The sequence below is a fragment of the Hyalella azteca genome, unplaced genomic scaffold, assembly GCF_000764305.2.
Source record: "Hyalella azteca isolate HAZT.00-mixed unplaced genomic scaffold, Hazt_2.0.2 contig7278, whole genome shotgun sequence".
Lineage (NCBI taxonomy): Eukaryota > Metazoa > Arthropoda > Malacostraca > Amphipoda > Hyalellidae > Hyalella > Hyalella azteca.
In genome coordinates this window covers 6948-66806 of record NW_025937406.1, presented here as the reverse complement: position 1 = coordinate 66806, position 59859 = coordinate 6948, and the positions used below count along the sequence as shown (strand labels likewise).

The 59859-nt window shown below is 37.7% G+C and overlaps 3 protein-coding genes across 4 annotated transcripts; 2 read left to right on the top strand and 1 right to left on the bottom strand.

Moving 5' to 3' along the window:
- The first annotated feature begins 2727 nt into the window (after positions 1 to 2727).
- On the top strand, positions 2728 to 17488 carry LOC108665550. Of its 2 annotated transcripts, none has more exons than XM_018152315.2 (2): positions 2728 to 3124; positions 15943 to 17488. In XM_018152315.2, the coding sequence occupies exons 1-2, from the start codon at positions 2954 to 2956 to the stop codon at positions 16816 to 16818; spliced, it is 1047 nt and encodes a 348-aa protein (XP_018007804.1). In that variant the 5' UTR covers positions 2728 to 2953; the 3' UTR covers positions 16819 to 17488. The 2 variants fall into 2 exon arrangements, with proteins under 2 accessions (XP_018007804.1, XP_018007803.1); XM_018152314.2 differs by lacking the exon at positions 2728 to 3124 and adding an exon at positions 14752 to 15663.
- A 24762-nt stretch (positions 17489 to 42250) lies between these two features.
- LOC108665559 (SAGA-associated factor 29) lies at positions 42251 to 49100 on the top strand. Its single transcript, XM_018152326.2, has 7 exons — positions 42251 to 42881; positions 45463 to 45668; positions 46063 to 46197; positions 46524 to 46646; positions 47042 to 47200; positions 48044 to 48272; positions 48612 to 49100. Exons 1-7 carry the CDS (start codon positions 42854 to 42856, stop codon positions 48794 to 48796), a joined length of 1065 nt encoding a protein of 354 aa, XP_018007815.1. The 5' UTR covers positions 42251 to 42853; the 3' UTR covers positions 48797 to 49100.
- Positions 49101 to 49307: 207 nt separating this feature from the next.
- LOC108665558 (dol-P-Man:Man(7)GlcNAc(2)-PP-Dol alpha-1,6-mannosyltransferase-like) lies at positions 49308 to 56816 on the bottom strand. Its single transcript, XM_018152324.2, has 9 exons — positions 56626 to 56816; positions 56220 to 56352; positions 55697 to 56024; positions 55092 to 55236; positions 54252 to 54478; positions 53702 to 53826; positions 52977 to 53097; positions 50820 to 51006; positions 49308 to 50529 (listed from the first exon to the last, which is right to left on the bottom strand). Exons 1-9 carry the CDS (start codon positions 56755 to 56757, stop codon positions 49864 to 49866), a joined length of 2064 nt encoding a protein of 687 aa, XP_018007813.1. The 5' UTR covers positions 56758 to 56816; the 3' UTR covers positions 49308 to 49863.
- Between the last annotated feature and the right edge of the window lie 3043 nt (positions 56817 to 59859).

The following is a 59859-nucleotide window of genomic DNA, read 5'->3' as shown; positions in this document are numbered from 1 at the left end:
TGTTGAAATTCACGACGAAATGGCTGTATTTTACTGTACGATGCAAGAGTATCTCCGAAACAGAGGTGAATTGTTGTAAGTTTGTAGTCAATTTTAAAGGAGGAGTGGCACATAGATCTCTCTACAATGTTGTTTCTGAGTGAGGTCGTGTCAACGATAAACTTCATAATTGTAATGAAGCATAAAGAGTAATTGGATGCGCCACCTCGCTTTTGAACACGGCTGTTCATCTCAAATTAATTTGTGTTGACGATCCAAGATCGTGTTCTCTATGATACGAATCAGAACGATGTAGCATGGCTATCTGATTTGTAGCGAGTAGTTAAAAAATTTAAGATGAAATTAGACGAGATGATTGTCTGCTTTTGAAAATGAATTATTCCTTAAAAGCTAACAATTAGAAGAAACTGTCATATTATTATTTAAAAACTGGCAAATTATTTCAGACGTAACATTTTAGATCACTTGAAGTTTCAATCGTACGGTCGACCAGTTGAAACTTAATTTAATAAAGAGATCATGAACTCTGACACTAATTCAATTCATTTATAGATGCTCACATTGGCATAATCAAATAGACATTTTTACAAATTTTACTCTCCAATTTATGTATTTCACGCTTTCAACCATACTATTGTACGCGATCTCGTCCTTATAGCGTTTTGTAAAGCGTTCCTGGAAATACAAATTACGACCGAGAAACCCTGCCAGTCCGCCAAAGATTTTGGCCGTCAAAATGCGACTTTCTCTCGGAGTCACAATTCCAGGAACTCTGTCATTCCAATGTCCCAACAGATTCAACCGCCCATTTCTTCACTGTAAATGGTATCACACTATTGATGAATAACGATAAACAGTCTCCGTTAAGTCTTCCTGGGCCTTTTTTTTTGCTGCAGCAAGAGGCAAGGGAGCGCAGTTTAAATAAGCCCCTTCAGTCGGACATTCACTCACAAAGTAGAACATTTAGATTGCGCTAGGTCTCGATTACTTTTTAGTCAAATAAATATTGTGGCATGATTAAATTTCAAATGCATAACTTTTGGATTAATTCGTGGATGTTGTCACTCATTGCTTAAATGATTTCATTAGGTTGATTATACTTTTCATGAACACGGTCCTATGGATTTTCAGCAATAAAGGTGTTAACGAACGAATGCCCAATAACTTTATTTGGCCAGGAATTGGTTATAGCCAAGAAGTGGATCAAATTCCGCAACCTATCAAAGTTTCCCCTTTGTATCCCACTGTGCAAAATTTATAAATGTCTCCTATATTAAAAGTTTTTTGTTGCGTTCTCCGTTCCGGTCCGGAGAACTTGTTTTCTAGGGCTAGGAACTACGTACGTTCCGCTCTTCATAATAACGTATATAAAATAAATTGGCGAATGATCTGTTTAAAATACAATGTTTGAGAAGTTCAAGCCAAATTTCTATAATATTGAATAAATTTGTTAAAACCACATCTTTTCGCACAACGGATTCAATTTATAATATATATATATATATATATGTAAATGTATGTATAGGTCAAATGTGTGGTGCAAATCAATCGACTAAATATTATTGAAAGATGGTCATATATCTACACGCATGATATAGTCTATTATATAATTTCTATCTTAATTAAATGACACTAACAAAACAATGCCAGATGTTTTACAAACTGGCAATCGGCCTTTGCTGCAACACCGTCACCAAAGTTGTTCGAACAGTGATCACTGATCAGTCGGCCAGCGTCAATGTCAGTACATCGCAGTACCGGTTTATATGCGTCATCGTCATTGCCAGAATCAGAATAGCAAACTACTGATCTTGTTTATTATGATTACGGTGTAATAGGGTTGTGTTACGTAAAATTTTAGTATTAGGTCATTAAAGAAAATGCTTCTGGATAACGAACTTTCAACAAAATTTACTTCGAAAATAAAACAATGAGAGAGCTCGCTGCTCAGAACACTTGTGCGACGCTCACCAGCTGGACTAACTTTGAGACATTGAGTGTTTCTGGCTGGCGAAATTGCAACTTTGTTTACTCTCTCCATAACTTATTATTTTAGCCGGCAGTCCAGACAGTTTTTAGTTATGAAAATGATGTAACCTTAATTACTAAAGTGATGTTGAGATCTGCAATATATTTAAAAAATTGAGCAACTTCGTTGTCTCTTCAGGCTACTTCTTGTTGTTGGCTAGTCTTTTTCTAACCTTCTTCAGGCTACTTGTTGCTAGTTTTGTAGTCCACAAAATATAATGAAACTTTTATTCACTATAAATTTACGACCTGTTACTCCCATTCAGCGTGCGATTTTCCCTTGTCGGGTTCTAAATGCGTTGAACAAGTACATCCGTCGATGACTCTTGATTCGTCACTCTGCTAATATTGCTGCACTAATCTCGCCGCTCCTAATTAAATTGAATAATACATGTCAGTGGGCAGAACTAAATTTTGTAGGGTTCGATTAAAAAATTTAAACTACGCAACTGTTTTGGATCGATCTCGCTAGAAAGTGATGGTTCAGGCCAGTTTTGCTCATAAAATTGATCGTTGCTATTGAAGGCCGGCGACATACGTAAGTCATAAGTGCTGTGGCGACAAGAGTGGTTTTTCGGGTAATGACTTGCGGCGGTTTTTGTTTATAGACCATGTTCCATAAATATGTTACTTTACCGCAATGAACTTGAGCTCATATTTTTTACTTTGATTTTTGACAGGAGCAATTCTTTTCTTATTTTCATTCATTCTTTCTATTTTTTTTTACTTTTTTTCTGCCCGTCTTCGATTGGTTTCGTCTAATCTAAATTTTTAAATTAAGAAAAAACGCAATTTGCACAAGAATTTTATCGCACGGCATTAATATCCTTTACGATTTATATCAGTGGCCTCCAAGTAAAGTTTATGTTGGAATTTTCCAACATACCACAGCACAGTTCTCAGCCGCGTGAACCGTCGGAAGGAAATGGATAATGGAACAATTTTTCAAGCAGTGAAGCCGCTGGTTAATCCGGCGTATGCTTATCTCGATGAAATTAGCCGATGCGTTCACTTCGATGACTTCAAGGAAGCCGTTCTGAAGGAAATGCTGGTGCCGCAACGGGTCACCAACGGCCGAACGAAGCTCCGGTGTCGAGTACGTCACTGTTCACTGGTATATTATACGGTTCATTAATTTACGTTAATCAATATACATCACTGGTATTTTACGGTTCACTGGTATATTATACGGTTAATTATGTTGTTGTGTGTTCATAATAAACCATGTCAGATTACGCTTTAAACTTCTTAACTTAAAAAATCTTACCTTAAAAACGTTTATGAAATTTTTAGATAAACTGTTGCAGAGATAATTCTGATTAAAATGTATAATTATTGTAGCAACAATATCATAAATTTGATAAAATATACTTTTACTGTAATGACCCATACTATCTCACCCTTTCAATATGAAATACAACTTTGCCTCACGCAAAATTGAAAGCGTTTAGCTCAGAAGATAACTTGCATTATTCTCTCATTCATTTTTTTGAAAGAATCTAGCATAACATGAAAGCATGATTTTTTTACAACACTTCTCTTTAACTTCACTTCTTGTTTGTTTGTCTGTCTGCTACAAATCTTATAATCGATATATAACACACTTCTACCTGTCCAATCGATCTGAAATTTTGCACACTTGCATAAAGTCAGAGACAATGCATGAATCAGTTGACAGAATAAATAATTTTGGAAATTTACAGAAGTTGCATATAATGAAAATTTTTTAAAATTAATTTATTTTATATTTGAAAATAAAATTATAAATTCATTGTACATTTGTAACCTCGAAGTCACTGGATTCTTCAGAAGTGTTGTCTTTAAAAATTAATTTTTAAACGCATATTATTTTATTTTTACTTTTACTATCGTATTTTCAGGTATTGTGGGTTTGCTCCATAACGTTCGAGCTCCGATCACAATTTTTTTGGCAACGTCAGCTTCACCATCAAGTGGGAGACCGTGCAACAGAAACTTGGACCAAACCTCTACTTCATCGACCAGGCAGTTTTCAACTCGAGAAGTTGTACTCGGGTATTATTAACACAAAAAAATTATGACAGAGGGTACCGGAAAGTTGATCCAAATTCATTCTATTCACCCTTGAAAAATTATTGGCCTGATGTTATTTACGTGTCGCACTGCATGAACAAAGTTCGCAATGGCCCTCACGTTCTGGAAATCGCGATCGAAGTTAATGATGCCGATGCGAGATGGCTTTACTTGAACTGTAGGCAGGTTGCCAACAACCATAATGAGGCAAACCCTCACGTAGGAAACGCTAGGACTTACGGACCAGAATCAATAATTCGGGGAAATAAATGCTTTAAGTTCAACGCAGCCCTAAACCTTTTGTGCCCCTACCAATGGACTGCGACTGAGTGCGAGGAGAACATCCATGCGGTTTTACAGACTGCTGATTGCAATCAATACCAAGATAAGATCTTTCAGGAATAAACAATTTTCCCATTCAGTCTCCAGTGATTGTGATCTTTATTCAACTGATTTTGACATGATCGTCTCTAACCCAGAACCTCAAAATTTGATTTGCGGTGTTTCAGTTTCTACTGAAGACGAGTGCGAAGAGCAAATGAAGACCGCTGCTGCACCCAACTACAATTGCGTCGCGGAACCAGCCTCTGAAGCAAAGCCCCGGAATAATGTTTCTGCGGTTTCCGGTTCTACTAAAGACGACTGCGAAGTGCAAACAGAAAAGGTATTGAGAATCGTTCCAACCAGCAGCTCTTCCGGAATGCCGTCGCGGAGTCAGACACGAAGCCCTCCTTCAGTCACTGCTCAACCGTCATTTATGTCGGATACAAAAAATCAGAATTCGGGTGCGCCAGAATCTTCAAATGATCATTCTAGGGAGGAGGATAACACTGCTCCAATATTGAAGAACGATACCCGGTCTCGATTCCGAACATTTCTTGACTTTATTTTCTGCAGAAAACAACTGACAGATAATTTCAATACTTCCAATTGACCCCATTCAGCCTCTTTATTTGTCAGGCCGTATTAACTGAAGAACATATTGTGTCATGTTTCGTTCTTATGAATAAAATCGAGCTCGCAAGGATGACGTCACGGCACCGAATCGCGAGATGCGTTGTGGGATCGGCTGCCATATTTGTAGCATGGTCTAGCTTTCGCCTAGATGTTCAATCTACTGCGCTTGTCTCTTTTTGAAGCTTTTGCTTGAAGATGGGACACTACTGCGCCGTTGTTGGATGTACCAGTCGATCTCACGACTATTTAAACAGAAAACTGGACTACTGCATTCGTTTCTTCAGTTTACCAGCCGTGAAGGAAGGCCAAGGCAGCGAAGTTCTCGACGTTACCACAAGACGTCGACGAGTGACCTGTTACTGACTGACTGTTGTTTTCTCTCTGCATCTTACGATGGCATCGACTTTGAATAGTACCGCTCCAACATGTGTGCACGTCTCTCCAACCTCTGCGACACAGTCGCAGTGAGCTGATATTATGGTGCCATCATCAACAGCAATGACCCAAAGTTTCAGCAGTTTTTCTTTCAACCGCATTGAGTGAATCACTTGAAAGCAGAAAGTTATAACTGTTACTGTAATATTTATGATATAGGATACTATATAGTTTCCTGGGGCAAAATCTGTTACTTGCCAGTAGTCAAGCTACGTGAGTAAGAATAAAATGTAATAATATTTACAGATCATATTACATTGTCATGCACTCATGATCCATTGTCCTCATCTTGGCAGCAATGACAGTGTTCTTGCAGTAGGCTGGTTTGTGGCTGGAGAAATACACGCGGGTGTATATCTCCTGTACCCATCCATCCACAAATTGCTTGAAAGCTTCAAACGTCTTGTGTGCCCTGAATTCTTACAAGGTTTATTGGCTGACACCAAACACAAAATAGTTTAGTAAATCAGGGAGGCAGGCTTGCAAAATCTGCACACCACTGCTTTGCCGGCACTTCGTAGGGATCAACATCTTTAATGTTGTACAATTTTCTGGACTAGCGGCCGCTACATTTTAAGTAGCGGTAGCGGTAGCGGCTCTACATTTAAGACAATGTAGCGGTAGCGGTAGCGCCCGCTACATATTTAAGTAGCGATACGAGGTTTTGCCGCTACAGCGCTACCGCTACATTTATAGATAAAACCTTTAGATTTTACTTAAGGGGACCGGCTACCCTCCAACAAAACTTTTTTGTTTACAGACGGATCGTTTTGAAACTTGGTACACATATGTAAACAGAAATCTAAGACCTTTTTGTTCATGTAAATTTAGAAAAATGAAAGAAAACGTGAAATTAATAGAAAACGGCAAATAAGGGGTACTGTAAAAAAGTTTATAACTTTTGCGAATCACATGCTACAATGTCGAGACACATATCATTCGATTTGTAACAACAATATCTAGCGACTGTAGAGCCCCGATTTTTGATTTTCTTCATTGTTTTTTTCGCGTTCTTCCCATTTTTTTCACATTTTTAACCCCCCACCTTCCTCCCCTCCCATATGTAAGTCAAACCATGCACATATTAAAAAAAGGCCTCTAGAGTCGCTAGGTATTGTTTTTACAAATCAAATGGCATGTCTCTCATTGCCGTAGCTTGAAAACGGTTGGAGTTATAATTTTTTTAAGATGGCGTTTTTTGGATTTTTAAATTGTTCAGGGGAGCCAAATAAAGTAAAATTCATTGATAACAGAAGAATATGCCCAAAAAGTCTTGATATTGTAGCCCAAGCTTTCTCATTGCCAATTATTTGCATTCAAGGGACCAGCACGCATCTTTAGACCTATTTATGTTCAATTTAACGTGAATAATAGGCTATAAATGGGACTTTTTACATATAAATATATGTATATAAAATATTCATTTTACATAACTTTACAACTGCATTACGCAAAAACTATTGCATGAACATCCATGATAGTAGCTTTGTTAAACGCGTCTTGTTTGTAGCTTTCAAACGAGTGCAAACACTTTGCAATTAACCTAAATAATGACATATAAATACCATTTATTTGTAAATAATGATATAAAATGATCATTTTATAAAAGTTCAAGACTGCATTACACAAAAAAGTATTGCATGTACATCTATGGTAGTAGCTTTGTTGAACGCGTCTCATTTGTAGCTTTCAAACGAGTGCAAACACTTTGTAATTAACGAGAGTAATGATCTATATATACAGATTTAATTCAAATAAATCTTTGTACATATTGTTAAAAAATGTTCATATATATATTTTTAAAATTGTCTTACGCAAAATTATAGCACGCACAGACATGCGGTAAACTGCGTTAGACGCGCCTCTTCAGCAGCTACAAAATGAATCAAGAAAACGGTAAAGCCAAAATTTCCGATTTTTAGGGTAGCCGGTCCCCTTAATAGTATTAAATATTATTTAAAAACCAGCATGATACATACATAATATAAATTACAGAATGAAACTGTACGAAAGATTTCGGTGTAATGTTGTCAACCTCAGCCTGTTACTAGTGTCAACATGTTAGTTGTTACACGTTAAGTTGTTACCAGTTACCACTGTGTGTTACCCCACAGATTTTTTCATCTTTCAGTTTGCTTACAGTTATTTTTACACAGTTATTTTTATGTCTCACCTTCCCTACATGGATGTCTACTTTAATCTACCAATCTCAAAAATAATCCACATATACGTATATACAAAAAAAAGACTGATTTTTATATGTATATGTGGATAATTTCTTAGATTGGTAGATTAAAGTTCACATCCATGTAGGGAAGGTAAAACATAAAAATAACTGTAACATCTATTTACTGTATATAACCCTGGGGTAACCCATACTAGTTCGGTTAGTTAATTGCAATAAAGTTGCATTGATATGTTTTAAAAATGTTTTATTATCATTAAATGTTAATGATCGAGTAAATCCCAATAGCAGAACAATAAATATTTAGAGATTTCCAATAATTTTGGCCATTGTAGCGGCTAATGTAGCGCGCTACATTTTACTGTAGCGGTAGCGGTAGCGCCCGTTACAATCTAGTGGGTGTAGCGGTAGCGGTAGCGCCCGCTACATTTAGAGCATGTAGCGGTAGCGGTAGCGCCCGCTACATTTAGAGCATGTAGCGGTAGCGGTAGCGCCCGCTACATTTAGAGCATGTAGCGGTAGCGGTAGAGCCGCTACATTTCCAAGTAGCGCTGCCCAGCTCTGAGGGTTATTTGAAACTATAACAGTTTAATTAAAATGCGAACGTTGTTGAGGTATTTTTTGTGTGGGGATGAAATAGGACGCGAGAACACAATCCACAATTTTCGTTTTCCACATTATATTAAAAACGTTTAAATGAACAGAATCGTGAATAGTAAATTATCACAAATGTTTATTACCTTTTAATGACGTCAGCAAATCTTTAAAATGTTGTTCAGCACTTAAAAGTGCTTTATAATTTATATAATATTTAAGTGCCGCACTGATAATTATCAGAGCTAGCTCATGCACGTTTTTAAAACAATATTGTCATAAATTAATCCACCTAATTCTGATATTTATCATGACTTACCATGTAGCATAGCAGGAATTATGTTATTAATTTCTAACTGGATTTCCGTTTGAACGATTGAAATAGAAATCGTAGGTGATTTACGTGGAGTAGCCATATCCAAATGTATCTATCTACAGGAATGCATTTTTCAATTCAGTAAGATCATTAGATGGGGATAACAAGTGACCGAAATCATTCCCACCAACTTGCTTACTCACTCAGCGCTGCTATCTTGCGATTAGTAAATAGTGCTCCATTTCAACGGAAAAGGTTTAATTTTATGGTCAGGAGTAGAATCCCAAAGAAAGGGGCATTACCATAAGTGTGGTATGTTTGATTCGATATAAAGTGCTTATTGCAAGAGTTTTGTATCCATTCCTTTAAGAAGCAATTACTTGAAATTTCATCGAGCAGCCGCAGATTTGAAACATGATTGCTCAAGTGGTCTTAAACTCTAACACATTTCCATGTTTTGGACCTTCAATGTTATCAAAGAATAATGCAATTATTTGTGTCTTGTTTTTGAGGTTAGACGAGTTTGAACTAAAGTAAGCTTACTCGGATTTTATTGATACTCAAAAATCCGACAATATTTTTTGTCCAAGCCGTTTTCATGATGTGCAAGAGGCTACGCTCGAAGGATGCTGCTGCCAACACCTGCAGACCTCTGTTGGTGACTGTAAAGAATCCTGCTCAGCAGATATGCTGCCTAGTCCGGGTCCCTAGGATATAAAGGCGGTCTAGGCAGTTGACGGCGTGTTCAATTCAGTAAGGTCCAAGGAAAGCTTGATATTTTCGTTGAATGTTTACTTCATTAAACCACCGTAAATCCTGCACGATCAGAATGTAATTAGAGATAGTGCAAATGGAAATGAAATCAAATACCAAATTTATCATTATAAAGTTCAAAGGATATGGTTTGCTATTTTGGTTACGACAGAAATCAATTTGAATACAAGTTAAAAATTTCACCGCCACTCAAATATAAGAAATGCGAGCATTCCACAGCTTGATTCAACAGTTTTCATNAAGGAAAAACATGTCAGGCGAGTATGATCAAGACAGAATAAAACTGTTATTATTAAACTCGTAAAATGTTATTGACAAACTCATAGTACAAAACAATCGGGCACTGTTTTTACACAAGAATTTCGCAGGCTCACACGAGCTTAGATTCACGCTTAGCAATGGCCGCCACAGTCACCCACAAGCTTTTCGGTTCAACACAACACAGTTCAGCTAATCTCACAAAGAAATGTTCTCGCTCCTACTGGATATCAAACTCAATAGTTCAGGCACAATTTAAATGATTGTTTATGCTAATAACAAATTTTAATCGCGAACTAAGAGCACAAAAAGCTGCAGCGTTCTCGAGCCGCAGAGCACGTTCAGTTTGAATGAAGGGCGGCGTCGGTTCTGTTTCCAACTCGCGGAAAAATCCTCGAGGTTGGCGAGAAGTTTCTGTTTCCTGTTCCTTCGCGTTAATATTTATTTTATAAACGCGACAGCAGAGCGTACTGAAGGCAGAAGAGAGTCAGACAGAAAGGCACGGAAAATCAGGTCAATCAGTTTCAAGCTGTCAAGACAACACCGGCCACCCACGTCAGTCAGAGGAGATGGAGGACAAGGAATTAGTATAAATGATGTCCGTATATCAAGGCCTGTAAATAATGTTGGAAGTAACCGCATCATACATCAAAGAGAAAGTGCACAAAATATTTTAGAACGTTTTAGTACGTACTCGGATTCTGTTTTGAAAAAAAAGTGAACTGTGAACTGTGATCGCAATCGAGTGTATAGACATAATTTGTATTACAGAAACACTCCCTAAAAATCCCGGGGGAAAATTGGACCTGTTGAATTTCAGTTGCCAGGTTTTGATTATTTTCATCACTTAAAATGAAGATGAGTGCAGCAGAGGTTTGGGGGTTAAAACCTCTTATGGGGTCAATCAAGTTATGTTAACTGCAGAGCATCAATTAGATAGAGAATAAGTGTGGTGCGAACTTTCTCTAAAAGGCAATGATAGCCTCCTCATAGGGGTCCCTTATAGATCACCAAACAGGGCTGAGCCGGGATAAATCCCAGCATTGCTACAGCATTAGCATTAGGTATTGTTAGTTTTAGTTTTAATATTTTTTTATCCGCATACACGGACATGCGCGTTCCGGGTTAAACTCGAAATTTTGGCGGTCAAAGAGCGTCGATGCCCAGGCTGGACCATCTGACCCATGCTCCCTGTCTGGGTAGGCCCTCCCGATAGGTAAGGGTGACTAACATTGCTCGGTTTACTAATCTAATTTGAAGTAGCTTGTTGAACTAACAAAACAACCTCAAAGTTTTCAAAGTCTAATCTGGCCTTTTATCCACAGGCCGCTCCAGTCTGGCCATTGCTGACCATCCAGACGTGAGGCGGGTGGTGAACAACCGAGTCCTCATAAAAACGGATCCGAAGAAGAAGAAAAGAGCGTCGATGGGTCCCCTGTTACCAGGATAAACAACGATGTGACACGTAGAGATAACAAAATAGTGAGTAATTTTATCGTGACTAATTTTGTTCATGTTGTAAAAGTGTACTCATAGCAACTGTCTCCAATACGACTCAGTGAAATCGTTTCTACCAACATTAAATTGATTGTTTGGCCAGTAGCTCAACTTGTTCTATAGGCTATGCAGGATTACTTAGCATATTTGACCTGTATTTTATAAGAATTCTGGTGCTAAGTTTCTCTCAGATAACATGAATATTAGTTAGTCTGATAACTTTGCATCATTTTCATGTGTAATTTTGCCTGATTTGTCAGTGATATGAACAGGGATGTTCAAGCATTATTTTTATATCTCATCATAACGCACGGCCTGAAAATTGTTCTGCGTCATTGAATCCGGTTAAACTCTCTCAAATGATCTTGAAATGTCATTTCCTAGCAGTTTTGCCCCATTTATAACGTATGTTTGTTTTTTCTAAAACTGATTTTCTAGCTTACTGCAATATAAAAGTGATTGTGCGAATTAATCAAATTGCCTATGAATTATGAAGCGATTACTGTTTTGAATTCCCTCGTGTAACTTAACCAGGCAGGTTGTACTGTATAACCCTGAGCGGAACTTTTCCTTGACAAAATATTTTTATGTTGCCGCCTAGATAGAAATCTGAATAATCCTAAAGAGTCTTGAATTGCTCAGTCGTTGCCGGCTAACGTTCAGAAGAATTACCCATATGGTTAATATAAGTTCTGCTTTCTTACGGTACTCTGTTTTGCAGAGCACATCATGTGAAGATGGACTCAATATAAGAGGTACAGTAAAACTAAGAACATCCGTATTTCATTGACCTACCCATCTGCGGCTTCTGGCAATGAGGCCGCGACAAGTTCCTCTGATAATGATAAATTACTAAACAGCCTTTTACCAACCATTACTTTCAGCAGATCGCATACGTTGATTGTTGGTGACTTTAACCATAGACTGGGCAGATGAATTCTCTCCAGGAGATTGGAATCACCCAGCATCCCTGTTCTTGGAGTCTATGCGAGACTCATTTTTAATCCAGAACATCACCAAGCAAACCCATTTCAGGGGTAAACAGATCCCAAATATTCTAGATCTGGTGTTTACTAGTTAAGGATCAATGTTAGATGAGCTTCGCCACAAGGCTCCGTTGGGCAAAAGCCACCACCATTCATTTTTTATCAGTATTAAGTGCTGTGCAGAAAAGATGCTTCGGAACCGTAAACGCTTGAACTTTGCGAAAGGCGACTATGATAAACTCCGTGAAGCGGTGAATGCGGCGAATATTTCGGACTGTGTTGAGGACATGAATGTGGCTGATTTATGGTCTTCTCTCAAAGACACGGTTATGTCTGCAGTTGATACCTGTGTACCTAAGATTACTCTTGGAGGAGTAGAAATGTCCAGTGGATGAACAGTTCAGTTAAAGCTCAGTTATAGATCTGGAAAGAAGCCTACAAGCGTTATTTACAAACTCGCAGCGATTCTGATTACAGCCTGTTTGCAAGAGCTCAAAATTAAGCTAAAAAAGTCTGTCGCACTGCACTGAAAAACTTCGAAAACTATTGCTAAAAATGCAAAAAAGAATCAGAAAGCCTTCTTTTCGCACGCTATTTCGAAGTGTATGACAAACGACGGTATATCTGATTTGAAAGTAGACCAACGAATGCTTTCCTCTGATTAGGGCAAGGCTACCGTTCTTAATCAGTTCTTAAGCAGTGTCGGCTCGAAGTTAACAGAATTTGAAATGGTACATGAAGAAGAGGTTCTCAAGCGCCTGGTTTAGCTCTAAATCCCAACAAGTCATGTGGACCAGGCGGCCACAAGGAAGCGTTCAAGGTCTAATTTGTTCGTTGCTTTCATTATCGATCTGCCAGATTGCCAGATGTAGCTTGTGTCGTCCAGCTTGTGCTCCGTGTATGCTGATGACACAAAAATTTATTATACAGTGAAGGATGCGTCAAATAAAGCGCAATTGCAAGATGATCTTAACGGTTTAGTTAACTGGGCTGATGAGTGACAGCTGCCTTCTATTGCTTTCAAGTGTAAAGTATTTCACCTCGGGAAGAACAAGGAACAGCAAGATTACGGTATGAGAAGACATGGCTGCAACGAGAGAGTAATGATCGAAAAGCCTAGCGTGGAAAAAGATTTGGGAGTTTATGTCGACAAGGAGCTGGAATTTTCTAAGCATGTTGAAACGCAAGATCTAATAAATCCAACAAACTTCTTGGACTGATCAGACACTCTTACAAGTTCCTAAATGCAGAAGCGATGAAGCAGTTGTTTTTTGTTGTGTACATGCGCCCGAACCTAGAGTTTGGAAACGCCGTGTGGTCACAGAAACTTGAAAAATACAATAATTTAATAGAGAATGTTCAAAAACGTGTAACAAGGATAATTCTAGGCTTGAAGGGCAAGTCCTATGAAGAAATGTTAAAGATTATGAAGCTTCCATGTCTCTGTTATCAACGTCTGCGTGGGGACCTTATTGAAGTATACAAGTATACTCATGGTTTATACTAGGTTCCAGAAGGATTACTAGAATTTGAAACACGAACCAACATCAGGGACCACGACTATAAACTAAAAAACTGCATTGCAATCACTGACATGTGGAACAGCTTCCCCGATTACATCGTTGGCGCTCCGAGTATGAACGCGTTCAAGAAAGAACAGAATAGATGAAGGTATGGAAAAATATATATGTTCAGACTTGAAATGCCTAACACCACATCGAACCCAGTGGAAGTCTAGTAGTTGTTTCAAACTATCGTAATGATTTATGTAATGTTATGTTTTGTTATGCGATGTTTTGTTATGTTATGGTATGTTATGATGGGAACGAGCAATTCTTTATGATCCCAAAACGCAAAATATACAAAAGCTCCCTATATTAAAAGTTTTCTGTCCCGTTTTCTGTTTAGGATTAATTGTTTCTACTCCCAGAACAGATCTCATTGAGACATGCTTCTGTTAATTATTTAAAATAAAAATGATTGTACAGTTCTGTGTGGGATATGAATTATTCAAGAGATTCAAGCAAAAATTCCTTAATATTAAATGAATTTGTTAAAACCACGAGCTTCCACAAAAAGGTTTCGATTTATACTCTTTTTATTGTTCTAGTTTAATGTAAAGTACATACAAATCAACTAAATGACATAGAAAGCTTAGAATTCATCTACTCGCATGACAGTAGTGTTTTATAAGCAATAATATTTTAGTAAATGTCAGTAACAAAATAAATTACGTGTGTGTCACTCTTTTAGACGCGTCACAAACGCGCAAACGGGGATTCCTGCAACTTCAGCGTCCCGGCCAAGGTTATCAGCTGTGAATCAGCGATGGGTGCGACGCCATAAGGCGTCGTGCCGTCGTTACCAGTCGCAGTATTGTTCTTGTTTATCATAACTACGGTGTAATAGTGTGATGTTATTTTTCAAATCGATCTTTAGTAAAATTGTTTCTCGATTAACAAGTTTCAACTGAAGGACACGTTGAAAATAAAACTGTGAAGTAGCTCTGAACACTAGTGAGACGCTTACCAACTGGACAAACTAAATGCTTGTGTAGTGACTTTTGAGTGGCGTAACTGGTACTCGATTCACTATTCTCAACTATTTTCCGCGATGACATCCAAACATTTTTGGACTCTTATATTATCTAGATGATGTAATCTCAGGTTCTCAGCTTCTCGAGGAGAAACTGAGATCGCCGATGTACAAAACCTAAATTGGCAAAAATTTGTGCAACCTCCTATGTAGTCTCGTACATGTTGCATGCACGCAGTGGGTTTATTTTATAAATTTTGGTCCAGTTGGTACCGTTCAGCGTGCAACTTTCTCTTGTCGGATTATAAATGTGTGAAACAAGTGCATATATCAATGACAAATAAGTTGACATACAACAGGTTCGTCTCCTTTCTCGCAGCTCTTCAATAAAACCAATAATACTGGTCTGAAGTCTGAACTATGATTTGTAGGCCGGTAAGTGTAGGCTTCCATTGCATCATTATAACTACGAAGTAAATCCTATATCGCTAGAAAATTGCAGTACAGTGTTCGTAAAAATGAATCGTTCTTATTGAAAGCCAGCAACATGGGTGCTGTGGCGACCGAAGTGGCCTTGTAATGCCGTTACGGCGTTTGGATGTTTCCGTCTGTAGTCCGTAAATGTGCTTACTTTCGCACCTACCGAAATTAATTTGAGTTCATTTTTTAATTTGAATATATGCATGATTGATTCCTTCTTTGGAGGCTGCCTTTGTGAAATTCAAGGCAGTGTAGCACGTAGAAAAATCTCATTTCAGAAACTCAACACATTTTTTCCTAATTCTATCCTTTGCCTTCAAGCAGAAAGCAGATTAACATTCCAATAAATTCTCAACCAACCCACAATACTGAACTGTTTGAACCGTCTCAACGAAATGGACAGCTGGACAAGTTTTCAAGCAGTGAAGCCTTTAGTCAATCCGACTTATGCTAATCTCGATGAAATTAGCCGATGCGTTCACTTCGATGACTTCAAGGAGGCCGTTAAAAAAGAAATGCTGGTTCCGCAACGCGTCACCAACGGCCTAAAGAAACTGCGGTGTCGAGTACGTCACTGATATCTTGTACATGTCTTTTTTTCTGTCTATTTCAATTTACTATTGTAATTTTATATAACGTTGCATTTCGGCTTCTTTACTCTAACAATCTCGTTAAATTTACGGAAAAACTCCTGCGGAGATCAATATTAACCAGATGAATCTGTCTAAATGCCCTTACTTCAATTTTTGCACACTCAAATAAAAGCATTTCGTACAGTCCCTCTATTGGATTATTTTCTCATTTATTTTCTTTGCCAAATCTGCAATAACATATTGAATTTTCAGGTATTGTGGTTCGCTCCTTCGCATTCAAGCTCTGATCACAATTTCTTTGGCAACGTCAGCTTCACCATCAAGTGGGAGACCGTGCTACAGAAACTCGGACCAAACCTCTACTTCATCGATCAGGCAGTTTTTAACTCGAGAAGTTGTACTCGGGTCTTGTTAACTAGGAAAAAATATCACGGAAGGTTCAGGAAAGTTGATTTAAATTCATTTCATTCGCCCTTGCAAAATTGTCGGCCTGGTTTTATTTATGTGTCGCACTGCATGAACAAAGTTCGCAATGGCCCTCACGTTCTGGAAATCGCGATCGAAGTTAATGATGCAGATGCGAGGTGGTTTTACTTGAACTGTAGGCAGGTTGCCAACAACCATACTGAGGCAAACCCTCACGTAGGAAATGCTAGGACTTACGGACCAGAGTCAATAATTCAGGGAAATAAATGCTTTAAGTTCAACGCCGCTCAAAACCTCGTGTGTCCCTACCAATGGACTGTGGCTGAGTGCGAGAAGAAGATTGATGCGGTATTCCAGAGTACTGGTAGCGCTACCGAAATAGGCCGAAAGAAATCTGTTTCCAGAAAGAAAACTGTTTCCAGAAAGAAGTCTGTTTCCAGAAAGAAAAATATTTCTAATTCAGACTCCATAAATTACGATCTCAATTCATCTTATAGCTATTCATCTCTTTCTGTTCATACAGGATATGAAAGTGCAGGAGATGAATGGTCAGAATATGCATGGCCAACATATGAAAGGAGTATATATCCAGCTCGAGTTGCAGCTCCTCCAGAGAAGAAGAACGGATGGGGATGGTCCATCCTGACTGCGGCGGCAGCAGTAGCTGGTGTTTGGTTCGTAATCAGGAGAATTTCCAAATAATCTATATGATCGTATTCACCAATAATTACTTTTTCAACTATTTCATGGTGTGGCATTGATTTATTCTATTCAAAAGTGCCCAAAGAATATGCTTGTTGCATTTCAATTCTTGTTCAATTGACACTGAATAAATATGTCAATTATAACTGTTTCAATTAACTTGAGTAACTTCATAGTAAAATGCGTTAGATTTTGAGTTGTAAATGTAATCAAAACATCAATATATAAGTTAATGAATATTTATTAGTACGACAATATGAATGCTGGGATTGCAGACATTATTTTCTAACGAACTGATGCTCCTCGTTATTTCGAATCTGACGGAAACTTCATATGATAACTGTCAGAATCTTTTCTTGCATGTATAATTGTGCATCGATTTGTTTTTTGCAGTGTATGCGTATAACATATTATACACAAACATTATGTCTGTAACGTCGAATTTAACATTTTTAACAACTTAATCTTTAAAAATATATATTCCTGCTTGATGTGAAACTTCACCGAAGGTTACAGGCTGAATCATCATCTATGTCCCATGCATGTGCATTATATGCGACACCTGAATGATTGAATTTTAATCTTCTTCGTTAAACTCAACCTTGATTCAATTTACTGGCCGCCACTTGCTAGCGACCCTTGAAGCAGCCAGTAGGGGTAACATGGGGCAGCGGGCCCACTCCTTTTTTAAACTAAATTTTTGATCAAGTTTTTAATAGATACGTGGTGGTTCTTTGTTTTGTTTAAAGTTACAACTAATGAGAAATGTATGATTTGAATTAGACGCCTATAGAATTATCCAATTTTTAATGAAAAATTATTTTTTTAGTTGTTAAAATGGGCCCATTGCTCCACCCTTAGGACAATGGGCTTGGGCAAGGTGCCATCCCCTGGTCTCTTAACATAACATAACATATTGATCTCGGCGCTGAAGTGTAGGCCTGATGTGGCCTGTCACCGATTCTTTTCCTTTTCGTGCCTTGTTCACAGAAGATCTAATATTGTTTCATTTGACCGGATCTTTTCATGACTGACGATAGTTTCAAGTAGCAACTAGACTTCCACCGGGTTCGATATGGTGCTAGGCATTTCAAATCTGAACATATATTTTTCCATAGCTTTATCTAGTCTGTTCTTGAACGCGTTCATACTTGGAGCGCCAACGATGTCATCGGGGAGGCTGTTCGATCCACATGTCGGTGATTCGAAGCGAGAAGAAATTTTGTCGCGTGGAGAAGTTGCAGCGCAATTTTTTTAATTTATAGCCGTGGCCCCTGGTGTTGGTTCTTGTTTCAAATTCTAGTAATCCTTCGGGGACCTTGTATAAACCATGAGTATACTTGTATACTTCAATGAGGTCCCCACGCAGACGTCGATAACTGAGGCTTGGAAGCTTCATAATCTTCAATCTTTCTTCATAGGACTTGCCCTTCAAGCCTGGAATTATCCTTGTTGCACGTCTTGGAACATTCTCTTAACCCCAATTGCATATTTTTTCTTTTAAGTATGATAATACAGCACTTTACAGTTCAAATAACAAAAATGTAATAAAAAATATGGCATTCATTCATTTATTGACAACTTGAAAAATTATGTCCTTAAATTGACAAAAATATATCTCTTGGCTTGAAAACGTGGCACTGACATGAAAAAAAATTATTTCCTTGACATAAAAAATACGTATCCTTGACATAAAAAAATGCATCCATGGCTAGAAATAATATATTTACATGACCAGAAAAAAATGTCGTTCCAGTTTAGTCCATAATCCAGATACTATGTGCAAGGAATTCCTCCTTACTCATGGAACACCATGAGCCATAAAAACACCAGCCAACACCATAAAAACTCATCAACTTTTGGCTCATTGATATTGGCTTAAATCAACTTTTGCAACAAACTTTACTAGTGGCAAAAGTCAACAACTCGGTCCAAACTAGTTGGTTGAGGAATGCGAATACTTATATTGTGAGGCTCCTTAAAATTCTTAAGCCAATCACTGCCAGCTCTCTTTTTATTTTTCGCTTGTTAACTATGTTATTTTTATTTTGTCGCTCAGCAATACTAATTGCAATTCTCCACACATCTGTATATGTCAGTCCAAGCATTCTTTTTAGCGCATTCTCTCATTTACGGAAAAATGCACTATTGTGCTCGCCATGTCCGTCTGTCTGTCCGTCCGTCTGTCCGTTCGTGACCACGTTTTCGTCGACGAGAAAATGCGCTCTCTGTCACTCACTGCAGTGAGTACGGAGTTGTATTTTTTGCTTATCTCTAATGCCCGTAGGGTAGCTGTTGCTACTTCCGCATCTTCAGGGATGTACTTCTCGTATCTTCCTAAACAAAGAACTCCAGGTTGCTTCACCTTGCCGTCTTGTGCCGACGCTGCGTTTACTTGGCAATTTTAACTCTCGGTAATTTGTCATTCCTGATTTCCTCCAAGACATTCTGGAGTTTAGTTGGAAAATAGTTGGCTGTATTGGTCTTCCTTTTACAGTTGCGCATCATGTTGTAAGGGTGAAAGAAAGATAAAGGTTCATAAATAATTAGAAACTAGAACCTGCTGCCTTGAGGCGGCAAATCAAAAAGTCATACAATCGAATATCAGGTAAAATTTGTCATTCAATAATATGCGTTTAAAAATTACTTTTTAAATACAACATTTTTAACGAATCTAGTGTCTCCGATGTCACACATGTACAATGAATTTCTAATTTTATTTTAATATATTAAAAAAATTCATTTTCATTTTTTTATTATAGAAAAAATTGAAATTTTCAAAATTATTTCTGTCAATTGATTCTACATTGTCTCCGACTTTACGCAAGTGTGCAAATTTTCAGATCGATTGGAGAAGCAGAAGTGTGTTAAATATCGATTATAAGATTTGTTGCAGACAAACAAACAACATGAAGTGAAGTTAAAGAGCAGTGTTGTAAAAAGGTAGACATAGTTTTGTAGAGTGTATTGAGACAAATCTAATAATGTATACCACAAGACTTCACAAAGGGGTAATGAGCCCACAATGGGCGCTTTGTCCCGTGACAAACATGGGCCCGTTCCCCCGCTAGGCATCATTTCAATTTATGTCGTGTCAACATTCTATATTAATAGCTAATAGGGTAACATGGGGCAGCGAGCCCACTGCGGGTCATGGGCCCATAGCGGGTTTCTCGCTAGGTATGGCAGATATTGGTCCGTGTTCTCTACCGCCGGTCGACAGTTTCACTGGGATGAAGTGTACGGATTTATCTCAAGTTCATTTTTGAGTCCTATAAGTAGACCAGTAAAGTATCATGGATAGTGGATACGTACCAGCATTATCATACTTAAGAAATTGGTTAAAATCTTGAGTAAATGAGGAAATTAAAAATGAACTGATTCTAAAAAATCTCTGGTTTGTCACTATGATACCCTAATAATATAATTCAGAGTACTTTCAAAAGCTTCATATATGGTAATCTAACACGGTTCTATTTAGCACAAAAAAAACTTATCTGGGCTAAAACAGTTATTTACAAGTAACTTACCAATGCAAACTCTTAGCAAAACGTAGAGCCACACTTCACCCAGTGAAACTGTCGACCGTCGGTTGAGCGCACAGACCGATATTTGCCATACTTAACGAGAAACCCGCTATGGGCCCATGACCCGCAGTGGTCCCCTTGCCCCATGTTACCCTAATCCTCAGCACCCAGTACGATAGCTAGTCTGCCTTTTTTCTCGGATCAGATGAAACTGTCAAGATTACCTATATCACCGAGAAGATAGAAGAATGGTGCTTCAATCAACGACTGTACATGCCAAACCGACCCGAACTACACAGTGAGAGCGCTCTGCAGACGCCGAAAAATATAAAAATTTGCTGATGATCATTGACGCTTGAAGACAATGTTTATATTAATAAAAAATCAATGCATTTTAGAAAGGTACGTCTGATGGTCGTGTTTTTCTGGGAGGTAATTTTTTGGCCTTGAATTTTTGTCTAAGACCGCTTCAAGTTTCATAGGTTCATGTTATGTTATCAACATAACTTATGTTATGTTGATAACTTATTAACCGAGATATTAGCTTTGAACCTCAAAACCTGGCACGATCATTATCGCATTATTAGAGCTGTGTTTGTTTGGAGTCCTCACGCACTCAGAGTTAGAATTTACATAATACGAAAGGTTGTGCTTCTTATTTGTAGGAATCTTAGCTTAATATTGAGGAGTACTTCGGGAAACAGAGGGAGAATAAGAACAAGAGTAACCAATGTGTGGAACGTAGGATAAGTTCAGGTGTCGACGATCCTGTAGCAGCGTACAAATTAATTAAGAGCAGACTTGTTTTGGGATAGAAGCAAGAACTAGTTTGTGTATTCAGACAACTGCAGAGGGAGAAGCCAAACCGGATAGAAGATCACAAGAAGCACCTCTCGGACAAGGTCCTGTAACTATGCTCTAAACCTATATCCACGTTAACTTTGTTCAATGTTCATAATTAAAGTGCTCACTTTTCATTCAAATTGAAGTAATTGTGTTAATTGGGAGATCTTTATTGAAGATCGGCACGAAATCATTACATTATTACACAAGTGATTTATAGTGATTATCTGTTACACTAATTGCTCCTGAAATTACGGACTCATCAAATGCTCCGCCACCATTGACGGATCGTTTGTTTGCCACGTTTTTTCACTTCAGCGGCGAAAAAGTCAGCTGCCGTTATTATTGTATTATTTGTATGTATCCGTGAGGACAAGACGTATCACGTATGGTGTGTGCGGCTGTGCGCTAGCTTCGATGCTCGAACTCCAACAAAGGAAAGGCAACTCGCAACTGACTTGCTCTTCTCCACTGTAAAGTTGTAATTATTTCTCAGCATTGTTTACACTTATCATTTATCAAAACTATTATTATTTTTTTTCGTAATCCGTTGACGGTTGAAGGGCGGTTGCCCTGTGTCAGCCTTGTGCCTTGTGAAGTTGTGGTGCTGGTCCGCTGGACAGTGGACACGATGGGCAAAAATAAACGGAGAAAGCAAAGTGGAGCTTCTAATCATTCAGACTCAGATGGAAGCACTTGCTCCAGCCATGAAAACTCGTTACTTTCCGCAGAGGAAAGTAACGAGTTTTCACGAGGGCACTGGGATTGAAAGAGGAAATTCCTCTTTCAATCCCAGTGCCCAGTGGAATTCCATCTCTTTCACAACCACCTCCCTTAGCCATAGGCAGACGCAGAGGTGCGCAGTAGCGCGCTACTAGTCTGGAAAAGTCCTATTTTTGTCTGAAATATCGCGGCTCTAATATCATATAATTTCAGTAGGTACCTTCTCGTAAATGGCTTTTCATGGCCGAGATATGGAATTCACGGCTCAGTGAAAAAGAATCAAGGCTCGTAGAAATGGAATCACGGCTGGCAAATCCATAAAACCACGGCTCAAAAAATTCAGTCGCGGCTCGCCAAGTAGATATATTCCATACTAGGCGCGCTACATGTAGCGGCTCTACATTTAAGGCAATGCAGCGGTAGCGGTAGCGCCTGGCGCCTGCTACATATTTAAGTAGTGATACGAGGTTATTCCGCTACAGCGCTACGGCCTACGGGCCATGGTGCAATTCTATAGGTTATTCAAAAGAACCTGGTCTTATGTCATTTTGAACTGATCGACACTTCTTTACGGACCGATTGGATCATGTAACAACATAACCTTATCCAATATCCGGCAAAAGCTTTCTTGCTTCTGAAGAAAGGGGCGGTTTGCTGTGTCCCACTATGCAGAGGGTGGATGCAGCGTCGGCAATATATGGATTTTTAAGCCCAAAGCGTCGCCGGCTATTTTAAAGATGCGTTGCCGGGTAATTTTCAATGAAAAGCCATTTACGCTGAGTAATGACGAACTAATTTACAAGCCACAAACTTATTACAAGGTTGCATGCACGTGTTACCCCAAATAACTAATTTTATTCTTAAAACGGTCCGGTTGTACAGCAAGTGTCAACTGAACAAGTAATAAAGCAGTCTGACCGCTCTAATGCGACCGAAACTACGCAATAAAAAAAATGTTGTTAACATTTTTTGCGGGAACTCATCGCAACTGATTTCCGGACAAGCTTCGCTGCATCGTAATCCATCCAACGTACCGCAAACCTTACTTTTTTTCTAAATAGTTGGCTGAAGAATGAGAAATATATTAAATGCAAGAATTTCAATCTAAATGTGTCGGCAAGATCTTCTGAAGGCGAAAATTTTGCCAATAATGCGTCGCCGTAGGTCTTTAAATCTTCGTTCACTCTCTGCACAGTGGGCTGTGTCAGCTGACACTGGCCGTGGGCGGGCCTTATTTGAATTTGAACACATGCATCCATTTGAAATCCTATACCCATAGTCCCATAGTATACGAGTCAAAGAGCCTAAATTTTTAATATCTGGTATAAAAAAATGTACGTTTCTGCATAGATTATAATGCTGTTAACATTAACAAACTTTGAAGTATCTCTAATGCAAGTGTCAGGTGATCTTCTATCACCCTCTATGTTATCATACGTCACCCTCTTATAACATGTTCTGTACCCACATGGTAGAGTCACACTCAGTGACGTCATCCCTGTTACGGCCTATATATAGCTCGATCTGTGCACCGCTCGTCAGTCGCAGCGGTACTGCCTAGCCGTCATCTTGCTAGCCGCTCCTCCAGCACGTACTTGTGCTGTCTGTCAATCCCCTTACTTCTGTACTCACCGAGCCACTTTATCAATATTATAAGAGATCTAGTGTTAACCGTTCGTTTCACTGATCCTGCCATAGTCATACTTGGAACTAATAGTATCCTGACTCTCAGTTACTAATCTATCGGGGGTCCCAGAAATAGACCCCGGACAGTGGCGCCGCCGAACAGTGCATTGTTTCCAAGTGAAAGTGATTATCATATTCCATTTAACTTATGAGCTGTCTCTTATACACATCTAGATGTGTATAAGAGACAGGGCCTGGGTCGCGTCGCTACAATTAGACATGAAATTACATCCTAGTTAGGCATTTATTACTCACTTGTTCGCTTTGAACAGAAAATCAATAAATATATACCTTGAACAAACCGAATTATTTTCTATCGGACAATACCTGCGAGAGAACGAAAAGTTGTCATATATTAAAAAATATAAATTAGCATGACAAGCAATTCAGCAAATTCTAATATCCTTCAGTTTTACTGCATGGTGATCTCACTGAAAATTCGAACGTAATTCNGATTGAAATTAAATATTTTAATTAGAATACTCGTATTAGGGTGGAAAATCTTTCTAATTGCCTAAAAGGTCAATACAATCTCAACCTCTCAATATATAGGGTGGAGCAGAACCAATTGAGCAGTTTTGAGGTAAAATAAAAGAGAAATGGAGGTACATAAAGAAGAAAGTTCATTTTCCTAGAGGTTAGCATAACATACCATTTAGAATACTTATGTTTTGAAAACAATATCTGGAAGATTGGGGCTGTTAGCTGCAATACACTGTTGGAGTCGTTCTCAGAGGAAGGAGTAACCATGACAGTGAATTCCGATTGCTCTGCAGCAATGTTGCAAAATTTCTTGCAGCCCATGATGGAAAACATTGTTGAAATGAAGCATTGAGAGACGTGGGGTTCCAGCAGGATGGGGCTACAGCTCACACAGCCCGAATGTCACTCAATGTTTTGAAACACATGTTTCCCGGACGTCTGGTGTCTCTGAGAGGTGATTTACAGTGGCCTGCAAGGTCACCTGATTTGAGCATTTGCGATTTCTTTCTTTGTGGACATCTAAAAGAAAGGGGTTCAGAAGTCGCCCTCACACCCTACCACAGCTAAGGGAACGGATTATTGCAGCAGAAGTTATGGCCATACCTCGCCATATGTGTGAACGTGCTGTAGGAAACTTCCGAGAACAACTCCAACAGTGTGATGCAGCTAACAAACCCCATCTTCCTGATATTGTTTTCAAAACATGAGTATTTTAAATGGTATGTTATGCTAATCATGAGAAAAATAAACTTTCTTCTTTATGTACCTCCATTACTCTTTTATTTCGCCTCAAAACTGTACAATCAGTTCTGCCCCACCCTGTATAAGCTAGCTAACACATTTAAATTGTATATTGTAATCAAAATATAACAAATAGTAAAATAGTTAGACTACTTATAGCCTTATAAGAATTAGCCAAGCTGCTAGCTACGTACAATGTATTGCACTCTTGATGCCTCTGTACCAAAAACATTCAATTTATTGGAACCTAATACACACTAAAGGCAACAAGTTTATATACCAATTTGTCATTCATAGTACCTACATTTATACTAAACCATGAATAACAATACCTCAATATAAATTAAAGACTACCACTCAATATTTTTAAATATATGAAAAAATCAAAAAAATAAAAAAAATCATGATTTTTTTATAAAAAAATCAAGTGATTTAATCACATGATTTAATCATTTTGATTTAATCATTGCCAACCCTGGTTATTTGTGAATAATATTTTCAATTGTGATATTATAACATATTTCTGATTGTGAAATAATTTTGATTGTGATATTGACACTTGACAGTAGTGTCAATATTTGAACATCGAAGTTCTAACATCATGAATAACGAGGTAAAAGTGTGAGGACTGAACAGAGCTAGAATCATGGCTGAGGCTTAACCGATGTCATTGTCATTTTTTACGTCATTGATATCATTCTGAAACCAACGTAAGTAACTAAGGAATTTCCCAGTTCAAATATTTATTGATTTATTTATATCAATTTCGAAACTCCGCATATTTCTAAAGGGAGTTGTGATGAGACCATGGGGTTGAACCATTGAGTTTAGACCATTGCAAGTTTGCAACTTGCAAGAGGGGTCCAAGGGCATGGGGCCTTGCGAAGGGTTAAGACCGCCGCACGGCGGTGGACCGATAAGTACTCACAATAATTCCCTGCCACCATGGCGCTACCACTACATTTATAGATAAAGCCTTTAGATTTTACTTAAGGGGACCGGCTACCCTCAAACAAAACTTTTTTGTTTACAGACGGATCGTTTTGAAACTTGGTACACATATGTAAAACACTAAAAACAGAAATCTAAGACCTTTTTTTTGTGTAAATTTGAAAAAAAATGAAAGAAAATGTGGAATTAATAGAAAACGGCAAATAAGGGGTACTCTAAAAAGTTCATAACTTTTGCAAATCACATGCTACAATGTCTAGACACGTATCATTCGATTTGTAACAACAATATCTAGCGACTGTAGAGCCCCAATTTTTTATTTTCCTCATCGTTTTTTTCGCATTCTTCCCATTTTTTTCACATTTTTCTGAAATGCTGCTGATCTGTAATACTTCATAAAATGTTCTTCCCATGATGCCCAACACTACAACTAAAACTAATTCTGGTATTCACAAGAATCACAACTTTGAGGGATTTTTAAGCTCTCTCCCCCTTGATGATGTCTCTGACTCTGACACTGTAATTACAGCAGGACAAAGAACCAATGTAGAAAACCTGACAAGTCAGCAAAACTGTGTCATTTTGATTGAGCCAATTTCACTCCTGGATGGTGGAGACTGTCAATCTGCACCTGGTCAAGTTGATTTAAGTAGGTTCCTCTCTAATGACCTTGCTATCAGCAAGGCACTGGCCACCTCTGCTTTTGGAAAAGTTGGCATCTCTAGCATGTCAAAAAATATTGCATGTAATTCACTAGTTCTAAATATGAAAAGATCACAAGGTGTCTCACAGTCACAGCTGCTGGAAGTAGAGAAGCTGGGCAGGTGGAAAATTAAATGCAGACTTCCTGCTAGTCAAACTACAACAGCAGGAGTTATTGGCCCATTTGGCAGTGAAGTGTCCAATGAGGAACTTGCTAAAGCTCTGACCTCTGCAGGGCATCTGGGTGTTACTGCAGACCAGGGTGCAGAGGGTGGATGCAGCGTCGCCAATATATGGGTTTTTAAGCCCAAAGCATCGCCAACCATTTTCAAGATGTCGCCAGGTAGTTTTTAATGAAAAGCCATTGACGCAGATTATGCTGAGTAATGAAAAACTATTTACAAGCTACGAACTTATTTACAAGGTTGCATGCACGTGTTAACCCAAATAACTAAATTTACCCTAATAACAGTCCAATTGTACAGCAAGTGTCAACTGAACATGTGATAATGCAGTCTGACTGCTCTAATGTGACTGCAACTACGCAATCGTAAACTTGTTTACATTTTTTTCGGCGGGAACTCATCGCAACTGATTTCTGGACAAGCTTCACTGCATCCTGATCCATCCATCGTACCGGAAACCTTACTTTTTTCTAAATAGTTGGCTGAAGACTGATGAATATATTAAATGCAAGAATTTCAATCTAAATGTGTCGGCAAGATCTTCTGAAGGCGTAAATTTTGCTACAGAAGCATTGCCAAAGATCTTGCAATATTCATCCACTCTCTGCACAGTGGACTGCAGAGAGAATCTTGAAAGGGAAAGACCTTGTCGGGACCTCAATGTTCAAAGTAGTCTTCCCTTGTACTTGTAGTGCCTTGCCTTCACACGACACACGTGACAATTGGTTACCAGCATTTCCAGGTTAACATGTTTGTTGATAAACCCTAACAGTGTTTCAGATGTCAGCACTTTGGACACAATGCTCTAACCTGCAAAAGTCAAGTTAGTCAACCCCACTGTGTTGTGTGTGGTGGGAGTCATGGTGTGAAAACGTGTACTCATATAGGAACCCCTAACGGCCATAAGTGCTGTAACTGTGGCGGAGCCCACACAGCAAGCTATGGCCAGTGTCCCTACATGAAGCAAGCTAAAATCATAGAGAAAACCAGAACCATGCTTAAATGCTCCTACAGGGATGCTGTAAAACATGTCCAAACTGAACAAGTAACAAATCAATCATCATCTCCCACTCACCCCACTGCCACTGGTATTCACAACTTTTCAGACTCTCAGTTCCCCCAACTACCTGCTTTCCCTACCAGGACCTGGAATTTGAGTGGTGGAAATAACTCCAACTTGTCGTATTCTGCACAAGCTCTAAAATCTAAATGTTCTGTCAGCACTCAAACTACTGAACCTGTTCAGCAATCTCTTGTAGCTAAAATCTCTCTCATCCAACTGATTAATCTTTTATCACGTGTTCTGCCACTATGCAATAACTCAGATTCCACTGCCACAAAAGAAACCATTACCAAAATAGCTGCTGAAACTTTTAAACTCAATCCATCAGCTGAGTTACAGGATACTAGTGCTTTTTGCTCAGTGCTGCCAGAAACATCAAATCCCCAGAACACTGAGCCAGGTTGTAAGGCCCAGTGATGATCCTGCACCTATGCTCTCCCTGGAGACAGCAATGGAGGACTCAGATGTATTTGTTGAGGATGGGCAGATTACTCCCTCACCAATCCTAGGTGGAACTATCTCCAAGAAAAAACAAAAAACTTATTCTCTTGGCCCTTCACCAGTAATAGGGGGCAAGCCAAAACCTAAGATAATGGGTAAACAACAGAGGACTTTTCTCAAAGCTGCAGTTACCTCACTTAAGCATAATCCAAGAAAATGTTAGTAGACAGACAGCTGAAAGTACTGCAATGGGACTGCCATAGTCTGTGTAATAAACTGAGTAACTTTAAACTGTATCTGTACACACACAAACCCCACATTGCCTGCTTATCTGAAACATGGCTATCAACTGGCTATGAGCCAAAATTTATTAATTATAATCCAATTTATGAACATAGAGGTGATGCACAAGTTGGGAGAGGCCTGGCTATTCTGGTGAGAAGTGATGTCTCTTTTTTAAATATAGATTTGGTACCTTATCCACTGGGGAACTTAGAGGTGTGTGGGGTTAAACTCTTTCTGAAGCATACCAATGTCCCCTTCTCAATTATGAATTTATACAACCCCTGCCAAAGCATTACAGTAGCAGAACTAAATCACTATTCGAGACAACTGGGGTCATCTTGGCTAATTGTTGGAGACTTTAATGCCCACAGCCCAATGTGGGAACCAAACAAGACATCAAACATCACAGGAAAGAGTGTAGAGGGCCTTTTGGTGCATGATCCATCCTTATGCCTACTAACTCCTGCCTCACTGCCAACATTTTATAGCATTTATTCATTCATTTTCAATGCTGGATCTCTCACTCATATCATCCCAGTTACAGCCAATATCTACTGTGTTCACTGGAGAAGACATGGGCAGTGATCACTGTGCCATTTTCACTTGTGTTGGTGTGGAACCATCAACTATTCTGTACAAAGTCCGCCCATCTTGGAAGTTTCAAGGAGGCTCATGGAGGTTGTGGTCGTCTCTGCTCATTCAAAAGGGTACAATGCCACAACCAGACCTCGAAGCAAGTAGTATCTCATTTGCAAACAATATCAGAGCAGCTAGCCTTCAGGCTTTTTCTCAAACAAAGGAAGTATTAACACCAAAATGTAGTAAAACGTGGTGGACCCCAAAATGTGTGGAAGCAGTGGCTGCCAAAAGAACAGCAAAAAAAAAACTTCTCTCATGCCCATTTCCCTCTGTTCTCATTGCTTACAAACAAGCTGAAGCAAGAGTTAAGTGGGAAGTGAAAAGAGCCAAACAGGACTCATGGAAAAATGTTTGCAACACTGTTACATCCAGGGTTGGTGATTTTTTTGATTTAAAAAAAAAATTGAAAAATCAAAAATCAATGATTTTTTTATTTTTTCATGATTTTTTTATTTATTTGATTTTTTTGATTTTTTCAGCTTTTTTGTATTTTTGAAGTGTTATTTTTTATGTTGCAACTAGCCTACTAACAATAACATTATATAGATCATATTGGATGGCTAAAAAGGGCACTTATTGCCTTCAATATTGGCCAACAGGCCAAGGTGGTGTTTACTACTTAGAGATTTTTGGGTAAACAATTATTGATAAGTGTATTCATTAGCCTTGTAAAGTTTGTATGGAGCAAGGTAATGAGCTAAATATTGACCATTTAACTGGCTTCAATATACAAAAACACTTCAGGAATGCAGATCTTCTTAACATTGAAGAGTCACATAACAGATAGGTAGCTGATAGCACAGTGTACAGCACTATCAATAGATCTACTAGTTTTATGTCCTATAAATCTACCAGACTCTACCCTCTATACACACCGACTGGTAGTGACTGACTGCACTGTTCCCATTTAATTCAGACCAATAAACCAATACTAAACATAAACTGAACGATAACCAAACAAACCTCATACGATTTGAAACGAGACTTAAGTTATGAGAAAAGCTAACACTGTTTGAAATAAACATGTGCACAATTCAAATATTTTATATCCATTCACTGCATTTAATTATTTTATATATAGTCTCATAATTGTAATTGTTTTGTTTCTAGTTTTAAATTCGCATATTTAAAGATTGAAATTAAATATTTTAATTAGAATACTCGTATTAGGGTGGAAAATCTTTCTAATTGCCTAAAAGGTCAATACAATCTCAACCTCTCAATATATAGGGTGGAGCAGAGGTCACCTGATTTGAGCATTTGCGATTTCTTTCTTTGCGGACATCTAAAAGAAAGAGATTCAGAAGTCGCCCTCACACCCTACCACAGCTAAGGGAATGGATTATTGCAGCAGAGGTTATAGCCATTCCTCGCCATATGTGTGAACGTGCTGTAGAAAACTTCCAAGAACGACTCCAACAGTGTGATGCAGCTAACAAACCCCATCTTCCTGAAATTGTTTTCAAAACATAAGTATTTAAAATGGTATGTTATACTAACCTCTAGGAAAATAAACTTTCTTCTTTATGTACCTACCTCCATTACTCTTTTATTTTGCCTCAAAACTGTTCAATCAGTTCTGCCCCGCCCTGTATAAGCTAGCTAACACATTTAAATTGTATATTGTAATCAATATATAACAAATAGTCAAATAGTTATAGACTATTTATAGCCTTATAAGAATTAGCTAAGCTGCTAGCTTCTAGAGTATAAACCTGTATTTTGCATGTTTCAATTCAAGTTTAATTTAGCTAGTAAAAAAATGGCATCATTTATAAAAAAAGTGGTCTAAGTTACTCCATTTTATGGTACCTATATGAAAAAAATCAAAAAGTCAAATAAATAAAAAAAATCATGATTTTTTTTTTTAAAAATCAAGTGATTTAATCACATGATTTAATCATTCTGATTTAATCACTGCCAACCCTGGTTACATCAGACACTCCCTGAAAATAATGTGGAAAAGAGTTAAAGGCCTTCAAACGCCATACAGCCGCAAATCGCAACCCTTTATTGTCAACAACACAGTTCTCTCTGACCCCCTATCCAAAGTAGAGGCTCTTGCAACTCACTGTGAAGAGGTCTCAGCATCTCCTGCACCATCCCCTTACCTCTCGCATGTCATACTGCCACTAGCACTGGCATTGAGTGATGATAGCGACTCAGACCTGAACCAGCCAATCACTCTCTATGAGTTGAACAAAGGTCTTGAACACCTTAAAAAACCTCACCTGGCTTGGACCAGGTTCACAATGAGCATCTGTCCAACTTACCAACAGAATATCAGGCTTGGCTGGTGGCAGATTTTAACCATTGCTTTCTTGAAGCCACACTTCCAACAGCCTGGAAGACTTCCCTTATAGTGCCCATACCCAAACCTAATAAAATGCTAACCTCCGTTTCCTCCTTCAGGCCCATATCCCTGCTCTCATGCATGGGAAAATTGCTTGAATTGATATTAATTAAACGTCTGAGTTTCTTCCGGGAGCAAACTAACTCCTTCTGTGCATCTCAAGGAGGGTTCCAATGCCGCATTGCCGCAATAGACCAAGTTGCCAGACTGGAGGCAGCTATTCGAGCTGCTTTGAATCCATTCTCCTGGTAGCCATTTGCAACCTCACTCTAGCCTTTGATAAAGTCTGGCACACAGGACTGTTATACAAACTGAGTCAATGTGGTGTGCATGGGACAATGCTGCAATGGCTGCGGGCCTATCTAACAGATCGGTACTTTTAGGTGCAGTTTGAGGGTGAGACCTCATCACTGAAAACAATCAAGTCTGGAGTTCCTCAGGGGGCCATTCTCTCTCCACTGTTGTTTAATGTCATGATGAGAGATCTCCCTTCATTGCCAGGCGTGTCTACTGCTGACTATGCAGATGACATCACTTTCTTCACCAGTATTCCAGACATGAACACAGCCACTAGTGGAATTGAATTGCAACTCTCACAATTTTTTCAATGGGCACAAAGCTGGGGTTTGACTCTAAATCTCTCTAAAACTAAATGCATGTGTTTCACCAACAAGAAAGTAATTCCTCCTCCACTATACATCAATGGAATTGTTTTGCAATATGTACAGAATGCCAAATATCTTGATGTTGTTCTCGATGCTCCACGTTTGCGATGGGAACCCCAAATCAACTCTCTAAATGTGGCATGCATCCCCTTCACTAATTTATTGCAATCTATTTCTAGCAGGCACTTATGATCAGACAGAGCACTCTTATTTAACCCTTTCACGGATAAGTTACCATATATGATCACTTGAAATCGCGTCACAAAAAGCCTCACCACAGCTTCCTGTTTGTTTTTGAGGCATCCTTATAATGCCTCAGTCAATCACTAATTATCTGACCATCGTTCTATCTATAGCATCACCAGCTGCAAAGTCCACAAATTGAAATATGAGAATTTAAATGAAGGTTTTGACTCGGACAATAGAACTACCGCTCTTTCCGCATTTTCTTCAAAAGGTGGAAGTATAAATATATATATTTATTTATTTTGGCAACTTGATTAAATTTAATTAAATTAAATTTTTATGTTTCTAATTTTTCATTTGCATAAACTGAATTTTAATTATAAAGAAAAATTTTGTGTACTGATCGCATTTATTGAATTCTTCAAGTGCGATTTAAACCTTCAATAGGCAAAATTTGAAAAAATTCATAGAAATAAATATATTGTATAATACTTCTTACTATCTTGAAATGGTTTCTGAAATTTTAATTTCTGGATATTTCAATGCTTGCCCGCTAAAGGGTTAAGCTGTATAAGGTACTGATCAGAAGTCGGCTAGATTATGCAGCCGCTCTCTATGCCTCAGCGGCCCCCACTATCCTTGCCAAACTGAATGTCATCCAAAACAACTGCCTCAGAATAGTCTTAGGCTGTAGAAAAACTACACCTATGTCATCAATGGAAGTAGAAGCAAACCTTCCCCCATTGTCCATTCATAGGAGTGAGATAGTCTGCAAATATTACCTCTGCCTTATTCAGCTGCCTATGTTGCCTGTTGTGGTGGAATTGTTTCAAAGCAACCACCCTCAGGCTGCTGAATGTGGAACACCCTACCTAACTTCTTTTGTACCCAATGCCTAATCCATCTTCTCCTCCCTGCAGATCACCATTCAAAGATTGCTCACATCTCTGATATCTCCAATGCCACCATGGTTTAACACCAATAAATATTTACTAACAGACTTCTCTCTTTCTTCAGTATCATCTACCACCTCACAGGCTGCTCAACAAATTTATCAAGACCTGATGCACTCCAAATATTCCTCTCACACAGCTGCTTTCACATATGGATCACGGACACTTCAACCAGTCCCTTCAATGTCTGCAGCATTCCACATCCCTTCCAGAGGCATTTTACTCGACTGGAAGCTGCGTCCTGAGGTGGCTGTAATAGAGTCAGAGCTTTTTGCAATACATGAGGCTCTTAACTGGTCACTAACAAATCTGTCTCCTGCTGAAAAACTAATTATCTTTACTGACTCCCAAGCATCCATTTTGCTAATCAAAAATAGAAGACCAAATATCTACTTGCATCTAGTTTTCAAAATTCAAACCAAACTTACCGTCAACCGGGGCTACTCGGGACACTTTTGAAGGTTTTTCATTCATAACTTCTTACCATGAAACATTTCATAAACAAATTTAGGCTCATTTTATAGCTCTTTGCGAGGGCTATCGAATGGCATCTTAAAAAAAATTCCATATCCTATTCGTAAGGTGCCAGAAGCAAAAAAAGAGTGTCCCGAGTAGCCCTGTCGAACGGGGCTACTCGGGACACTGGGAATAAAACTTCATTTTAAAATATTTGAAGCATGCAGAGCGTACTCATCAATTACTAACAGTGCTCTGAAGTCCTCCTCTTTCATTGTAGAGGTAGAATAAATGACATTTTCAGTGATTTTTACTTGTTTTTCCTTTATTGATGATATTACCATAAACATTAATTACCATCAACTGGGGTGACTTCAGCTGTGTTTTTATTTTGTTTTGCAAACAAAAACAGGGTCATAAATGCCAGGGTTGTAAACAAGGTCATAAACGCCGGAGTGACTTAGGCCATCGTTTATGACCCTGCTTTTGTTTGCAAAACAAAATAAAAAACGCAGCCAAAGTCACCCCAGTTGACGGTATCATAATATTGATGCCATATTACTGTACCGGTATTATTGATGTGATATTACCATATCCATGAACATGCCATTGAGCATTTACAACAACCTTGTCCACTGCAAGCTTCATATCAGCATTCAGCAGCCTTATAGCATTTTTTCTGTATCTGTAAGCTCACAGGACGGCTTGTAATTTAACACCATTTTAATTGGGTTGAGTGAATTTACTGTAAAAATATAACTCAGTACTCACTGCAGTGAGTGACAGAGAGCCGAAAACTCGTCTGTCGACGAAAACTTGAGGTCACAGACGAACGGACAGATGGACAGACAGACGGACATGGCAAGCACAATAGTGCTCGTTTATGCGCCATGCGCTCGTTTATGCGCCATTTTAATTGGATCAAGTGAATTTACTATAAAAATAGATCGTGAAAAACATACCTGAAACAGAAAGGAATGTTTTAGTGACAACCATCATATATTTTGGGGAAATAAATCATAGTTTACGTCAATTACTTTTCATTCCATGATTCCCGGTGCACAATTATAAATATAGCATTCTATGTACAATTTTGTGACGACCGATGATGCACTAATTTGTCCGGATGTGATTTGGTCTGACTGGCCCGATAATATATAATTATCTCAAAGTTTAGTATTGATTAATAACCGGATGATCTTCTTAGGTTTATTTGAGTTGAGGGTCCAAGGGTTCGTATCTAAGGTCCGAATAAGCGGCAGGTTGATTGAGAGGCGAGTTTCTTAGTTATATATTTACGAACTAGATAGGAATACAAGGAAGCTTGGTGATAAGTACACAAGGTAGGTTTTAGATGGTTACTCTAACGACGGAGGCTACTCGACGCCGGAGTCTGGCATGGTCCTGCGGACTACATGATGATGGCTTACTATGTCTCGCCTGGGGCTGCCTAAGACTGACTGAAGGTCTGCTCGAGGAGCTTATATAGGCATGCTATAGTGACGTCACGGAAGTGACGCAGTAAGTGCTAACGCAAGTAAGGGAGTTACGGTAGACAGCCTGACAAATTTTTTGATACCATAAGTGAAATTTTTTTTGCCGAGCAAGGTAAATGTAATCAATATTATTTGTTTTTAATCCATTTTTTTCTTAACTCGACCCTTTGCTTACTGAGGTTCTACTGTAAATGCTTTTTTGGGGGTGTTCCGAATAGCCCCGGGGGGGTGTCCCGAGTAGCCCCGCCGTGCGGAAATGGCTGCCATTTTTTTGGAATGAGTTAGGACAATTCCATCAATTACGTTTTCAAGCCGACACCTGGGTGCATCTTTTATGTAAGTAAAATTTTTTAATACAGAGAATATTTTTTTGGCTACAGACCTTAGCAGAAGTAACTTTTCAAAATAGCGTTTTTCACCATTTTTTTCAGGAATTTTTCAAAGCTAGTAAATGTAGTATTTTTCAACTTCCTTTATACTACATAGATAGGAAAAATGTCGATGTTTACGCCGCTATATTTAGTTTTGCAATATTCCAATTAGTTTTGTTACTACCTATAACAGTTTTACGCCGTGTCGGTGGACTGTCCCAAGTAGCCCCGCCAGTCCCGAGTAGCCCCGGTTGACGGTATGTCACTACTCTCCTCTCATGAAGTATTTCTACAGTACATTCATGGGCACAAGGGCATTGGGGCAATGAGGTGGCAGACCAGGCAGCAGCGGATGCACATTTCCTGCGGTACCGCACAATAACTGCCATCTCAAAGGAGGAACTGGCAAGACAGTTGAATATAAAGATGACGTCAAAGTGGAATAGTTGTGGGCTGAACAATATTAAAAATTCAGGGAAGGGCCTCTTCATTAGCTTAATCAAAGGGGAAGTGGGCAATTGGCCATGGGCCAATTAACTGACTGAATGCCGACTGAATGAGCAAAGACTGAATACAGAACACCTAGTGTTTTTCATCTTTGATTGTGTAAAGTTAGCGTAAAAATAGTCATTTTTTATTCACTCAGTTACTTGATCTCTGACTATACCTCTAGTTCAATAAATGCTAGTCAGTAGTCAGACTTCAGCCATGAGCCATACTGGCTCAGGGCTCAGGGCAGGGTGGCAGATGCCCAGAGGGCAGGGTTCGAAAAGTTCTATTTTGTTCTGAAATATTGCGGCTCTAATATATAATTTCAGTAGGTATGAAATCTTGTTGCTCCTGCTCGAATGTCATAAATTTTTGTTTGATTGAAAAAATTGCGGTTTGCACATTGCAAATGTGTCATTTCAAAAAAATTTCAACTTCCACAATCCGCATTGCTTTAGGTACCATTCTCACCAAAATATCCTGCAGAATGTAACCATCCATAGTGGCAAACCAGTGCTTTTTTGGAATCAGTTATTTTTAATTTCCTCAATAACTCAAGATTTAAACCAATTTCATAGTCATACAAATGATAATGCTGGTATCCATGATTTTTTACTGGTCTACTTATAGGACTCAAAAATTAACTGAGGGAAAGTCTAAAAAACTCTCCACTTAGCCTAGTCACTATGTATAGGTATGTGCACAAAGTACTCACAAATGTAAACAATGCTGGCAAAATGGCGGACAGCCACTTTCCGCATCAGCGAGCATAAGGTATTTAATTTTGCAAGTTCCACCCAAAATGTTTGCTTAATTTGATTGACTTGTGTTTGGAAACAAACTAAAAAAACTTGAACTATGATGACACCTTTTTTTTTTTTTTGAGAAATGTCTATCAAGTACCTGCTTAGCTGGGGTATGCAAGGGGTAACATTTGTGCTAGAAATAAACATTGATATCGTATTTTGAAATTAATGAAAGATAATTTGAAATCAAGATCATAGTATTTAGAGCATGCTCTCAAAATTTCAGAGCTCTGCAGCCATTCTGACAGTTTTTCTACCATTCTCGAAATGCATGGTAGTCCTGCAGTTTAAGTTCAGTTCAGTCGTGAGCCAGTGAGGTACGCTAGTGAGCTGGTCCTGAACTACTGCCAGGACTGAGACATGAGAGGGGACATGAGACGAGTCATGAGAGTGATGAGACAAGATTTGAAATGAGACAAGACATGATATGAGATGAGACATGAGACTAAGATATGAGATGAGACAAGACAGGATATGAGATGAGACATGAGACTAAGACATGGGACAAGACATGAGACTCGAGATGAGACAAGGCATGAGACGAGACATGGGATGATGGGACAAGACATGGGATGAGACATGAGACTGAGATATGAGACGAGACATAAGACGAGACATGACACAAGACTTGAGATAAGGAGATGAGACACGAGACAAGACATGAGATTGGACATGAGACGAGGAGATAAGACATGAGACGAGACACGAAACAAGACAGGAGATGAGACAGGACAAGACAAGACATGAGATTAGACAAGACACAAGATGAGATGAGACGTGATGTTATGATGATCAATATTTAATATTATTATTATCAATATTCACTAATATTTATTTTAAGTAGGTAAGAATTATTATTAATAAAAATTAATAATATTATTATTACTAATAAATTTTATTTGCATATTCAATTTAATTTCATATTTTTTAAGCTCAATTATGGTGCCAAGACCATGAAACTGAAATTTATTCCATCCAATTCAGCCTTTAAGTTAAGTTATAGCATTCTTATCTAGGTATCAGTTGAACCCATTTCCCCCACCCACCTGCAGTCAAAGCCTCAACCAAAATGTTTTATTCTAGTTAGAATAGATAGCCTACAACAAGAGCTTTCTGATGGTAGTAAAAACTTTGAAATTGGCTCATAGGAAACTTACAAATGATAATTTTTTCCAAAAAAAGTGACAAGTTGGTATTACTTTTTATTGTACTAATAAAGCACATCTTGTGGCAAGTAATAGATTTTGCTTTCTGAAAAAGATATAGAATCATATATCATAATTATTCATGGCTGATAAACTGATATATTTATACTGTTTGTACAAAACTTATATCATCAGTACAATATGTAAACTGATACGATTTACACAGAATTCAGGGCTGGTAAACTAAAGAAATGCATTTGATGTTGTTACCTGTGTCTCAATGCGGGTGAAAAAAACTGGTTGCCTACTTTATCTGACTGGTTGGTAACAAAGAATGAACTTGACTAATATGATGACTAAATTTGGAAAAGTAAAATGAAATGGAAATACTGGTTCTTATAGCTATTGGAATCTTATACAGTAAGAGTGACAGGAAAATGACAGAATAATAGAGAATGTGTAAAAATGATTAACTGAAGCTGAACTAAAGATGACACCAAGAAAAAGCACGCAGACCAATGAGTAAGATGCACCCCAATAAGTGCTTCCAATATCAAGCAAGTTGGAGGTTATGGGGAGCTTCCAAGCAAATCACTCAAGAGGTTGGGGAGCTTTCCAGCAAATCACTCAAGAGGTTAGGGAGTAGGGAGCGTGGAACAGAAATTAATTCAGCACCAGACTTTAGAACAGGTTTTGATACAAATTTAGATGATCAGTTACTGATCTAGCCCTGACTTGAAAAGAATGAGAATGATTACATTTAAATTAATAAAATAGTTAACACTTCAATACAAAACACACTGTAACACACATGATAGGGACACAAGAGGGTGTGCTGCAAAGGTAGCCTCAACTACCACTGCCAACAAGGTTTCTTCAGTTTACCAGTTCAGTCCAGTTTCCTGTTTAAATAGTCATGAGAATGACTGGTGCATCCAACAACAGCACAGTAGCATCTCATCATCGAGCAGAAACTTTTAAAAGACAAGCACCGTAGATTGAACACTTAGGCAAAAGCTAGACCATGCTACAAATATGGCAGCCGGTTCTACATCCACAATGCATCTTGCGATTTGTGCCATGATGTCATCCTTGCAAGCCCAATTGGAGCAGTGAGTTGCTAGTTCAAGACCCAACAAGCTATGGAAGTTTTGAAATGTTAAGAATTGGCAATAGGTCTAAGGTTTAATAAATGCTGAAACCTCTATTATAGTCAGATGGGGTAAGACAGGACCGAAATCACTAACAAGCATGTAGCATCTATACCATGAATAAATAAAAAACCCTAAACCTATCACAAGGTGTAGTTATGCAATGGGCTTCTAAGCTACAACTCAGACTTTCTGCATACAACAGAGTTTTCTGTACAGATTAAAAAAAGTGAGCTGGTCCCATCTTACCCCACTGGGGTAAGATGGGACCGGGCATGGGGTAAGACAGGACCAACAGGTAATTCTTGTGTTACAAGGTTTTTAATAAAAGTACAAACCTGATATTCAATATTATCAATCTAGAAACACATTATTTGATTACACAACCACTTGTTATAGCAGGTGGGAATGCCTAGTATGTCTCAAAAGTTGCTTATTACTTGAGGTTACATGCCTACATCCACAAAATTGGCCAAAAAAATTTTTGTCATTAGACAGAGCTTATTTCCCAAACAGGGTTAATTATTTTGTGACCCTTCTTTACATAAGTTTTCTTTAAAAATTAGCCAGAAATTCATTATTTGCAGAAGAGGGTTGAAACAAGCACTGAAATGACATGCAATGATTGCTCTAACATATTCTTCTATCAAAATAAATTCAGTGCAATTAGAATGCATGATATGGGCTGGTCCTTTCTTACCCCATGAAGGCTGTGATCCTGTCTTACCCCATTTGACTATATATATTATATTGTGCAGAGCAACTGTTGAAACATGCAGACTCGGCAATTGTAGGATTGGTGCTGGCGGTATTTACCGGTTGTGAGATTTGCTATTGTTGTAGTTTTGGTGTTGGTAGAGTTGAAATTATGTTAGATGTGTTGATTGTCCAATATTTATTTGCAAGTTCTAAATTTTCAAGCACAGCGTGTTTTCATAGATAGTTTACCATCTGTAGCCCTTATTTCAAATCAAAATTGATTTTCACAATGGCAATATTTCAACATTGCAAGCGACAATAATAAATTCGATGGTCAACTTCTGGGAAGCTTGAAAATTTGAATGAAATAAAGAAAATAATTGGTGTAAATCAGTTTTGTATCCATGATAACTGACTAATTATTATATGATCAAGATCTTTTGGAGGCTGATCTAGCAGTACAGTTTTAACTTGTGAACATCGGAATTGTGAACTGAGGTTGTGTAGATCCTGCAGAGCAATTTAAGATTCAACATTTGGTGACCCCAGACCCAGAGTTAGCATGGTGCCATTCTATAGTATATATAAAAGAACATAAGCTATTGGGAAAGTGGAGCACTCTGTCATAATCTGAAGTGCCACAGGTCACTACACTTTCTTCCACAAATTCCAGTCAACCACTGCAGGCTGCAGTCAGTCGGCACTCTGTGGGAGAGAGAATGTCTGGCTCTGATTGGATGCGGCTTCATGATCAGTGATAATTGAAGTTTCAAGGCAGTCTGTCCAATGATATGGCTAGCATTGTGCTGTCTGAGATAAAAAGCTTGTCCAAAGCTAAAGATTATCAATTGATTTCCTGTGAACTTGATTCAAGGAAATCTTTGAATGGAAGAAATGGTTATGAACTCTATTGCACTGTTATAAAATAGCCAATATAACTTATTAACATGGTTGGTATCACTCTGCTCATCTATGCATGTGAAATCAGTTATAGGAGATCTGAAAATACAATTAACATACAACACGAAGAAAGTTAAGAAAAGTGCTTTTGGCAACCGGACGAGCTAGCTGCGGCCGGCAGCCAGCGCTCCAAGCAGTCCAATAGTACGTAGAAGCATAAATAGATTTATTTGTACATTATTGAATCGAAATAAAATTTATTACAATTACAACTAAAAATTATGCTAAGAAGAGGTAATACCGGTACCCAATCTGGGTATACTATTTAACAATGCCAATTAATTCTTATTAAATTATCAAAAAATTTATGTAATTTGAGGGGAGCATTTGGGTCAAAAATCAATAAATTTGGCTTTTCTGTTGTCTTGCCTCATTTTATAGCAGCTAAAAAGGCTTCTTAAATGCAGCAAACTGCATATATATGCATAATCTAGTTTTTGCATAAAAAATTAAAAATATATAAAATGAATATTTTTTACCAATATGTACAAAGATTTCTTTGAATAAATCTGTATTTAGAGAAAACTAATTGTAAATTGTTTGCACTTGCTTGAAAGCTACAAATGATGCAAATTCAAGAAAGCAAATACGTACCACAGATGTACGTACGTGCAATGTTTTTTGTGTTAGACTGTTTTGAACTTGTAAAAAATAAATATTTTTTATATATATAAATATGAAAAAGTCTTACTTAAGTTCAGCTGACAATCAACATTGGATATGATATATAAATAATGAAGCAAATATGTAGCACATTTATTTTCAGCAAGCATTTTCAACCTGGCCCAAAAAATTGCAATTCAATGCATCTGCATACATTGCAGCTCAAAAAGTTAAACCTTGGACTTCTATAATCAAATCTATTGCTGCATATCTGAAAGAGGTTGCCTGCTGAAGACCACCACTGCCTGTGATGTAATAATTGACCATCATGATTCCTGCCTTCCGGAACGTAGCCTTCAACACTTCTGGACAATCATATCTAGGCTATGCGTCAAACCAGCCCTCGGTCAAGCGGCCGCTTGTCGAAGGACGATAAATTTTGGAACAGAACTATGCTATCTGAAACCTAACCTCAGATGCGGTTAACATAAAATTATGTAACTTAACGATGCCAGAAGTCATATTCCATCTGCGGCCTGGTGGTGCACAGCAGGTTCTGTGCAAGGCCGGAGGAGGACAAAGCCGAGTAGTTGGCGGCTGATAGGTGGCTATCCAGAGAGATCCAAGGTGGCGTTCAATTCAGGGCTTATTAGTGTACAAAATTGGTGGTGCACGGCTGCGCACCCTCTGAAAGCTATGTACACAACCGGCAAATGTCTAAATAGAAATACCTCTGGTAAAATTCTACATCATTTCCGCTCATCTGATTAGTTTTTTATTAAATTTTTAACTACCATATACTGTACTTTGATATACAAAATATTCATCATAAAGGGTACTGTATTCATATATTCATTCATACCCACAGGGGAAGACTAACCATGCTTTTCTGCTGTTCATGTTAAGAGGTACAGTTAGTACAAGATATGGGTAGCATTTGGCTGTGAGAAGAAAGTAATGGAAGATTCCTTTCAGAACACAACGGACAGGCACTGAAGTAGGCAATCATTGACAATTTTACGACCGGTCTCCAAATTCAGTGACCAACCAGGCATTGCAGAAAATTTAATACTGAAAAATATCAATCCTGAATATCATTTCTGAATATAGTTCCTGAGTTACATCTTTACAACTTGCTTAAAGGTACCGGTTATTGAACTGACTTACATGCATAAAACTATAAAAAAGCTTAAAGTGGTTGTAACATAAAATATAATCAAACTCATGCATTTTTCATGTTGAAATCCTGTGCCTGTAGCTATATGCTTCTTGAAATCATGTTTGCAGAAACCTGCAGGTGTCATCTTCTTGTATGATGATGTATGTGTAAAAACATGTATGTTGATTGGATGACATTCAATTATTTCTCAATCATACAAGTTTCAAGTGTTGAATTTTCACTTTGAAGTTTAAGAATAATATCAACAATTGAGATGGGAAAAGGCAAGGATCGAAATGCTGGTGAGTGTAGATATTGTCTCTGCAGTTATTTAATCTGAAGTACCACCAAAGGGGGTAATAAGGGACGGTTTTGAGCATTTTTTGTCTAAAACTTCATACCAAGAAACATTTCATTAACAAGTTTGGGCTCATTTCAAAGCTCTTTGCAAGAGCTATCGTAAGGCATGTCTGAAAAAATTCAATATGCTATTTGTAAGGTGCCAGACGCAAAATAAAACCATCCTGAATTACTCCTGGGAACATGGTAATCCAGGGCACTTTATGATGTTACCTTATTCATACATTACTGTATTATTGATGTGATATTACCATATCCATGAACATACCATTGAGCATTTACGACAACCTTGTCCACTGCAAGCTTCATATCGGCAGCCATATAGCGTATATTCTGTATATATCTAAGTTTACAGGAAAGTTTGTAATTTCACACCATTTTAATTGAGTGACGTGAATTCATTATTACAAAAAAGATCATTAAAACATATTTGAAATGGAAAGGAATATTTTAGTGATAACCATCATATTCTTTGGAGAAATAAATCATAGTTTAGGTTAATTACTTTTCATTCTATGTTGCCCCGTGCACAATTCTATGCACAATTTTGTGATGACGCATTATTTTTTCATCAAGGGAAATTTCTTTGCTGATCGAGGTAAATGTACTCAAAATTTTCTGTTGTTGATTGATTTTTTCATTAACTGGAGCCTTTGCTAATCTATGATCTAATGTACCGTAAAATGGGGTTACTTTGACCGGCGGGGTAACTTTGACCACTTTTTGTTTTTTTAACAAAAACCCCCAAAACTCAAAAATGATTCGACATATAAAAACTTTGTCAATGGCCATCAAAGGCCTAATACTGAGGCTATGTAACACAATAGAAAGATTTAAAAAGTTTGCATATCTAATAGGTTAAAAAATTAGAAATGTGACCCACAAAAAAGAGCTATTATTTAAAGCCTGTCGGAGTACCCCCTCCAATTTTTTTATTTTTTGGTAAAATAACTCCAGGTTTTGATGCATTGTAGTAGAACTCTTCTAGTTACAAATGAAAAAGACAAATTTTAGAAAAGTGTCATAGTTTGCAAATGGGGGGCACCGCACCCCAATGGGGTAACTTTGACCACCTAACGGCAGCTGTGACGGGGTAACATTGACCGGCTTGGAAATCAAGTTAAAATTACCATAGGTACCTATATAACATATTTTATGTTTGATATACCTATTAATGTTTTTTTCTTTATGTTTCAGACTCTACAGAGTCTTATATATGGTAATTTTAACTTAATTTCCAAACCGGTCTATGTTACCCCATCACGGCTGCCATTAGGTGGTCACATTTTGCCCATTTGGGGGCGGCGCCCCCATTTGCAAACTATGATACTTTCCTAAAATCTGTCTTTTGTACGTTATATGTAACTAGAAGAGTTCTACTACAATGCACCACAACCTGGAGTTATTTGGAGTTATTTTACTAAAAAATAAAATTGATTTTACCACCTGGTCAAAGAAACCCCAAGAGCTGGGGTAACAAAGACCATCACTTTTTTTTAAATTACATCAAAACTATGAGAGGCAGGAGCCAGCAATTTATGGCGAGTAAAGCTAGAGTATAGACCTGTATTTTGCATGTTTCAATTTAAGTTTAACTTATCTAGTAAAAAAATGGCATCATTTTGAAAAAAAAATGGTCAAAGTTACCCCATTTTACGGTAAATGCATTTTTAGGGTGTCCCTTATTACTCCAAGGGGTGTTCCTTATTACCCTGTCCTGCAGAAATAGCCGCCATTTTTTTTAACAAGATATGCAAATTCCGTCAATTGTCAATCACTTTTTTAAGCCAACACCTGTGTGCAATTTTTATGTAAGTAAAATTTTTTAATACTGCAAATACTTTCTTTTGCTACAGACATTAGCAGAGGTACTTTTCCAAAATCTCACTTTTCACACTTTTTTTTAATGGATTTTATAGAGGTAGCAAATCTATTATTCCTTAACTTGCTTAATGCTACATAGATAGTAAAAATGTTGAACTTTTCACCTTTATTTTTAGTTTTGCAATATCTTGAATAGTTTAGCTGCTTCAACATTTCTACAAAATGTTGGATGACTGTCCCACTTAACCCTCTTTTAAAATAAGCTCAAACTCGTTTATGAAATGTTTCATGGTAAGAATTTATAATTAAAAAATACTCAAAATCATCCCCTATTACCCCATTTGATGGTAGTTGATTAACTTAAACGGTATATGTGAATAAAATAATTTGCTTCTATAAATTCTCCTAGACTGTTAAAGCCACTATTAAAAATGAATAATGTTATTTCAGGTCTTTTTATACTTCATTGTAATGAAATTGTAACATTTAATTCTAATGATCTTGACCATACAGTCTAGTGAATTATAATGTTAGGTTATGTAACAACTGCATTTTCTTTCCCAGTAGCAATCAATTAAGATAATTAAAATTGCAATTGTAGCTTTCAAGCGACTCTTTCAAGTCGCTCTGTACCCTGAAGCTACTCTTGACACCTCAAAAACAAATATAATTATAATTTATTCATTATTCTTGCACCAGGAAGCCCCAAACGGTCTGTGGAGTCTCCAAAATCTCCCTCTAAAGGCAAAGGAGGTGGGGGAGGCTCTTCAAGTTCTGGCAATGGGTCCTGGTTCAAGAGGGAGGTGCTCAAGAGAGAAATTCCTCCAATCAATGTCACTCCGTACCCATTATCTACTTCCACAGAAATGGCCATGGCAATGAGCTCTGAAGCACAGGCTCTACAAGTACATATCAGGCTCAAATTAGTTATTCTGATGAAATTTTTCTAATGAATAAAATTTGTGGTTTTTGAAAGATTGCTTTGTGAAATTGATGCATCTGCAAAGTAGAGAACTTTTTTGTATATCAGTTTGGAAATGAAAATCAGTTAGAAATATCAGTTAGGAAATAACCTTTAAGGATTGTGCTAAAAAAATTTTTGATGCCAAATGTAAAGCCAATGTAATGTTCCAAAACTGAGTTTTTCAAACAATATCAAAATAAAATTTTAAATGCTTGTTGCCTCAATTGTTATGTAGTGTTAGTCGTTTCATGATAACTTTTCTCTTCACCCATTGTGTTGATTTTCTTGAATTTTGTTCATCCTTATCTTACTTGTTCATGAAAATTCCTGCATAGGAGCACGTGAAAGTTCTATCAAAGAGCATTATTGAGCTGCAGGCAACGAGAGACAAGAATGAGACTACACTCAACTCGATCAACACTTTGTCAGATAAAATCGTTGCAGAGGAAAAAATCACTACAAATAATAGAGTGAGTAATCTCAAATACTAGTATTTGTTTTAAATAATATGTGTAAGATAATGATTGGTTCATGTTCTTGTATTTTTCCTATTTTTTCTTCAGGAATTTATATTATTATGTGTGGAAAAATTTGAAAGCATGTATAGATTCAATTGATCACCATGATCTGGATGCATCTCAAGGTGAGCTGTGGATAAATGACAGATGCATTACTCTGAATACTATTTGTGATTATTTTAATCATGCTATTTTGTGGTAGCCATGTACTGGTATTTTCAAGAAACGGAACATGCATTTACGATGTACAAACAGTAATGTAGTTTTCTATTGAGCAGAACCGCCTGAAGCGCGACTACGAGCAGGCGTTGGGCGAGGTGGGAGAAGAGTTGCAGCTCGTGCATCGCGCCCTCAACACCGTATACCAGATACGAGCTATAAGACATGACCTCAGGATACAGGCAAGTATACCAGATACGAGCTATAAGACATGACCTCAGAATACAGGCAAGTATACCAGATACGAGCTATGAGACATGACCTCAGGATACAGGCAAGCATACCAGATACGAGCTATAGAACATGTCCTCAGAATACTAGCAAGTATCTATCTTTTTAATATCCACAGCAATGAATATCTTCTGAGTCATTTTATAATCTCTCTGAATCAAGTAATAGTTTTTCGTGAAAGTTTTTTTTTTACTGCATCGTTCTATAGACCTGCACAACCTGTCACAGCCTTTGATCAGCTGCCAAATTATACATGTTGGTTTTGTTATATTCCCAATCTAATAAACAGTTTTGAATGTTTGATCCACAGCATTTATACTAGTTATTACCGAGGCATTTCTTGCAGGCCAAAAGTTCGGGCAACAAAGAAACATTCCGTCGCGGCGCCCTCATGAAGATGCTACTCAATTGCGCGCAGACCTTGCCTGTGTGGCTGGGCGGGCCGGCCGACAAGCCACCTCCTCTGAGCGGCTCCGTGCCCCCAGAGTCTAATTATATCGTTAAGGTAAAGGAGAAATTTAATGAAAATTTAATTAAAGAATAATCGAACAGATAAACCCTGCCATCGTTCAACTCATAACGTGCTAGGGAGTTGAAAGGTACTTTTTACACATTTCTCATACAAGGTACATTTTCTCATTTATGGAAAAAATGCACTATTGTGCTCGCCATGTCCGTCTGTCTGTCGGTCTGTCCGTCTGTCCGTGACCTCAAGTTTTAGTCGACGAGAAAATGCGCTCTCTGTCACTCACTTCAGTGAGTACTGAGTTATATTTTTTTCATATTAACGTATTAGGGAGATGAAAGGTACAGTTTTTCATATTGTATTAGGGAGATGAAAGGTACAGTTTTTCATATTATTGTATTAGGGAGATGAAAGGTACGGTTTTTAATATTAACATATTAGGGAGATGAAAGGTACAGTTTTTCATATTAACGTATTAGGGAGATGAAAGGTACCGTACGGTTTTTAATATTAACGTATTAGGGAGATGAAAGGTACAGTTTTTCATATTAACGTATTAGGGAGATGAAAGGTACGGTTTTTAATATTAACGTATTAGGGATATGATAGGTACAGTTTTTCATTTCTGCTTTCCGTCACCACAGCTGCTTTAAATATTTAGGTTAGTTGCATAATTTTCCGTCTTAATGATACCAACTAGTCTATTAAAATGAGTCGATAGATGCTCTTCTTTGTCCCAACGTATGTAGGCAACATTTCTATGTTTTCGTTTGTAGTCTTTTCATAATGTTTTCAATGTTATTCCAACTCCATTTCTTAAACAGGTAATATTAAAAGAAATGCTCTGTAAAGTTGTGCGTTGAAATCAAATTTACTTTGCAGGTTGGTGACATGGCTGCATGTCTGGTGCGTGGGTCAGAGGGTGAAGAGAATTGGATATTAGCGGAAATTAGCGGCTTCAACCCAAGCACGGGCCGCTACGAGGTCGAGGACATCGACGAAGAACAGAAAGAGCGACACACGCTCAGCAGGAGACGCGTATATCCTCTGCCTCTGCGACGTGCCAATCCTGAAACTAATCCTGAGGCGTTGTATCCCGAAGGAACTATTGGTGAGAATTTAATTTAATTTTTGAGATAGAGGAATAAATATTGTCCGCTCCATGCTTGTGTCATTTTTAAAGGACATTATTTACTGGCTCTTTAAGGATTTAGAGTTAAGTCTCGAAATCTCATTCATTGGGTGGTAAATGTGTCTTAGATGTAGCAATATTTCTGTTAAGTTAGGTTTGAATGAACCATCAAAGTGGTCTTTCTTATGTTAAAAACTATAGCTTATAACGTAACTTCAAATTGAACCATAATCAACGAACACTGTGACTTTTATTCTCAACTTTTCAAGCCTCGCCCAACATTGCCAACTATTGACAAAGCGATGTGAATTATTGCAGTGATGGCGCTGTACCCACAAACTACGTGCTTCTACAAGGCGTACGTAAGCCAGCCCCCCACCCTCGCCTGCGATGACTATGAGGTTCTCTTTGAAGATTCGAGTTACGTAGACGGCTACTCGCCGCCCCTGCGCATCGCCCAGCGCTACGTCCTCCCGTACAAGGATCCTAACAAAAAGAAGTGAACCGATGATGCACTACGGGAAGCCGAGGGTGAAACCGATGACGATCGTTAGAATTTTGAAGATCTGAGAGATCACTCCTTCTAGAGGATGTGAGCTACTTGAAAAGGCGGACTGAAGGCACAGGTATAATGAAACGTTGATGTATCCCGTCGAAGGCAATTTTATCGTCACAGCGCCGTTTTCATTAATAAATGAAACTTGTTTGGAGCAATTTCAACTTTCAAGCATTATCAAGTCCAGCTAGTCTTAAGAATATTCAGTATCACTGAACATTAATTCTCAGTAAAATGATGCATTCGTAACATTTTTTCTTTTATTGCCATGAATATATTTAATAATAGTGTAATCATCAAACAAACATGCAGAATTAATGCAAAATTTAAAAATTTATTCTCATTGCAAAAAATTTAATTACATAAAAACCTGATAAACAACAGTTAGACTTCAAAATGGGCTTAAATAATGATAGCATAGTGAACAGTTATCAGATGGATTAAAATCCGTGTACAAACACACACTTCGAGATCACACATAACAAGAAAACAAACTAAAACTGTACATATATGCATATATTAGTATAGGATGGCACAATTTGTTCTTTCAAACAGGCTTCATTGAAGACCAGAGAATTTCATAAAAAAATTGTCAATAAAACCAATTCTCCTGTCTTCTATGAAACCTGCCTAAAGATAAATATAATTATAGACACAAAATTTTGAATGAACCTATTGAGCGCAAACGCGTGAAAACTTTCTGCTTTCAGAGAGGGCATGCACCATCCATTGCTTCTTATCTCTCATGCCAATAATTCAAGGCTATGCTGAGATGCATCCTGGTCAACGTAGTTTCTGTTGCTTAGTAATAAATAATCCCGATTGCAATCCTATACTTTGACAGCTGATCGCCTAAAAAACGTGGTTCCCACCGTACGGATGCTATCCTCCTTCCCGTGAATTCTCATACAAACTCTTTTGAACTGAGCATCTGGAGGACCACATGTAGAACGGGTGTGGCACCACGAGAATCTTGAATGGTAGCAACGTATCACTTCAGGCAAAAATAGGCAACTATGTTATTTTATCTTCATCCAAATCAACGTTCTTGATTTCCCTTTCTGAGGTTGACGAAACGTCGGCTGCAGTTGGAGTAACATTTTTCGTGTTTTGTTTATCTTTTGCCGGCTTCATATTACGATGAAGTCTAGTTTCTTTCGTCAATTTATTCGTGTTTTCTCCTTCGTTGGCCGTAATGAACGATGACTTTTGCTTTTCAGAGCCAATGTCAGCATCAAGATTCAAAATATTTTCTGAAATTTCGTCTTCTACTTTCGCGCTTGAAACGTCATTCAAAACCAGTACTCCATCTTTCTGCGAGGGCTGAATTTCATCCATGATGGAAATTGTTTCAGAAGTGTTACTGTTGTCTTCACCTAATCCGACCTCAGATTTCTCCACAGGCACGCCTTTTTCTAAATTACCTTCGTCAAGATCTATTTTCTTTTTCTGAGCCTTTTTATTTAACATTTTCTCATTTTTATCCTTGCTGTCTTGCGTTTTAAACGCCACAGGTTCTTCTTGATCAGGAGGAGTTAACAATGTAGCATTTAAATCGTCAGTTTCAAAGCTTTCTGAAAAATCTGTTGTGAATACTTCTGGCTCTTTAAATGTATGGTAGGACAAAATATCTTCTATCCTCTGGTTCTCAAGAATGAACAGCGTAGGCTTCATGCGAATCTGAGCACAGAAAATGTACAATTAATTTAATTATCATAAAATCAGTCATATTCTTATTTAGCCAGTAATTTTATAAAAAAAATATTTCATTTTTTATACAAGAATAAATATAGATATGATGACATGACTAAAATAGTGATTCTAACAAAAGAAGTAGATTCCAGAAGTAATTACGATTACACCTTGGCGTGAAACGCATAAAATTGCAAACGAAAATCATACATAAAATATGAGAACACACAGCTGATAAAATAAATATCAAGATTTGGAACTATTTACTAAATTCTCACTTTGACAGGAGGAAATTGTTGGTAGTTGAAGCTGAGGTGAGAAAAAGCTTCGACGGCCTCGAGAATTCTGTGTGTGTCGGCGTAGTGCTTGAGGTTGTAGGCGTATTTATTCTTGGCTTCCACGAGCAGGTGAGAGAAGGAGCGCAACTCGCGGCTGCCTGGCCGCAGATCTTCAGTTTTGTTGTAGCTTTGGATGAAGAAATATAATATTTTTAACTTATCAACTTCATTGGAGATAACATAGTTACGTGAGACAAATATGTCCGTCATTACACATCTCAACATAATTGACATAAAAAATTGTAATAGGTGAATTTATTATAGAAAATTATAAAGAAATTAATAATAGATACGTGGTCTGGAAACCATCTACCACCTCAAATTTGATTATCGAAATACATCATCGGTACTGAGAAATGGAATCATTCTTAAATCATGCTGAAAAATAATACCAATTCCAGACTAAGCAAACAGAAATGGGCCGAACAGCTCGTTTAATACCTAAGCAACAGTCTTAAAAACAACCGAACGTGCAAACAGAACAATGTGGAAAGAGCACCTGAACATACAGGGTGATTCACGGATTTTCCTGTTTTGTATTCTGCGCCATGCAGCCAGATGTTGTAGGAAATGGGCATTTCATATGAAAGGCAAAGTCATGAAGTTATGGGTCCGTCTAGTCAGTTACCACTATGCATTGGACAAGTGAGCAGCGTGCGTTTGCTGTCGAGCGCTACTCAACAAGCATTCCGTACCCTGGCAAGTATTCGTCCTTCATGTCGGGTTCCTGATCGGAAATCAATTGTTAGGTGGGTGAACACATTTAGGGCAAATGGAAGTGTTAATGCAGCGTTTCTGGCAGCGTAAACAAGCTAAACATGCGCTATTGGAGTGATAAAAATCCGCGTGAATTCCATCAGCGGCCACTTCATTGTGAGCGCGTAACTGTGTGAACTTGCAGTGTCAAAAGGCTGCATAATTGACCCTTATTTCTGCGAGGAAAACGAACGCGCAGTAACGGTGACTGCAGCTTCGTACATGCATATAATTGACGCCTTCTTTTGCCAAAAGTCAGATATGTCTGGTTCCAACAGGATGGAGCCACGGCCCACACGCTAGATGTTCAATGGATCTTGCAACAACATTATGCAGAGCGCCTAATCTCCTTGAGAGGTGACCTTCTTTGGCCGGCCCGATCCCCCAATTTGGCTCCGTGCGATTTTTTTTTTCAAGGTGTTATCTTAAATAATTTTTTCACAATGGCTGTAAAAGGATCCCATCTCATTTGAAGAACCACATACGCCAAGCCATCGCTAACATACTCGTCAATATGCTTCAGCGAGTTGAACAGAACTTCAAAAATTGACCAAATGCGTTAACAATAATGGCCATTATTTATCCGATGTCATCTTTAAAACTAAGTGATACAAAAATTTAAGTAAAGTCTTTTTCGATAAAAATTTATATTGCAATGGTATCTTTACTAGTTCCTTTTTTATCGTCATTTCAAATCATGAAGTATCTGTGAATCACCCTGTACAACAGAGCTATGTGGTAAGAACAATTATTGAACGTTCAGATAGAGCTATTTCGAAAAAACAAAAGAACATAAAACAGTGCTATGTCGTAAAAGCTCTTGAACGTTCAGATAGAGAGAGAGAGAATAATTCCGTGAGAACAGCTAAACATAACAACAGAGCAATGTCGCGAGGTCAATGCCCGAACAGAACAATGTTGAACTAAGTACAACTCCTTAATAAAAACAGCTACGTCTCAGTAACAACTCCTACAAACAGAACACAAATAAGAACAATTTCTAAACAAAGTAACAGCTAAGTCGCAGAAACAACTACAAACAGAACACTGTTTTAAGAATAATTTCTAAACAAAACAACAGCTATATCGCATAAACAACTCACAAACGTAATACTGTTTTAAGAACAATTTCTAAACAAAATAACAGCTATTTCGCAGAAACAACTCCTACAAGCAGAACCATGTTTTAAAAAGAATTTCTAAACAAAACAACATCTACGTCGCAGGTACAACTCCTACGAACAGGAAGAACAATGTTGTTGGAACAACTCCCTAACAAAATAATAGCTACGTCGCAGGAACAACCCCTAAAATTTACAGAGTTACTCGGCGATGACTCACTGCCAGTTTGGGTGCATTTGCAGGAATCGCGTCGCTCCAGACTGAGCTGCCAGATTGTCGATGTGGACGGACACGTGCGCCTCGGCTGGGACAAGCTCGTGGAGCCGCCACAACGCTACACCTATGGATGTTTTTTTCATTTTTTACGTTTGAATGTATAAAAAATATTGAATTAATTTTATGGGATATAATTAAAAGTTCATGATTGGCACCCCAGCTATCAGAATAACATATTATTTTTTGGCCAGCGTGAAGAATACATCTGAAATGAGACTACTTCAGAAAGATAAAACTTACCAATAAATAATTTAACAGCAAACAAGAGGCCTAGTAAATTAGACAAATATTCCCTGAAAACTTTTATTAGGATGAATATATGGTGGCATTTTCTTGGCTTTTCAAGATTTTAGATAACTTGTAATTTAGGCAAACTAATGATATAATAAAAAAATAAAAAACATAATTCGCAAATTTGCATTTTTTCGCATTCAATTGACCACTAAAAATTTATGGGAGCATAAAACCAGATGTAATTTTTATAGCCTAAAGAACAGTTAAGAATTTAACTGTTGCAAACCAAATTACAAATTTCAAAGTATTAAATTAGTCGGTTAAATAGTATATTTGGAAGTAGTCAGTACCAAATTAGTCGGTTTAGTTCTTTCTATTTTTTTGTGGGCTGATACTATGGTGGTTTTTCCATAAACTCTGACAACCCTGCTTACCACCAGGATAGTTGGCGGCCGAGGCGGACGCGAGCAAGGCAGTGAGGAGGCAGTTGAGTAGCAGGTGCCCCACCACCACCGCGCTCAGCGCCGACCAGCGCGTGCTCTTGCGGCAACGCATGTATCTGGCCACCATGGAATATATTATTTTTTTATCCTGATATACGTTTGCTCTATTATTTTTAATTCACGGTTTAACTGGACAATTGCAATTTATTTGCTCTGGAAGTCCCGTCAAAGTATTAACATAAGTGAAGATACGATATGTGTACTGCTAAGAGTATTCTTACTCAAGAACAGCATTTGAACCAGAAATCCTAGTTCTAATACGTTAATAATTGGTATAAGTTAGGATCATAGAGGATTCTCGAGCACAACAAATTATTACAATGGATAAATGATGAAACGCCCAAGTTTTTACATGCATATGCAGCCGCGATATTAAACAGTGGCACGACGTAAATAATGAATGAATAATTCTTACAATGTTACGATAATAAGAATTCTCAAGCATAATAAATATTTATATTAGATTGGTGCTGCAACGCACAAGTTTTGACATGCATATGCCGCCGCAACATTGAAGAGAGGCACGACGTAAATAATGAAGCGTAGCTCCTTGTGAGGCAGCAACGAGAAGAGCGCCACCATGACGAGCGCGGGCGCCGTTAGAAGCCGCATGCGCTTGTCCAGCACTATGCCTACTGGCACGAAGAGGATACTTGCACCCAGGGCCCGGGGTAACGCTGAGTAGAAGTACCATGGCAGGGGCTGGGTCTACATAAAATATTTATATGTTACTCCACCATCACCTGGTTTAGTAAAAATTTTGCTGCTTTATTCTACATGTATCTTGAGCTTGATTTTTGGTGCAGCAGCAAGTGAAAGCAATGTTTTAGCAAGTGCTTCTGTACGAAAAAATGAAATATATAAACCACTCATTGACGGCGGAGAAAGTATTAAACTGAATGGTAATGCAATATGACAAATATTATTACCTGATAACAAAGGACATATTCAAGTTAGAAATATTTTCAATGTACAAATAATTCCCGCACAACAACATTCCTCGAAGACAGCTGATGAATTGAAAATATACATTGATAATTTTCAAAGTTTTGCAGCAAAATTCAATAGCTTTTAGTTTCGAAACCCAATAGCATTTGTAGCTAATGACTAAAAATGTAAATAAGTAAGTAAATTTGCTGGCAACGCCTTGTAGTTGGCCACAATCTGCTGTCATTACTTGGACCGAAATAGCTATTACAATTAAACCAAATTACACAAGCACCTTGGAAACATGTTCAATTTCAGCAATTTACGTCAACCATAACTGCAAGTTGGTCTGTATCAAACATTAAAGTAAGATTTTGTTCTGCAGCTTTATTACCCCCCAATGATGGCTCTGGTTGAGTATGGTGTTGTAATAAAAGACCTCGCCTTCAGGCCACACCCACCGCCCCCATAACAAGCTGTCAAATGCAACAGTAACAGCCAGCAGTGTGCCACCAACTGTCACCGATTGAAACAAACAACTGGGGGAAAATTTGATAAAAATTAGTTGAACCTCAGTTATTTTTATACATTTTCAAGTTACAATTAAAAATGTTTAATTTATGCTTGTGTATCAGGAAAAGGAGAGAAATTTATTAATTGGTAGGTAACTAGGAACGAAAATCTCTGATCAATAATAGTAAGTTTGAATAGCTTAAGTGTTTGGTATAAATATAAACACATAATAAATAGAAAGTGCTAAGAAATTAGTGCAATTTAGTGTAAATATTAATCCCTCAGAAACCAAGTCCAATTTCTATGAAACCATTCACATGAGTTGAGGCTGAGCAGATCCATTGTTTTGCCCAATATACAAATTTGTACATAACCACCTAATTTCTATTTCATACACCAGCAAATAACTATTGATTGAAACCTGCAGTTTTAAACTTCCCTTATTTTTAATATTTTTTTGTTTAATAAAAAATTGAGAATACATACCTCTTCAAGCCAATCCTTTTGGTGACCAGATCATGAACAAGCATGGGACCAAGCATAAGAACAAGGTCTATTCTGAAAATGGCAACACCAATGCCACTTGCAACTATGAACTTTTTGTGATTCTGTTCGAGCCAATAAGAACATGAGAGGAGAGCAAATATGAGAGCAAAACTGTTTGGCAGGGTTCGTGAGAGGTAATAGACAAAGTGGAACTGAGTAATGGTGATGGCTGTGAACCACACGGCAACGCCCATTCCAAATCCTTTTTTTACTTGTTGGTAGAAGCGACTCCATGCAAACACCACAAGCAAACTCAAAGCAAGTCGCACTGTAACAAAAAAAAAAATATAAAAATTAATGACACAAAAATTAACATGCAGTAAAGAAGTACCGTGAAAGGAATCAATTGAAAACTCTACAATAAAGTTTACAAGTCACTTGATAATATGCACCCAAAAATTTGTATTAATGCTTATGGTAAATTTTACAATAAATAATCAGTCTAATAAATTTAAATGCTTACCCAAATATTGAGAATATATTTTATTGACACCCATCACTCTTGCAGTTGTAACAAATGGAAGAGCCAAGGTAGATAGCATAGCAGGCCCCAAGAATGAGCGAGGCACAACTCCAGGATATTCATGATGGTCATACTGAAAAAAATTCAGATTTAGCATTTATACAACCAAATAAATGCTCTGCCAAAGGATAGATAGAAAATTAATTGAATAAATAAATAATTACTTTTTACTTACTATATATGTATATATGCGATGCTACTGATTTGAGATGCTAAAACAAAAAAAAATCAAGAAACAAATACAGCAGTTGTAACAAATGTCCTACTAGTCAAGATTTCAATATGTACTTTTTGAAAAGGTATACAATATTTTCTGAAGTTATTTCTATGGAAGCTTTTAACTTACCCGACTCAAGAAAGGACCATGGTATAGCATATCATGGCATGCTTGTATGTTGAAACTTTCTTCTACTTTAGTATATGGAGCAAGAATGAGATATCCAAATGCCACTCCGGTCAATAGGCTTTCAGCAATCATTTTTTTTACACTGACCTTATAATAAAATCATGTGCTGTAATAAACAAGATATACTAGAAATAAACTATTTAGTAAAACCTATTTCAATAATAAAATCAAGTTATTTCTACATAGTATATATATATATACACAAATCATAGCCTAAAAAGATCAATAACACCCTTGGACAATATTGAAATTTTCTACTTGTCTCTTTTGCCTGCTAGTGACCATATATGGTCATTTTATATCTCCTCCATTAAAGGCGACCATGGCCTAGTAGTGGGCCCAATTAGTGTTTGAGGCCATGTTATCATGCTTTTGGCAATTCTGATAGAATGCTTCTGACTATTATTGTTCTTACTATGCTATAATAATTTGACAATAGTTCCAAACCAAGGAGCAAACTTTGGCAAATGAATTGCCAAGATATGGTTTGTAAACTCGAAATATTGTCAGCAGTATTTAGCAAGCATCTCCACGCTGCCAGCAGTATTCAGGATACATTGCCCAGTTACCAGCAGTGTTCAGCCATCACTACATGCAACACCGTCACTGTGTGTATCTCCCGCTTGTTTTGGTTCCTTGTATCTGTCATTTGCAGTCTTGAAGCAATACCGGTAAGTCCATATCCAATTAGTATAAATTATAAACTGGTATAAACTTGAAGATGGATGTTTATATTGTTTCAAACATGGTATAAACTGGCATAAACTTGGAAAATGGTTTATATGTTTCAAAACTAACAAACTGGTATAAACAGGAAAAGCAGTGTTTATATTCATTGCAATGTATTGCAGGTGGCCCACATGGCACATTGTTTTGAAACTATGTAGTCCTTTTTAACTTAGAAAGTGGTGTTTACCTTGTTTCACAACTAGTATCAACCAGGATAAACTTGGAAAGCAATGTTCCTATTCATTTTGATTTGGTCATGGTGGCCAATGATTTCATTGATGATGTCATCAACAGTCTCACACTCTCACTGTACCCAAGAGACTCAGTGCTGTACCGTAAGCAGCTGTAGTACATTTGTTTATTAGCATGCTCAGTGGGCATGAAAAATCGAAGCTTTTATACCTGGCATACCACTACCAGCACTGCAGCACATATCCCAAATAAAAACTCCTTGGGCATGCACACAACACCTTCCAGGCATGGGGCATGACAGAGTTCAATTCTATTTAAATAAAATTTTAGGCATTTCACAAAATTATTGACAATTTTCCATCTTAAAAGGCATGCAAAAGGGTTTGAACAGGCATATTAATATTTAATGCATCAAATTTCCCATTTTTAGCACATTTTCTCATTTATGGAAAAAAGGTGCTATTGTGCTCGTCATGTCCGTCCCTCCGTCTCTGTCCGTCCATTCGTGACATTGTTTTCATCGACAAGAAAATGCGCTCTCTGTCACTCACTGCAGTGAGTACCTACCGAGTTATATTTTTCCAGTTAGGATTCTTAGGAAGTTAGGGACACACGCATACCAACAATGCAACAATCATTGAATTCCAGACTATCCAGTCACATCTTTTCTCATTTCCAACCTGACTCTCCTAATTCAGAATAACCGCAAAAATTATCAATCATATAAGGTAACCATTACTTTTACTCCATAGGTAACCATTACTCCTCATCTTTCTCTATCATTAAAAATAATACGTATGATTTATGATCTTTTCCAGGAATGTTTGGTGTCTCACCTGAGGTGAGCCTTGCAGGCAAGTGACCTCGATTCTTGGTGTGGTCTATTCTCAAGTTTAATGTTACCATACAATATTGCTCTCAACATATCTCATCCATATGATTTGATATTCCATATACTACGATATGAGAATCATCTAATTGTAATTACCATCATCTTGAATTGAATAGTACTGAATCTTTTTTCTAATTATATATATAAATACCAATTTTCAAACCATATTAGATCCTTACTATTTTTGTTAAAACTTCAAAGTTTCTCCTACCTAGAAATATTTATACACAAATTTAATGGCATAATTTACAATTACTTACATAAGTCAAAAATGTCAAACCTATAATGAGATAAATTAAAAATTCAATAGAACAATGAGATTCTCACATGAAAGATCATTTTCTGTTTATTTTTTTTAGAGAACTTGGTAGTTGGTACTTGATAGTTAATGAAAATTTGAGTTGACTGTTCTCCTTTAGTAAGTTTAGATTAAAGAATCCAAGTGTCAATGATCTTGGTTCTTGAAAGCTTAAGTGTCATTGGCCAATGGCCTGTTCTATTTTTTATCATTTGAATTGTATATATATATATAGTCAGATGGGGTAAGACAGGACCGAAATCACTAACAAGCATGTAGCATCTATTCCATGAATAAATAAAAAACCCTAAACCTATCACAAGGTGTAGTTATGCAATGGGCTTCTAAGCTACAACTCAGACTTTCTGCATACAACACAGTTTTCTGTACAGATTAAAAAAAGTGAGCTGGTCCCATCTTACCCCACTGGGGTAAGATGGGACCGGGCATGGGGTAAGACAGGACCAACAGGCAATTCTTGTGTTACAAGGTTTTTAATAAAAGTACAAACCTGATATTCAATATTATCAATCTAGAAACACATTATTTGATTACACAACCACTTGTTACTGTTTTGTGTTGCAGGATGTCAACTCTATTGATATTTATCAGTCACATTGGAGTTTTTGTCACGAGAAAACTGTTGACTCTTTAATGACCACATTTTTTTAAGCGCATACATTTTTTTTGTTATAATTTCTAGTGATTCCAGTTACTAAGTAGTGTATAGATGAGTATGGAACATTGAAAATTATATATTGAAAAATGTAAGGCAACATTTCAGTCCACTTGGTCTTACGAGATCCTAACATTAAACGCGACGGTATGATCCATTTAGTCTTCTGAGCGCAAAATATGGATGATATTATGTAGCTGGCATAGTTAGTTATCATTTCGTACATTACTTTTGCTAGTAACAATAGGCTTAAGAAGTTTGGCCAAGAAACTTTAGTACCGGTATTTTAGCAAAAATGCCTTATTTGAGATTGAAATTTCAAAGAAAATTTGTGTTTTCCCAACATCCTTGATGTTGGGAAAACATAAAGGTTGATGGGCCAAAGAC

What these genes read in the sequence shown, in the direction of transcription:
- LOC108665559 (XM_018152326.2), top strand. Translation starts at nt 42,854, where the DNA reads ATGGGAAAAGGCAAGGATCGAAATGCTG. An exon ending in AAATCACTACAAATAATAGA is followed by an intron (nt 46,198 to 46,523) that starts GTGAGTAATCTC and finishes TCTATTGAGCAG; the next exon opens with AACCGCCTGAAGCGCGACTA. An exon ending in GTATCCCGAAGGAACTATTG is followed by an intron (nt 48,273 to 48,611) that starts GTGAGAATTTAA and finishes GAATTATTGCAG; the next exon opens with TGATGGCGCTGTACCCACAA.
- LOC108665550 (XM_018152315.2), top strand. Translation starts at nt 2,954, where the DNA reads ATGGATAATGGAACAATTTTTCAAGCAGTGAAGCCGCTGGTTAATCCG. An exon ending in GAACGAAGCTCCGGTGTCGA is followed by an intron (nt 3,125 to 15,942) that starts GTACGTCACTGT and finishes TTGAATTTTCAG; the next exon opens with GTATTGTGGTTCGCTCCTTC.
- LOC108665558 (XM_018152324.2), bottom strand. Translation starts at nt 56,757, where the DNA reads ATGATTGCTGAAAGCCTATTGACCGGAGTGGCATTTGGATATCTCATT. An exon ending in AATATATTCTCAATATTTGG is followed by an intron (nt 56,025 to 56,219) that starts GTAAGCATTTAA and finishes TTTTTGTTACAG; the next exon opens with TGCGACTTGCTTTGAGTTTG. An exon ending in GGCCGCCAACTATCCTGGTG is followed by an intron (nt 53,098 to 53,701) that starts GTAAGCAGGGTT and finishes AAACATCCATAG; the next exon opens with GTGTAGCGTTGTGGCGGCTC.